This window comes from Archocentrus centrarchus, chromosome 20, assembly GCF_007364275.1.
Source record: "Archocentrus centrarchus isolate MPI-CPG fArcCen1 chromosome 20, fArcCen1, whole genome shotgun sequence".
Lineage (NCBI taxonomy): Eukaryota > Metazoa > Chordata > Actinopteri > Cichliformes > Cichlidae > Archocentrus > Archocentrus centrarchus.
Genome location: NC_044365.1, coordinates 7804079 through 7876167, shown reverse-complemented (window position 1 = coordinate 7876167; position 72089 = coordinate 7804079). Strand labels below are relative to the sequence as shown.

The window sequence follows — 72089 nt, the reverse complement described above, 5'->3', positions numbered from 1 at the left end:
GCACTAACACAGCCACATTAACAGATGCATTTGACAGATACTCCAATAAGGTATAGCTCAGATAGAGATAAGCTTAAAAAGACCTGAAAATCTCTCTGCTGGAAAAAGACATGAAGATACATTTTATGTATGTGTCTCCCTGTGAATGAAAATCTGAAACACAGCTCAGTTTAGTTCTGCTTGGTTTCTATAAAATGTTCGTGTTATTACTGAATAGCAGAAAGGGATTTAGCTCTAAACACTCAACGTGAGGGCTCAGTGAGAAGGTACAGGACAGAGCCAAAACTTTAGTACTACACTCAAAACTTTGAGCCATCCACACATCACAACATCACAACGCCAACATTCACAAATCCCACACTCAAACTAAGCTGTGATTTTAGCTTATTCGACTGCAGTTTGAATGAGAAAAAGACAGAAATCATGTTGTTCAGACCCAGTGGCACCAGCAGTACCCCCTGTGTTGACCTTTCCTCCCTGGCCCCATGTGAGAAATCCATTATCACTAATTTAGGTGTAAAAATGGACCCGACTTTAAGGCTTGATGCTCAGGTGAACGCAGTGGTGAAATCCTGCTTCTTTCAGCTGAGAAGACTGTCAAAAATCAAGCCTCTTCTTTCCAAACCTAACCTCGAAACAGTAATACATGCTTTTATAACCTCTCGTCTTGATTACTGTAATGCACTTCTGACTGGAATTAGCCAGGCCTCCATTGCTCGTCTACAGCTGGTGCAAAATGCTGCTGCACGATTTTTATCTGGTACAAGCAAGCGAGAGCACATCGCCCCAATTTTAGCTTCTCTTCACTGGCTTCTGGTTCATTTACAAATCCATTTTAAAATTCTTTTATTTCTTTTTAAGTCTGTGGTTGTGCCCCATTTTATCTATCTGAACTGCTGCACCCATATATTCCATCTCGCTCCCTTAGGTCAGCAGACCAGATGCTTTTACTTGTTCCGAAGTCGCAACGAAAACTCAGGGGTGATCGAGCCTTTGCAGTTGCGGCTCCAGAATTATGGAATGGTTTACTGCTGTATGTTAGACAGGCTCCTTCACTTGCTGTTTTTAAATCTCGTTTGAAAACACATTTTTATTCCTTGGCCTTTGACCCAGTGTGAGACTCTGATTTAAATCTTAAGACACTGTTATAGTTCTTAATTAAGTAATTAATTAATTTATTTAATCTCCTTCACATTTGTTTTATTTCTATATCTCATTGCCTTCTGACCTGTTTTTGGTCTTTTATGTGTGATGTTTTTGTACAGCACTTTGGTCAGCCCTGTTGATTTTAAAAGTGCTCTATAAATAAAGTGGTATGGTATGGTATGGTAACCTTAATAACATTCTCCTCCCACAATTTTGTGCTTAAAAGGGAAACTCCTATAAATACACATACATTAAGGTTAGCCACCAAAATACCTGTGTGCACACTGTTCATTCACAAAACTGACACTGTGCCTCTTCATTCAATCTAGAGAGTAGCTTCTTAACATTTAAAGAGGGTTGTGTTCTGGTGCAGAGTGTTTGTAACTGTGGCCCGAGGACACAGTTATTTTTGTAACTGACCTCATTATATATGCCACAGGAGACCAACAATACAAGATGCATCAGGTAATGAAGATAGTTTTATATATATAGTGAACTGATATATTTGCAGTGTTTAAGATTTTTAAACAATTTAAAAAAAAATTTTTATAACAAACACAAGTGCAGTCATTTAGCTGTGCAGCACCACAAATCACATTCATGTAGTTTGTTTTTCTTCTCTCAGATCTGAACTATATTGAACCCAGAAAGATCAGAAGTGCCATAGATTAATGTGTGAGTCTTACAGTACATAAATACATAGCATTACATGGCATACAGAAAAAAATACAATGTGCATTTATGCAAGTGAGATGGTTATTTTATAACTTCAGTATGTGAATGAGTCAGAATCTGTATGTCTTTGTTCTTCTGAACACCATACAGGTCAACTGTAAGAGATTTCAGATTTACACAATGGAACAACTTGTCATAAAGCAGTCCTCCTTTGGATGAATCTTGCACTCAGAGCATTAGTAAATCTGGCCCGTGTCAGATATATCTGTAACTCTGCCATTAACTCTGTGTAAAGTGGTAGAATATGTAAGGGAGAGATATTACTGTAGCCCTTTAAGCCCTATAATAGAACAAGTCTGCCAGACCATATCTTAACAGTTATACATGCTGTAGTATCATCTTGTGGAATATTTCAACTCACCATACATCAACAGAATCTTCAGAACCCTAATTATAATAATATGTATGAAGGAAATCCATAGTAACTACATAAGGTAGCTAAAAAGTGCACTAACCCACAAAGAAATTGAAAACTGTTTTCTGTACATATTATGCTAGATACAGAAATGCCATAGCTGTACATGCTAATGCACATGATAATTCGCATGGAGTACATTTTGTTGTTAGCGCTTTCTACAGGATTGTTGTGAACCCATTAGAGGAAGGATACAGCCCTCTGGGACACGTTGAATATGTAAGTGTAAATCCTCTGGTTTCATATGCAAAAAGAATTGCTCTATCGTATGTGGTACCGGCATTTAAAAGCAGTTAGCAGTTGTGACTGCCTCTGGCCGTTCACAAAGGGTTACAGTCAGAGAGAGAGAGTGGGCAACGATCCCACAGAAAAGAATGAAAAACAAAGAGAGAAGACATGTCCAGGGAGGAGAATGCTGTAAGCAATGTGTAAGAGCTGATGAAGATGGTCAGACAGATGACTGGATTCTTAAATTCAGTCTGACATATGCTCTCTTTTGCTCAGTTATAGCTAAATAATGTATGTAAACGTGTGGTGAAATAGTCTTAGAAAGTGTGTGACCAGCGTGTTCCGCTACTTAAATAGTACTACACCACTGGTCATTATATCAGAGATCAAGGGTTGATTTTTTTTTTTTTTTTCCATGATGAGGCATTATGTGAAACTGTGTCCACAATACTCATTTGCAGTCCTGACCCAAACTGTCACCCTACATCATGTGGATTGAATCATAATTAGTTTAATACTGTATAGACTGAACCTGGCATAAGGCAAGGTTAATGTTACATTGCCATGAAGTGTTACTAGTTTTCATTATAATATGAGCACATGGGAACAATATTAGACCTATACCCAATAATGATATAGGCAGATTCTTACAAATAACTAAACACTCTTTCTTGTCAGTTTGCACAACTAACTAAGCCTAAAATCTGTTCAAGCATTGAAACGTCATTGCACGCAATAAATGTTTTTGTTAAAAGAAAAAAAAAAAATCACATCCTGTGACACCAGGACAGCCTGTTACTCTTGAGTGGGAATGGGAAAACTTATTCAATAATAAGCAGACCTGCAGGTCAGACTTTGAATAAATAAACCATTCATCCCTGCCTGCTCTGAAGGAGAGGCAGTATTATGTAATTAGTGTGCGCGCGTGTGTGTGTGTGTGTGTATGTGTGTGTGTGTGTGTGTGTGTGTGTGAGATATAACCAGGATTAAAGCATCACATGTAGGTTTTTCTATAAGTCAATAGGAGCTTGTGAAGTATTCTGACTGGACTGGACTAAGCAATGGTTAGAGATTATGATTGGCTGTCAGTTTGGACCCCAGTGTCCTGATCCTGGGTCAATTTCCCAGTGTTTTTTTTTTTTTCCAGTTGTTTGAATGTTCTCCTAATTCCCTGGTTTGTGTGACATTTGCTTCTTTTATTCTTTGGCGTATTTGGTTTTGTGTTTGGTACCCAGTGGCTTTGGAGTTCTGTCATGGTTCTGAGCCTGTCACCCGGTTTTGTTCTTTGATGATCTCTTTATTTTATTTTTTCTGCAAGTGATGATTCTAATGAATCACCGCCATCTCAGCTAAGCGATCAATTCCTACCATCAAATTCCACTCAGAAGGTGTGGACCCTGACAGCAGAGCAAGTAGCTACAGGCTGCCGACACTGCAAGTTCTGCATAGCTCTTGCCCACGGACGAGGTGTGCCCTATGTAGCCTCTGCTCGCTCCTCCATCTCCACCCGTGTTTGCAGACACTGGGCCATTGGAAAGCTTTCCCTCAGTGAGTAGAGCTGCTTTGTTTCCAGAGACAGTTTTTTGGTGTGTGCTGGCCAGTAATGACTATAATTCCTGTTGTATTTTCAAACCATCAAATTATATCAAACTCCATGTTGTCATGATGTGCTGTGTGACAGGCAGGCAGTGATGGTATAGTTACCTTGAAAAAGTAATCCAATTACTGATTACTCCTTTAAAAAGTAACTTAGTTACTTTACTGATTACTTAATTTTAGAAGTAATTAAGTTAGATTACAAGTTACTTAATTAGTTACATTCAACAGCTGCCGGTGTTGTGCCAAAAAGTGATCGTCTGCCATAAATGGTCATGATCCAAGATGGCGGCGCGCACAGATGCAGCGGCACACGGCTCTTCCTTTCGGTGCTCTTTTTTGTACTTTTTGTATTTCATATTTGTTAGTTTTGGTGCATTTGTCTCTGCAAACAACTGCTACACACGCCAGGATCTTGTGGACATTGGCTACCGGCACAAGATATCAGTATCGAGTGATTTTCACTACACTCATAACATCCCAGACGCTATAGCGAGACCGCCGGGTGCTCCGTGGATTGTTATCAGGTCTGGAAGGCGCCACCGACGGCGGAGAGAGAGGAAGCAGAAGCGGGGCTGCAGGTCCGGCTTTTTGCTGAAGCTGAAATGCCAACCACACAGGCCTCCTCTGCCGAGCCTGTATCTCTCCAACGCCAGGTCCATGGTAAATAAAACGGACAACCTAGAGTTAGAGCTGGCTGTAAATCGCTATGTTCGTGACTGCTGTGTAATGATTATCACCGAGACCTGGCTAAACCCCCACATTCCCGATGCTAGCGTGCAGCTAGCAGGCCGCACTCTGCTACGCGGAGATCGGACCAAGGACTCCGGTAAGAGCAGGGGAGGGGGTCTCTGTATTTACGTGCATGAGGACTGGTGTAACAACGGAACAATCATAGACAAACATTGTTCCCCAGACCTCGAGTACATGTCTGTAAGATGTCGGCCTTTTTTTCTACCCAGAGAGCTAACAGTAGTGATCGTCACAGCTGTGTATATAGCTCCCGATGCTAACGTTAGCATGGCGCTCTCTCTCCTGCTGAATGCCATTAACGAACAGCAGCGGGTCCACCCCGACGGTGTTCTTATTATCGCGGGAGACTTTAACAAGGCCAACTTAAAGACTGTACTCCCGAAATTCCACCAACATGTCAAATGTTCCACAAGAGGGGAGAACACTCTTGACCATGTTTACTCCAACATTAAGCGCGCTTACAGAGCCAAACCCCTCCCCCACCTTGGCCAGTCCGACCATCTTTCCCTGCTGCTCACCCCAGCATACACCCCCCTCAGACGGAGAGCCAGGCCTACTGTAAAAACCATTACAACCTGGCCTGAAAACGCACTCTCCGACCTACAGGACTGCTTTGCATACACAGACTGGGACTTATTCGAACACGAGGACCTAGAAACATTCACAGGGACGGTACTGGACTACGTACATTAAGTTCTGTATCGGAAATGTGACTGTTAGCAAAAACATCCGGGTTTTCCCTAACCAGAAACCCTGGATGAACAGCCAGGTCCGTTCACTCCTCAAAACCCGTGATGCTGCCTTCAGGTCAGGCGACAGAGCTCTGTACAGTGCTGCTCGAGCTGACCTGAAAAGAGGAATTAAAAAAGCCAAAACGGACTACAGGAGGAAAATAGAGTCCCATCTGTCCTGCAATAACACACGGGAGGTGTGGCAGGGCATTCAGAACATCACAAACTTCAGAGGCTGTGATGTGACTGCAGGAGACCTGAGTGTGTCACTAGCAGAGGAACTTAACTGTTTCTTTGCTCGCTTTGAGATGCCTCAGGACCATCCATCTGCTCCAGTCCTGCCCCCCCCCACCACCACCACCACCAGGCTGCGCCCCACTCACTGTCCAGGAGCATGAGGTACGGCGCGTGCTCCTGGCAGTGAATCCCAGGAAGGCTGCCGGACCAGACGGAGTACCTGGCAAGGTGATCAGAGCGTGTGCCCACCAGCTCACCCTGATTCTCACCAGGATTTTCAACCTCTCCCTGGCCCAAGCAGTCATCCCCCCCTGCCTAAAAACAGCCACAATCATCCCCGTGCCCAAAAGGTCATCTGTCACCAGCCTGAATGATTACCGCCCTGTGGCCCTCACACTGGTAATCATGAAGTGCTTTGAGAGACTGGTTCTCCAGCACATCAAAGATCATCTGCCCCCCACTTTCGACACCCATCAGTTTGCATATCGTGCAAACAGATCCACAGAGGACGCCATTGCTGTAGCTCTCCACTCGGTGTTAAGCCACTTGGAGCAGCAGCAGAGCTACGCTTGCATGCTCTTTGTGGATTACAGCTCAGCGTTCAACACAATCATCCCGGACATTCTCACCACCAAACTGCACACCCTGGGCCTCCCCCCTCTCACATGTTCCTGGATCAAGGACTTCTTAACCAACCGGCCCCAGACTGTGAGACTTGGCCCCCATCTCTCCTCCACGCGCACACTGAGCACTGGCTCCCCACAGGGCTGTGTGCTGAGCCCCCTCCTGTACTGCGTCTACACCCATGAATGCAGTCCGGCCCACAATAACAACCTCATCGTCAAATTTGCTGACGACACCACAGTGGTCGGACTCATCTCGAAGGGAGATGAGGCAGCTTACAGAGAGGAGGTCTTGAAGTTGACAGCCTGGTGTTCAGAGAACAACCTGGTACTGAACACCATGAAAACCAAAGAGATCATCATCGACTTCAGGAAGCACAGGACTGACCCAGCTCCCCTCTACATCAACGGCGAGCGTGTGGAGAGGGTCCACACCTTCAGGTTTCTTGGTGTCCTCATCTCTGCTGATCTCTCTTGGTCAGATAACATCACAGCTGTTATCAAGAAGGCTCAGCAGCGACTTCACTTCCTGAGGGTCCTCAGGAAGAACAACTTGGACTTAAACCTGCTGCTGACCTTCTACCGCTCATCCATTGAGAGCCTGCTGACCTACTGTATCACAGTATGGTACGGCAGCTGCACTGAGGCAGACAGGGTCAGGCTTCAGAGGGTAGTCAAGACAGCACAAAGTTGGCTGCCCTCTCCCCTCCCTGATGGACATCTTCACCCCCAGCTGCATCAGCAGAGCCAGGAACATCATCAAGGACAGCTCACACCCTGGCTTTGACCTGTTTGACCTGCTGCCCTCTGGCAGGCGCTACAGGTACATCAAAGCCAGAACAAACAGACTCCAGAACAGTTTCTTCGCCAGAGCAATCACCACCCTGAACTCACACACTCACCCACTGTAACTGTGCAACACCCACATCTCTGTGCAATATTATATTATTCATACTGAACAATATCTAACATTCCTATATTGTGTAATATCCAGTATTCATTCACTAGTGCAATATTCATTCACCAAGTGCAATATTCATCATCTTCATTATTATATGTATACACATATTTACTTTTCTTACAATGTACAGATGCACCAATGTATGTATATATTTTTATACATTCTATTTTTTGTATATTTTACACATTGTTTATTTCTGTATGTCTCTTGATTATATTGATCATACTAGATTATAATATTTTTATAATATTTTTAGAGAGTTTGATTTTCTGTTACATGGCACTGAACAGGAGTGGCCCTCCAATCTCATCCTACATCCTGTATAATGACAATAAAGGCATTCTATTCTATTCTAAAGGGATTCTGATGTCTCTGTGTGCTTTTATGTGTACTGTATTTGTTTATATATATATATATATATATATATATATAACTCGCCTCAACATTAAAATGACAACCACTAAACGAGGGCGAGTCAGCTGTGTTTAAGGGCAGCATTTCCTCTACTACATACTGTCCCACCGACTTCTTCAGCCCCCCCCCCACTTACTGGTTTGTACCGAAGTCCAGCTTTTGTTGTTTGGGTGCTGGGGGGCCTCCTGCATTAGTTGCAGCTCTCTGCTTCACACCACCTGGTGGGACTCACTCTGTAAGTTTGACTGCGCCATGACTCCAGATGTTTCTTTCTTCTTGTTTTTGAAGCTAGATAGCACTTTGTCGCCAGCACAGAGTGCACAACTAACCTTGATGTTGTCATCTTTAGCTCACAATAGTGTCTATATTGCCAGCTAGAAAACATGCATCTCTCTCCTCCCTCCATTGTTTCCGTTCATGTTGCTCTGTGCTATCGTTCTCATGCTGAAAACAGGACGTAATTGTCACATCACTCCCCGAGATGCAAGAAGAAAGCAAAGATATATATTTTTCCTGAGGAAAATGACAAAAAAATAGCAACGCACAGTAACTTGGATAAGTAACTTTAATCTGATTACTGGACTGCAAATAGTAACGCATTAGAATACTTGTTACCGAAAAAAAGTAGCCAGATTAGATTACCATGTTACTAAGTAACGTGTTACTGACATCACTGCAGGCAGGATAGGACCACAGTGCAGGACTCACAAGACAGGACTGAACTCAAGAAACTCAGCTTTATTCAGCTGGTAGACTCAAGGGAAACATAATATATATATACACACACATACTGGGCTGGTCAGAAGCCAGAGTATACAAACTAAGGGACAAAACTCAGAAATATGGGACACAGGAACACACACAGAATGGAAACCACTGACAACAATGTAACAATGAACAGGAGAAAACTGAAGGTTTAAATACACACAAGGTAATTAGGGAGAGTAGAGACAGCAGGGAAGAACAGGTGAACCAAATAAGACTCGTAACACAAGGGAAGCAAAACTCAACACAAAGCAAATGGGACAAGGGACTGTCAAAATAGAACAGGAAGTGTCCGCCAAGACACAAACGCAGACTTGACACAACACTAGGAATAGACGCACAAGAGACAATGGATAAACAGACACAGGAACACAGAGACGCAGGGAAGACGAGAAGAACAAGGGAAGGCAGGAATGGAATACAATAACTATAACTAAAAGCACAATTCACAAAAATATAACAAACTAAGAATCTAACTGTAAGCAAACTCAGTGTGGGAGTAGCAGTGGGTGTTCTTAAGCCACCCCAGTCATCAGTGGAGACAGCTGCGTGCCCTGACACTGAGTTCACTGTACTCAAATGCATCCACAGTCACCAGATCTCAATCCAGTAGCACCTTTGGGATGTGGTGGAAGAGGAGATTGCATCACCGATATGCAGCTGACAAATCTGCTTGATGTCTAAAAAGACAACACAAAACTCACCAATGATTGACTCTTTTTAGCAGTATGAGCCTAATTTGAGAAAAAAAGTTCAAAGAACTCTTAAATTATCACCATCTCATCAAAATATGTAAAAGAATAAAATAAAATCCCAACTATACAATACAAAGTCCCCCCTGTCATGCAGGGTTTGGTGACAGGGTGGACATTTTTGGATTAATTTAGTATCTAAGAAGCACACAGTGGACCATCAGCTATCAAAGTTATTGGTTATTGAAGGAGACCACAAAATATATTTCAAAATATATTTAAACTTTCTGAAAACTTTTTCTATTAATCAGCTTTTCCTCTGACAGGGTGGACACGTTAAGGTTGACCACACCTAACTACCAACATAATTACATGAAAATTAGGAAATATAAGTGTAGCTGCTCACTGTAGCTGCCGCAGTTGTTTCAACCTCCATTGAAGAAAGACAGATTCAGGGTGTTGATGTTAATGATTTCATTAGTTGGTCTCTTAAAGGGGCAATTACTCCATGATGACAGGGTGGACAGTAGTTTTAGGGACGTGCACAAAATGTTAAATCAAATAATAAAAATGGAGACAAAAAAAACCAAAATGGTTTGTTTTACCCACGAATTTGGTAGGAGTAATAAGAACATTGAAAAAGTATTTTCATTTTGTGCCATTGACTGCCTTAATTTCCTTAACTCCTTTCAAGCAGTGTATTAATTAATACACTGCTTGAAAGGAGCAGACCAGCCTGTGGGACATAGCAAAAACAGATACATCCAACCAAAGAAAATGGTATAAAATTAGTCAAATTCATGTTAAGAAACTTGTTCTTGTACTGATGTGTGTGTCAGTGTATCCACATTTATAATAATGCCTAAAATTTTCATTGTTTTGAAACATCCATCCATCCATCCATCCATACATTCATTCACTTCCGCTTATCCTGTTCAGGGTCGCGGGGGGGAAGGAGGGGGGGGGGGGGGGGGGGCTGTAGGCTATCCCAGCTGACACAGGTCGAGAGGCAGGGTATACCCTGTACAGGTCGCCAGCCTGTCACAGGGCCAACACAGAGAGACAGACAACATCCACACTCACATTCATGCTCTCATTCACACCTATGGGCAATTTAGAATGGCCAATTAACCTAACCCTAGTAAGTGCATGTCTTTGGACTGTGGGAGGAAACCCACGCAGACACGGGGAGAACACGCAAACTCCACGCAGAGAGAGAGGGAGGGGCCTGGGCCAAGGTGGAATCAAACCCAGGCCTTCCAGATGGTATTCTAACTGTGAGGCAGCAGTGCTGCCCTATTTTGAAACATGTTAACAATAATTTATTGATTCTGATGAGGACACCAAAAGGAACTTTATACTGATATTGACCCTTATAGAAAATGACCTGCAGCTGAGGCTACTACTGTGGATTTTCTACCTTCTCAGCTGACAAAACCGGATTACAGGACTGTCATTTGTTTGTTGACCGTTGAGTTGTTGATAATTCTAATACTTTGCAAATGCTGAATATTACAATAGTATTATATTATGCTAATGTATTATATTGCTATACAGATTCAGCAAAATTCTCAAAATTATAAAAACGTGTTTTAAAACCTTGTTTTAAAACAAATGTGAATTTTTTTGTGATTTTTTTGTGAGTGAAGAAAATAGCAAATGTTATTTTTGATTAAAAATAACATTTGCTATTTTCTTCACTCACTGTTAGTCTGACTGCACAATATGTAATTAACTGCTCCATAAATTAAATTATTTAAAGTGTTTTAAACACTCAGATGAAACCATTGCTAAAATAACACTTCACTGATTTCACAAAAAACTAAACTGTTGGAAAAAAAAATCATAAAATGTCTACAGTATAAATAAAATGTCAATCATTTTGTTATAAAGCCACCCTGAAGAAACTTTTTTTGTGTTTTGCTTAGGTGTTAAGTATTAAGTATCTTGGCATATATGTAGGAAAAAGAAATAGTCAGCTTTTCTCTGATTGCTCTTTGCACATCTGTATCCATGTATATTCTTTGCACAAGCTAGTCCTCTTGTGCCCACACAAAGTCACACCATTGTATCCCACTGATGAGCAGTTGTCCTTGCACTTGCCAGTAATATGAATGGCTTTTCTTCAGCGCAGGGGAATCAGATTCCATCTGCACATATTTGCATTCAATACATTTTTTCTTGTTGACAAGACCAAAATAAGGGTATTCATTGGGGTCAAAAACAACGCAATCAGGAGACGCAGCAAACCAGGGGGCAGTGGAGTGAATTACCAGACCACAGGGTAAGTAGTTAACATTCATTAGCCTACCCTATACTGATATTGCAGGCTCCATCTCAGCACCTCTCCTCATGTGTGCCTTGTTCCCTTCATGATGCACTCTGCAAGTGACTCAGCAGAGCTCTGGCCTTTGGCATGACACACCTCATGAAACCTAGAGGCAGTCACTCTGGGCCTGCGGTGCAGATGGCTCTCAGAGCTGAAGCTTTGTTCACGTGCAGCTTCCTCTATTTTGTGAGCCATTTCCAGAGTTACAGACAAGCATTTGAGATGTGGGAGCTTCTCTTCTGATCACACAAACACACACACAAACATACGGATGGCAAGATATCAACCCCCCTTTAGAGGCAAGTGTGGTGTTGGTGGCGGGTCACGGTGTATTGTGATGTACCAGAATATCAAACTGGCTACTTGTATGACGGAGCACAGTCCTCCTGCACCAGCCCAAAGGCACTTTCCACAAGGGGCTTGTTAGGTCTCATGTTCATCGTTGTCAAAAGTGGCCGTGTCCACAGTATTAAATTTTGCATATGCCTCCATTATTCTGAACATGAAGGGATCTGGTAAAGGACCCACCATGCTGCTGTAGAATCCACTCGTGAAGAAAAAGTTAATGATAATAATGTAACAAACAAAGCTATATTATATTTAACTAGAGCTAAACTAAAAAAAATAAAAGGTGTGGAACAGTGGTATATTTGAGATGGCCTTCTCAAAGTGTGATGTTGTATGTAGATTAACACCCATTTTAAACTTATAAAATCTTGCTCCTGACATATTATACATTCATGAACAAATACCAATATGCACTTGGGGTGGCTGTAGCTCAGTAGGTAGAGCAGGTCACCTACTGATTGGAAGGTCAGTGGTTCAATTCCTGGCTACTGCAGGCTGCGTGCCAATGTATCCTTGGGCAAGATACTTAACCCCAAGTTGCTCTCCGACCGTTCCATTGGAGTATGAATGTGAGTGAATGTTAGACGATTAAAGCACTTAGCTTAATTAATTAATCATGGAAGTGCTTGTATGAATGCGTGTGCATGGGGTAAATGTGAATGTGTTGTGTAAGCGCTTTGAGTGCTCATATCTGAGTAGAAAAGCGCTATATAAGAACTAGTCCATTTACCATTACTTGTAACACAGGAAAACAAAGTTTACAAATCAAATTACTGTACTCCAATCTGTATTTGGTACCAACTTAGTGAAGACCATAAACTTGATGGGTTTTGGCTTCACACCCTAACAGAAGACATATTTATTATAGGTGGTGTTACTGTCCATCCATCATTCCATCCATTTGCTTATGCTTATCTGGGGCTGGGTCACGGGTGCAGCAGCCTAAGCAGAGAAGCCTAGACCTCCCTCTCCCCAGCCATCTCCACCAGCTCATCTGGGGGGACCCCAAGTCGTTCCCAGACCAGTCGAGAGATATAATCTCTCCAGTATGTCCTAGGTCTGCCCCAGGGCCTCCTCCCAGTAGGACATGCCTGGCACACTTCTCATGCCCTCATGCCCTCATACCCAGAAGGCATCTCAGTCAGATGTCTGAACCACCTCAACTGGCTCCTATTGATGCAGAGGAGCAGCGGCTCTACTTTGCACCCCTCCTGAATGGCTGCACTCCTCACCCTATCTCTAAGGGATAGGCCAGCCACCCTTTTCAGTCACTACCCAAAGCTGAAGACCATAGGTGAGGGTAGGGACGTAAATTGACCGGTAAATCTGCCCACCAATATTCCTGCTGACATCATGTGTGACCAGAACTAGTGACATTCAAAGACAATGTTCTTTTGCGGACTCCAGTAGTCCCTGAAAGCTTTCATAACGTCCTTCACAATCTTCCATGACATGTTATGACCTTTGTAGGCATTACCTAACTATACTTGCCCTGGGTTCCTTATAATCATTCAAGGAGGTGAGGATGCAGTACAACTCAATTTACTCAGGTATTCAAGCATCAACAGTACAACACAGGAGATAGTAATCAATAACCAAACATGAACATAGACAGCCCAACATAATCAAGCACAGAGTGCTCTCTGGAGTATACCACAATTAGTTTTTGTTGCGTATGCTTTTTATGTGATTTCTGCAAACCCATTAGCAGAAGGAAACAGCGCTCTGGGGCATGTTGAATGCATGATATATAAGTGTAACTCTTCTGGTTTACTCATTTTTCTGCCGCTTGTATTCGCGATCTTATTCTTTCGGTCACTACCCAAAGCTCGTGACCATAGGTGAGGGTAGGAACGTAAATCGACCGGTAAATCGAGAGCTTCGCTTTTACGCTAAGCTCCCTCTTCACCACGACGGACCGGTGCAGCGTCCGCATCACTGCAGAAGCAGCCCCGATCCGCCTGTTGATCTCCCGTTCCCTTCTCCCATCACTCGTGAACAAGACCCCGAGATACTTGAACTCCTCCACTTGAGGCAAGAACTCGTTCCTGAGCTGGAGATGGCACTCCACCCTTTTCCGGCTGAGGACCATGGCCTCAGACTTAGAGATGCTGATTCTCATGCCAGCCGCTTCACACTCGGCTGCGAACCGTTCCACTGTGAGCTGGAGGCCACCCCCTGATGAAGCCAACAGAACCGCATCATCTGCAAAAAGCAGAGATGAGACTCTGAGGCCACCAAGGAAGAAGCCTTCCGCCACCTGGCTACGCCTAGAAATTCTGTCCATAAAAATTATGAACAGAATCGGTGACAAAGGGCAGCCCTGACGGAGTCCAACACCCACAGGAAACGAATCCGACTTATTACCGGCTATACGGACCAAGCTCTCACTGTGGTTGTACAAGGACTGAATGGCCCGCAACAATGGGCCAGACACCCCATACTCCCGCAGAACCTCCCAAAGGACACCCCGAGGGACACGGTCGAATGCCTTCTCCAAGTCCACAAAGCACATGTAGACTGGTTGGGCAAACTCCCACGCACAGTCGAATATCCTTGAGAGGATAAAGAGCTGGTCCAGCGTTCCACGACCAGGACGAAAACCGCATTGTTCCTCCTGAATCCGAGGTTTGACTAACGGACGCACCCTCCTTTCCAGCACCCTGGCATAGACCTTACCGGGGAGGCTGAGGAGTGTGATCCCCCGAAAGTTGGAGCACACCCTCCGGTCTCCCTTCTTAAAGATGGGGACCACCACCCCGGTCTGCCAATCCAATGGCACTGCCCCAGATCTCCACGCGATGTTGCAGAGTCGTGTCAACCAAGACAGCCCTACAACATCCAGAGCCTTCAGGAACTCAGGGCGAATCTCGTGCACTCCAGGGGCTCTGCCACAAAGGAGTTGTTTAACTACCTCAGTGACCTCACCCCCACTGATGTTCAAGTCATGTCCCTCATCCCCAGACTCTGCTTCCACTACAGAAGGCGTGTCAGTGGGATTCAGGAGGTCCTCGAAGTATTCCTTCCACCGTCTGACTATAGCCTCAGTTGAAGTCAGCAGCACCCCCCCCGCACTATAAACAGTGTGAGTGAAGCACTACTTTCCCCTCCTGAGTCGCCTGACAGTTTGCCAGAATCGCTTCGATGCCGTCCAAAAGTCTTTTTCCATAGCCTCACCGAACTCCTCCCACACTCGAGTTTTTGCTTTGGCCACTACCCGAGCTGCATTCCGCTTGGCCTGTCGATACCTGTCAGCTGCCTCCGGAGTCCCACAGGCTAACCAAGCCCGATAGGACTCTTTCTTCAGCTTGATGGCTCCCTTCACCTCCGGTGACCACCATCTGGTTCGGGGGTTACCACCACGACAGGCACCAACCACCTTGCAGCCACAGCTCTGAGCAGCAGCCTCAACAATGGAGGTGCGGAACATGGTCCATTCGGACTCAATGTCCTCAGCCTCCCTCGGAATGCTGTCGAAGTTCTGCCGGAGGTGGGAGTTGAAGATCTCCCGGACTGGGGCTTCTGCCAGGCGTTCCCAGCGCACCCTCACAATATCTTTAGGTGCGCCAGGTCTGTCCAGCATCTTCCCCCGCCACCTGATCCAACTCACCACCAGGTGGTGATCAGTTGACAGCTCAGCTCCTCTCTTCACCCGAGTGTCCAAAACATACGGCCGCAGATCTGATGATACGATTACAAAATCGATCATCGACCTGCGACCTAGGGTGTCCTGGTGCCATGTGCACTTATGGACATCCTTGTGTTCGAACACGGTGTTTGTTATGGACAAACTGTGGTTTGCACAGAAGTCCAATAACAAAACACCATTCGGGTTCAGATCGGGCAAGCCGTTCCTCCCAATCACGCCCCTCTAGGTCTCACTGTCATTGCCCACGTGAGCGTTGAAGTCTCCCAGCAAGACTATGGAGTCACCAGATGGAGCACTCTCCAGCACCCCGCCCAGTAGCTCCAAAAAGGGTGGGTACCCTGAACTGTCATTCGGCGCATAAGCGCAAACAACAGTCAGGACCCGTTCCCCAGCCCGAAGGCGCAGGGAAACTACCCTCTCGTCCACCGGTGAAAACTCCGACATACAGGCAGCAAGCCGGGGGGATACAAGAATACCCACCCCAGCTCGCCGCCTCTCACCGAGGGCAACTCCAGACTGGAACAGAGTCCAGCCCTTCTCCAGGAGACTGGTTCCAGAGCCCAGGCCATGCGTTGAGGTGAGCCCAACTATATCTAGCTGGTATCTCTCAACCTCACGCACTAGCTCAGGCTCCTTCCCCACCAGAGAGGTGACATTCCATGTCCCAATAGCCAGTTTCGATAGCCAGGGATCAGTCCGCCAGGGCCTCCGCCCTCGGCCACCGCCCAACACACACTGCACCCGACCCCTACGACACCTCCTGCGGGTGGTGGGCCTGCACCTGCAGGAGGGCGGGCCCATGTAACCTCTTCGGGCTGCGCCCGGCCAAGCACCACGGGCTAATGCCTGGCCACCAGACGCTCTCCCTCGAGCTCCCTCCCCAGGCCTGGCTCCAGGGTGGGGCCCCGGTAACCCTATCCCGGGCAGGGTAAACTGTTCCCTTGTTTTTTCACTCATAAGGGTCTTCTGAACCGCTCTTTGTCTGGACCCTCACCCAGGACCAGTTTGCCATGGGAGACCCTACCAGGGGGACAAGCCCCCAGACAACATAGCTCCTGGGATCACTGGGACACACAAACCCCTCCACCACGATAAGGTGGCGATTCACGGAGAAATGAGTTTCCTTCGAAGGGTGGCTGGCCTCTCCCTTAGAGATAGGGTGAGGAGTGCGGCCATCCGGGAGGGGCTCAGAGTAGAGCCGCTGCTCCTCCACATCGAAAGGAGCCAGTTGAGGTGGCTCGGGCATCTGATTAGGATGCCTCCTGGCCGCCTCCTGGGTGAGGTGTTCAGGGCATGTCCCACCGGGAAGAGGCCCCGTGGTAGACCCAGGACACGCTGGAGAGATTATGTATCTCGGCTGGCCTGGGAACGCCTTGGGGTCCCTCCGGATGAGCTGGAGGAGGTGGCTGGGGAAAGGGAAGCCTGGGCTTCTCTGCTTAGGCTTCTGCCCCCGCGACCCGGCCCCGGATAAGCGGAAGAAAATGGATGGATGGATGGATGGATGGATGGATGGATCTTCTGGTTTATATGCAAAAAGAATTATCGCTCTTTCAATCTAATAAGGCCTGAATTAGAGTCCTGCATCATTCCTACATACTTAACCAGAGATCCTCTCTTAACCCCATGCTGTAACATATGACGTGACCTGACATACACCTCTCGAGAAATGTAACTACACGTCAGGCTGATGCAACCCACAAGGATGGTGATTACAGTGTATACTTCAGAGCTGATTTCCAGTTGTGTACATAGGCCCTGCAATGACCCGAAGCAGAAGTCTAATTCAGGCCTAACTCTTCACTATCACTTAATTAGCAAGCGGACACGATATATAGTGTTTAACATTAGCAAGCTAATTAGCATTAGCAAACTAATTAGCATAACCTTGCTAATGCTACCCCTGCTTTCATTTATATATTTTTTCCACACTAATACCTTGATAACATATTTTTGAGCTAAAGTACCACAGATTACATCCTGAACAGTAAATAACAGGATCTATGGTAAAATGAATGCATTTGGTTTAGATGAGTTAAACATCCTTGCAGCTTCGTATTTGATTTGTTGATTGAACAGGTACTTCTACTCCATTCAATATGTGGATTAGATTATAAATCCTTTATCCTTGTCATTGTTAGTTAGCGACTCCAAACAATACTCCAATGTCAAATTACACTTATACAGCAGTATTGCAGGAAGATCTATGGATATTAGCATGCCAGAGCGCAACAAGTGACTATAGAACCCAAACAGTGAAGAAATGTTGGCCAATCAAAAGCCTGCAAACAATAAAGTGGCGCATAATCAGAAATAAAAATAAATAAATAAATGTACACACTCTCAGTTTTCCTTTTCCACATGTAAACATAAAAACAGAGTTTCTGAAAAATCTTTAGCCTGGCAGGAATTTTCCAAAAGCTCAGTTTTCAGTGATCCAAAATGCCATTTTACTTGTCGACAAAAGGTCAAAACACATAGAAAAAGCTGTGTTTACCAAAATACCCATGTATGTGTTGACAAAGCCTTTATCCAAAGCAGCTCGGTGATGTTCATGCTTGGGGGGTTTCGTCTTTACCCTTTCTACAAATCATGATAATTAAACTAAAGTGGCATGCTATCTCATCACAGTGAAAGGTCTATAGGGACTGAATGGTGTTAGATGCCACCCACAGGAAATGCTTAACAATTACACAATGACATGACATGGAAAATATTATTTTCAGTTTATACACTATCAGGCTGTGTTGGTGCTCATTTTGGAAATCCCATAGAGCATTTCCAAAATGAGAGCTCCTATGAGTCGTATTTGAGTGTGTGGACAAACAACTGATATTGTCATTTGGATTTGAGAAATTGTTGAAAGGACATGAGATGGATAGTGCCTTTTTGAATATTCACATGCTTGTAATAGTGTCTAGTCCAGTGCTTTTATGCAAATCACATTTCAGCAAGGTTCAGGAAAACTCAGGATTCAGCACTACTGCAGTAAACCACACCACTCAATACAGAGGTAAGCACATGCAATTGTATCCTGCCCAGTGACACAGATTAGCTGAACTTTTATAGTAAAAGGGCTAAATAGCTGCTTTCTGAGCCTAGATGGCTACTTACTACTTTGTAAGGTCATAGCAATTTGTGAACTAAAATAAAAGAAGAGATGTCAGATTGTAGCCTCTAATGGCAAGATAAAAGTATTTAGCTCACCTAACTTCCACCCCATCCCATTATTTGAGGAAATTTTTTGAGTAATTAATGGAATGGCTTTTTGAAGTAAATGCCTCTATGAACACTATGAGAATGTGAAGTATTAAAATTTAAGAAATTTTTACATTAGGGTTTGAGGCTCTCTTATTTTCACAAAATAAAGTTAAAAAAGTATTAACTGTCTACACAATATCAAAAATCAAAAGTTTGGACACACTCAAGTGTGTCCAAACTTTTGACTGGTACTGTATATTCAAATAAAAAATATTTACAAACTTTATGGTAAAATAATTTTAACCGAAAGAAAAATAAGGTATCATGTTGCTGCCTTTGCCTCCAAACTATACATCATAGCATATATCACTACTGTCTAATCTTCACTTCTGTCACAAATCACCCCTCACACTCACCTCTACCCACTCCACTCTGCTTGCATACTCTTATTCAAAATTCTTGTGCACTGTCTGCTACACTGTATGGTTGACCCTCAGGTATTTAACCCTCTTCTCTTAACTCCTTCGTATTTATTGAGCTTCTCGTGTTCTTTCTTCTTGATGTTGCCATCACTTGGTATTGCAACATCTGTTAACCATCACAAGTTTGTCAGTCTGTATCTGGAAGTCCAACAGGATCTTAACTCTATTATTCTTGACCACCCATGGGGGTGTATCCCATTTTCACCTTGGGACTTGTACTTGGCACAGATGTTCCTGTATACTATGCCAATCATTTGGTTATGGTGTTCCATGTATGCCCTGCCTGCTAGCATCTTGCATCTTGCTGTTATGTGCTGGATTGTCTCAGGGGCATCTCTGCACAGCCTGCATGTGTTGTCTTGCCTTGTGTGGTAGACCCCAGTCTCTATCGATCTTGTGCTTAGAGCTTGTTCCTGTGCTGCCATGATCAGTGCCTCTGTGCTGTCTGTCAGTCCAGCTTTGTCCAGCCATTGGTAGGATTTTTCAATATCAACCACTTTTTCTGTCTGCCAGTGGTACATGCCATGCAGAGGCCTGTCCTTCCATGATGGTTCCTGTTTTTCCTCCTCTTCTTTCTTGGGTTTCTGCTGCCTGAGGTACTCACTAAGCACATGATCCTTTGTGGCCATTTGTTGCTTTATCCAGGATACTAGTTCTGGTCCTTGGCCTCCTTCCTTCTGCTTAGCAGAACTTACCTTAGTCTCAGGGTGCTGGATTTGGGATGAAACCCTCCATGCATGTTAAGGACCTTTCTTGTCTTGATGTCAGTGGCTTTTATCTCCTCCTTTGGCCAGCTTATTATCCCAGCAACTGACACCTGGCAGGGCATAGATGTTGATTGCCCAGATCTTCTCCAGATCTTGTTCTTCGCATTCAGCTGACTCTTCAGGACTTGTCTTACTCTCTGCAGGTACTTGGTGGTTGCAGCTTTCCTAGCCGCCTCTTCAGGGTTCCCATGGTTCCTACATGCAAATGACCAGTTATGCAAATTATGTGATGTCATATAACAATTTCTAGTGACTTTTAGGACAGCCTCCTTACTGAGGAGTTGGCAGCAGTGTACTGGGCTGCCCTTACATTCCACAGGCTGCCAACATCTCTCCTAGTCTGCATACAAAGACATTATTTTCATCCATTCTCAGAAATAACCTAGCAGCTATTCTCAAATCATACAATCCAAGCCTACCTAGAGATTTGTCACTTGCATTTCTGCATTTCTGGTCACTTTTGTGTGAACAGTGTCTCAATAAGTGCCAAATTTACCCTCTGCGTTTCTCAATTCAATACTTGCATCATTTGGTTAGTTTTTGACATCAAACTGATCATCCTGTTAGTAGGAGACAAGCTGCCTATATCTTGGTTCCACCTGTGGCAATATCAGGCATCCTGCTTCTCAATGCCCTTGTCTAAAACTTTGGCCTCAATCAATATAACTTTGTCCTCCCAGCCTCCCCCTCAACCTGCTCAAGCTGATAGAATAGAATAGAATAGAATAGAATAGAATGCCTTTATTGTCATTATACAAGATGTACAATGAGATTGGAGGGCCACTCCTGTTCAATGCCATGCAATAGAAAGTCAAACTCTCTAAAATAAACATAAAAATTTAATAAACTAATATAATCTAAAAAATATAGAAAATAAAACACAATGTATAAAATATACAGAAAATAAAATGTATTAAAAATACAGAAAATAAGAGAATGTATAAAAATATATATGTTGTAAAAAATAAATTAAGTGTATACATATAATAACGAAGATGTGAATATTGCACTTGGTGAATGAATATTTCACTAGTGAATGACTACTGGATATTACACAATATAGGAGTGATAGATATTGTTCAGTATGAATAATATAATATTGCACAGAGCTGTGGGTATTCCACAGTTGCAGTGGGTGAGTGTGTGAGTTCAGGGTGGTGATTGCTCTGGTGAAGAAACTGTTCTTGAGTCTGTTCGTTCTGGCTTTGTTGCACCTGTAGCTCCTGCCAGAGGGCAGTAGGTCACACAGTTCAGGGTGTGAGCTGTCCTTGATGATGTTCCTGGTTCTGCTGGTGCAGCGGGAGGTGTAGATGTCCATCAGGGAGGGGAGAGAGCAGCCAATCACTGAAGGTGGTAGGCATTCATGTTTAATAGCAAGTAGATTTGCAATAATTTTAATGCAAATGTTTGCACTTAGCCCCACAGGACATACAAAATCAGTTTGTCCTCATATTCCTTTCAGACCCTGTGCTCAGAAGGGAAATCAAACTGGTTCCAAAAACTCTTAAGAATTCACCCTTCCAGTACATCAATGTTCTTGCCTTGGCAAGCAAACTGACTTATCATCCCTATCATGTCTTTGTGGATCATTTAATTACTGGACTCTACTAAGGGTGTTGCATTGGTGTTGTTTCATGGATGGATGGATTTGTATATAAGAACTTAACAGCTGTTGAGCCAGATCCATTATCAGTAATGAAAATGAATGAAATAACAAAAACTGAAATTGAAAAAACATTTTTGTTAACTGAAATAAATAAAACCTTTAATTAAAAGAAAAAAAAAAGGTAATCAGCAGAAACTGTATTGTGTGATCTTATAAATAAAATGCCCTTCATTTTTATGTATGTCAGTGTATTTAAAAGTCTTGTGGACTGATATGAAATTATTTTTTTTTCCGCTCTAGCACGTTGAGCTGGGAGTGCCCTATGGCACCTAAGTGTGTGTGTCTGCTCACCGTGCCAGTCTGCAAAGTATTGGCAACAACAAAAGTTGGAAGAAAGCAGCAGAGTCCCATATGGGATTTATTTGAGTATGATAGCAAGAGAGATAGTAGCAAGTGTCTTCTTTTGGATGATGGAAAAATATGTGAAACACTCCTCAAGTGGAAAAACCCCACCGATCTCAAATCCACCTGAGAAGTGCGCTGAAGGCGGCTACAGAAACCCCTTATGGACCTATGCAGTAACCTATGGCATAACCTGACGTTCGCCTCTCAAGAAATGTAACTACACATTGGGTCCACGCTGCCCGCAAGGATTGTGATTGTGCTGTTCAGCACTGTCGATTCCTTTTGTGCATTTCTGGCTACTTTTTGCTGCAGTTTTTAATTTATCAGTGAGAGAATAACAAACAGGAATAATAATCAAAGCATCGATATAAGAACTCACAAGTGTCAGGAAATTTCTGGAGGGAGACTGCTGAAACTATCTGAATGGACGTGACGGAATGAGCAAAGTGGAGGAAACAGAGGGACAAATATGTTTGCAGCCAAACAAATAAAAATAAACTGACCAAGGACCAAGGAGGGGAAAAGTCCCAGCATTTTTTTGTTTCTGTTGGCCGGCACCGCATATTGAACACCAGCACACAACCACAAGGTAACTGAGACACATAATGCAGCTCACGTAAGTATAAATGCTGGTAGATTGCGTATCTAGGGCCCACAAAGACCCAGTGCATACATGTAAGTCTAATTAGTATCTAACCAAGCTAACGTCAATAAGCAGCTCTGACAGAGAACCAGCAGCGCAGCCATGCAGCACGCTGACAATAATGGACTGTTTTCACTGAAAAAGTAAGACTAAAGAGAAAATAAAAACTAATAAAAATGAGCAAAACCACTCTAAAAACTAATTGGAAAAAAAAAAACTGAATTAGATGAACAAAGTTACAACAAAAGAAAACTAAACTATAATGTAAAATCCAAAACTATTATAACCTTGGTCTGGTGTCCCAATTCTTGAAACAAACAAACAAAAATAAGTGTGAAAAAGGCTAGCTTATTAGTCTTTTCTCATCTCCTCCTTTCCAGCTAGTCCACAAAGGTTAACTGGCATTGCAACTCGCAAACACTAGGAAAGAAAAAGGTTGATATTTGATTTATCTGCTTCCCATTCAAATCCAGTTCCTCATTACCAGCATGATTCATATGGAGTCATTCTTGCACCACTATACTTCAGTCAATAATGCCATCATGATAAATTTAGCTGGCTGCGTCTGTCTCAAGTGTTTGCTTTTTCTGAGATATGTCCAGTTGTCATGGCATGCTACATTTGGCTCAGCAAACACGTCTCTCTGTTAGTTGACAGTGAAGCTGCTGTTGGCATCATAAATAAAGGCTGATTTTTCTTTCCTTGACATAATGCTTTTCAGAAGACGCCTCACTTGGCTCTGTCTCTCAAAATTTCACTTTCACTGCTCATCATATTCCAGGTCACAACAATGTCAGATCACAATGATGCCACAACAGTGATTTGTTGTCTCCTTGCAACTTTCAGGCCTTCAAGATCCTGTGCCCAGATGCCAACACAACCCAATCAGTACTTTCTCAGTTCATCTATTGTCCTAACAGATTCACTTCAGTCCACAAGACTGACACAAGACTATGAGAAAAGATTTCTTCTTTCAATTCTTGTGATTTTGCATAGAGAACATGTGTTCATTGAGCACTGAACATTTGTTCAGCTTCTGCTCTGTCTTCTCTTTTATCAGTCCCCTCTTCTCATTGAGCTCATTCATTGATCACAGTTAGTGTTATGTCCATGCCTTTGGTAATGCCACAGCTAAACTATCATGATTTTTTTATTTCTCTATAGAAGTGTACTCCTCTGCCACAGTAAGATTACTCTTAATCATTTTTGGGCATCCTGTCCTAAATTCATTGCTTGGAATCTGTTCTGCTATGGCGGTTCATCAGATTCTCATCGCCAAATAGCTTATTTATTGAATTCTGTATCTCAATAAACTATGCTCAGTTCTTACAAATGATCTATACTTATTGATAAGTGAGGCTTCAGAATCTGTAATAACTCATCTGGCTGCTTTCCTAGGTGTTCAGGTTACTAGTCTAATATAAAAAATCACTTCCACTATTCTACACTGTCAAACTCAATGCTGCCATTATTCTAGTCCAGTTGTTTTCTTGCCTGAATTCTGTCTCAGTGTCAAATTCAGCTCTTCCAAATGATCTGTCCTTATTGAGCTTACTCCAGAGTTCTTCTTTATGTTGGCATTCATCTTGAAGGGCATACACACTGACAACATTCAACATCACACCTTCAGCTTCAAACTCATGATTCTGTCTGACACTCTCTTCATATATCGTCGCTTCAAGAATACCCCTATTTCATTTCCCTTCCTATCTAGATCATAGTAGAACAGCGTAAGTGTAAAAATACACATTAACCACAATAAAGTGAACAAAATAATTATTTTTGGGAATGTAGCTGCATTAGAAATGATTAACTTCAAAGCCGTTATTATCAGGAGAAATCAAGCATAGCTCTTTTTAGTATTAATATGGAGAGTAATTGGTAGAGTTTTGGGGTCAGATTTCTTGAGTTTGTCTTGAATTTTTGTTGACTTTGGGATTTGAGCTGGAGGAGGTGGCTGGGGAGAGGGAAGCCTGGGCTTCTCTGCTTAGGCTCCTGCCCCCTCAACCCGGCCCCGGATAAAATAACCCCATTGTCCACATTTGAGGACATTTTTTTTTTTTCCATAAAAGTATGTAACAACCATGTAACAAAATACATCTTCCTCTTCAAAGAGGCAGCTTAGTTTATATACATACAATGTCCATTTAAACACAAATATGTAGGAGAATTTAAAAATCCATTGCAAACAGGAGCTCGGGTCTCAGGAGGATAAATGTCAGAAGAGAGACTTGGCTGGCACGCCAAAAATGAAATAAACCTAAATACATCATCAGAATATTACAATCCTAAATATAGATCCTATACTACTCTGCAATAATCAAATATGTTTTCTGCACATTGAGCACTATATGGTAAATGGACTAGTTCATATATAGCTGAGCTAAACAACATGTTTGCATTCACCCATTCACGCCCATTCATACAAACATTTCCATTTGAAGCTAAGCTAAGTGCTTACTGTGCACTATACACCAAAACATCCAGACTTATGTACAGTTTCTTTCCACAGGCCATAATTCTGATTAACACTTAGATTAGTGGCAGTAGCACAGTGGGTAGGTGCTCGCCTTGCAGCCAGAGGGTTGCCAGTTTGAGCCCCTTCATTGTGTGCCTTAGAAACATGGTGTCTAACCAGATACTTACTCTGGATGACATTACTTTGGCCTCCAGAAACACTGTGAGAAATCTTGGAGTCATTTTTGACCAGGATATGTCCTTCAATGCACATATTAAACAAATATGTAGGACCGCTTTTTTGCATTTGCGCAATATTTCTAAAATTAGAAACATCCTTTCTCAGAGTGATGCTGAAAAGCTCATTCATGCATTTATTACTTCTAGGCTGGATTATTGTAATTCATTATTATCAGGCTGTCCTAAAAGCTTCCTGAAAAGCCTTCAGCTGATCCAAAATGCTGCAGCTAGAGTACTGACAGGGACTAGAAAGAGAGAGCATATTTCTCCCATATTGGCTTCTCTTCATTGGCTCCCTGTTAAATCTAGAATAGAATTTAAAATTCTTCTCCTCACATACAAGGTCTTGAATAATCAGGCACCATCTTATCTCAAAGACCTCATAGTACCATATCACCCCAACAGAGCACTTCGCTCTCAGACTGCTGGCTTACTTGTGGTTCCTAGGATACTTAAGAGTAGAATGGGAGGCAGAGCCTTCAGCTTTCAGGCGCCTCTTCTGTGGAACCAGCTTCCAGCTTGGATTCGGGAGACAGACACCCTCTCTATTTTTAAGATTAGGCTTAAAACTTTCCTTTATGATAAAGCTTATAGTTAGGGCTGGATCAGGTGACCCTGAACCATCCCTTAGTTATGCTGCTATAGGCCTAGTCTGCTGGGGGGTTCACATAATGCACTGTTTCTCATTCACCTTATTTACTTTGTTTATACTCCACTCTGCATTTAATCATTAATTGATATTAATCTCTGGCTCTCTTCCACAGCATGTCTTTCTCTCCCCTCAGCCCAACCGGTCGCGGCAGATGACTGCCCCTCCCTGAGCCTGGTTCTGCTGGAGGTTTCTTCCTGTTAAAAGGGAGTTTTTCCTTCCCACTGTTGCCAAGTGCTTGCTCATAGGGGGTCGTTTTGACTGTTGGGTTTTCTCTGTATTATTGTAGGGTCTTTACCCACAATACAAAGCGCCTTGAGGCGACAGTTTGTTGTGATTTGGCGCTATATAAATAAAATTGAATTGAATTGAATTGTGTGCACAATGACAGTGAGTTAAATCTAACATCTAAGATCATTCACACAATGCCGGAGACAAGTGCTTGTGTAATAAACCGGACTGTACTAAACATCCACCGTACCTACAAATTGAATCAGATGTGCTGTATATACTATATGTTGTACTGTCAAGTCCTCATGTATATATAGTATATATCATAAACAGTTAAGAATATATACTAACAAGTTATCCATTTCATGTTCATTCCATATTTATTCCAGCATATTTGAACTGGAACTTTTGCATATATAAATCTGTACAAATGCTATATATGTTTTTGTTTTCTGTATTCCTATTCTGGTACATTGAGAAAAATAGGGGAAAAAATGGAGTCTGTGTTCTTCTAGCTGCAGTTCCAGCAGTGTAAAGAGACTAAGCAGCAGATTAGAATCAAGTAGAACAACATTTTATACATTTCCTAAATCACCAAATTAATACAAGTACATTTCCGTGACATTGCAATACACAGTTGACCTTCAGTCAGTGGTTTTAGTAAAGTATGGCTTAACAAGCTGCAAATATAAAGTGTATTCTCCCAGCAGATGATCTATACAGTGGTCTCTTGCTATATTGCGTTTCACTTATTATTCACTGTATCATGGTTTTAAAAAAAACAAATCTAATTCTATATTGTGGAGATTTTGCTATAATGCAGGATTTTGCAGTATACAGTATAGGTATTTATATAACTCCCCATAACTGTGTTCATGAAGCGCCTGATGAAGTGGTGCACAGCCAAGAAGAGCATTATAGCTCTTCTTGGCTGTGCAGTGCTGTACATTCATCTCATCGTCATCACCTTCATCGCCATCAGTACTGCACAGCTACATAATTCATCATCTTCATCATTCAAGTTGTAGTAAGAGTGGAAAGGTTTGTAGGAGTGTGGGAAGGGTTTATAAAGCCTTAAATATATATAAATAATAAAATAAACATAATTCCACTACTTTGCTGATTTTCACCTATCATGGGGGTCTCTGAAACGTAACCCCCATGATAGATGAGGGATGGTAAATGGACTAGTTCTTATATAGCGCTTTTCTACTCAGATATGAGCACTCAAAGCGCTTATACAACACGTTTTACATTTACCCATGCACACCCATTCATACAAGCAATTCCATGATTACTTAATTAAGCTAAGTGCTTTTAATTATCTAACATTCACTCACATTCATACTCAGACAGAACGGTCAGAGAGCAACTTGGGGTTAAGTATCTTGCCCAAGGATACATTGGCATGCAGCCCGCAGTAGCCAGGAATTGAACCACTAACCTTCCGATCAGTAGGTGACCTGCTCTACCTACTGAGCTACAGCCACCCCAATCACTGGATCACTGTATTGTGCTAAAAACATGCTGTAAATAAATAAAACTCAATTAAATTGTAGCACGTTCAGGTCATTTTAAATGGATACTCTGAACATAACCTGCTCCTGACAGTTTTGGTTTTATTCTCTCACACTGCAAAAACTACCTGTCTAAATATAAGGAAAAAACTACTTAATTTGGAAAGATTCAGACTATAATCAAGTGAAATATTCTGCCAGTGGATTGAGATAATTAAACTTGATAAGATTTCTTGAAATAAGACAAAATATCTAGTCTTTAGACAAGTGAGAAATAACTTAAAACAAGTTGTTTAACACTCATTTCAAGTGCTTTATCAAGTCAAATAAACTCAAAACTAGCCTGCCAATGCTTCTTTCAGTGTTTTTTTCTTTCTCACTTTGAGAGAAAAACTCTTAAAACAAGAGGAACTAACAGCTGTTCTTCTGAATTCAAGAATTGCTAATTCTACATATTCTGTCTTAAAATAAGAAAGCATTTACACTAAATGAATCCAAAAACACAGTACAATATACAACAGCCTTTATTTAAATTGCTTCTCCAAATAGCAACAATAGTATACAGCATTGCACACATGAATGTGCAAAACAAACCCACACAGAAATGGTAATGTTGAGGTTGTAATGCAAGTAATGCTATACATTATACATGGTGTCATTGAACTAATAGTAACTTTCAATTACAACTAAAAACTGGTAAAGTTAATTAACTCTAATCAACATTTAAAGCTACTGAAACTCACATTATAAAGCAGAACATTTGAAGAACAGAAGATGTGTTTGTATTAGATAAACAAAAATGAAGAATTTAAATGTCTTTTTACAGCTCTTATGTTAGGTTAAAACTTTCCAACACAGACATGAAAGTCGTGTACCTGTACAACTCTACTCCTGAATAAAAGCCTTCCACTCTGCCATGGCTTTTTTGTATGAGCTTGTGGTGTCTCGCTCATGGATACTGTCCTTTAACACTTCAGTCTGAATGACAGACAGAAGGGTTGCCACACACTTTGGATATGTGAGATGCAAGGTGTAGTAGTATGCCATCAGATACAGCAAACCTTGACGGAGGTCTTCTTCAGCAAATGTGGTGATGGGTGTGGTTCCAATTGCCATAATACAGTGGGACCCATCAAAGAGCAAAACAGGGCTGAAGAGAGATCTCCTCTGAAGGTAGATGGCTGGATCTTCTGTTGGCTAAAGAAAAAAGGACAAAACAGAGAAGAGAGACATTAAAAAACTAGCTGAGCAGTCAAACTACTGAGACACTATTATGTATATATGTATATATATATATATGAATGATCACAATCATAGAATACAGGTGGTACAGCTCATCTTTATATCATTTTGTTTCTTTAGTTTGAAAAATGCCCTACAGAAAATGTCAAATATGCCTGCCAATGAAATAATTATGACAAGATTAACTTGTGTCTTAGTCACTGTTAGTAGTCATTCTCCACATACTTTGGGAAATGACAGAGATACTGCACCTGTAATGTTTTAAATCTGTTATTACTTCCAGTTTGTTTTGTGAATTTTTATGATTTTAATGAATTTTAGTTTAATTAGTTATTTTTAATCAATTTATTAGTGTTTCCTGTAGACATTGGTCTGTATTTGTATTTTGGCAGGCCACGCTGTCCTCTGACCAACATAGTGCTGCAGAAATTTCAGTATCAATTTTCAAATGTAAATTCTATTATTTTTAGGAGCAGAGATGCTTAAAAAGGACCAAATAAATTGCCAAAATGTACAGTGAAAGCCCTTGCAGACATACATTGCCTACTTTCCTTCGGGATCAATAAAGTATCTATATATTAACTGATAACAATATGAACAAACTCTGACCTGAAGGACATGAAGCAATGCCTCACTGGCATGTCCCAGCTTCTTGGGTGGCGCAGTTGGTGAGGGGAAGAGTGTGGGGAGTGCCCTAAACAGGGCGATGTTGCATTCCACTGGAACAAAATAAATCAATGTTTAGTTCAATCCTAAATTATCTAAATTTGATTGGCAACTTAATCTTGATACCACAGAAAATTAGGTGTCACCATGAACAGTACTGTTGTTCCAGTTTTATTTAATCAGCACTATCATACACAATCCTATACATATTTATGTCTCTGAAAACAGCTACATGATGTATTAAAGATAGCACAATGACTAACCTCTATTTTGGTTCATCGGTGGCTTTAACACCTTCTTCCAAAGACCATAAAACTGAACCATGGAGCAGAAGTCCTCCCATCTTGCCTTTACTTCAGTTATGAATTTGTTGTTGTTCTTATCCAGGATCCGCCGTAGCTCATCCATCACCTATAGTGCAAGTAAATGTTAAAACCTGCACCAGTGCTTGCTTTATAAGAAAGCCACGATGAAAAGTAAGTCACTTACATTGTGAAGCTCCTTGAAACATGGATATGCCTCTAGAATCTTTGTTGGCCTATCTTCTTCTTTCAGAACATCGCTGTCAATGAAGGCTCTTCTTGATTGAAACTCAAGGTCAAGAATTTGGCAAACAGCATCTCGGTTGGGTTTTGGCTTCTTATACAGGTCCTGCAGAGTCTTGTAATGCCTGGCCTGTGTTGCTAGACTATCCATGTTGACTAAAGGGGAAAATACAGAATCAGTAACTGGATCCAACATATCAATCTAAATGATACTATGTGTTTTAGCCAGCAAGCCTAACATTGTGTGTTATATATTTATGATGGTTATTCTACAGAAAGTCAAATACATGAATATTGAAAAATCACATCCTGTCACAACAGATCAAAACCTAATCAAGTTTAAATTTAAAGTGTAATATATCAAGACATCCCAATCTATCAAAGTCATCCAGCCTTCACGTCCATCATTATTGCCATAATTAGAATTTGTCAATTACCTGAACTGTCGCCATCAGAACTGCTCACTGGTGGCAAAAGAATCGTTGATCCGCCACTTGAATCTGCATCATCATCTTCTCCCTGGTCACTTGGTGAGAACTCAATGTGGCGCCTTTTTTTTGAACGGCCCCTCTCTGGTGTGGGACCCTGCCTCTTTCGAGGGGACTTAATATTCAGGATCCTCTTCTGAAGATAACTGTACATGCTCGTCTATGGTGAATAAGATGTTGAAAGAAAAAAAGAAACGTAATATCACGTATATAATTTCAGAAGTCTGAAATAAATGTGAAAAAAATTTAATCACATACATATTTGGCAGGTAAGTCGTTATCCTGTAGCATGGAATAATACTCCACTAGTTTCTTAGCCATGGCAGTAACATCGTACTTGGACGGGTATCGTAACTCCTCTCCTTGTCGACTTGCTCTCAAGATTGAAATCATGCTGGTGACAGTGTTTCTCACCAGCCTGCATCTCAGCTCTTTGGACATGGCAGCTTCTCCCTCTCTACCAGTGCAGGCCATCTCAAAATAGTGTTTCCGAGCTAGTTCCAGCTCACCATCTGTATAGATCACATATTCAGGAGGACTGGGAAGCTGTAGAGTCTTCTCTGGGGTTTTCTTTACCAAAGGAGTGGATGTCTGGGGAGATGGAGGTGTTCCTTTAGGTGAAGACCTAGTTCCTGCTTCACCAGGGCCAGCTTTGTCTGGTAAGGTGGAATAGTCCTCCTAAGAAAATAATTCAAAACATAAATGTTGTAGGTGTTACAAACAAAACTGCACTACACGTTTTTAGATCAAAGGCAGCAAAAACTTGCCTCTTTGTGAAGATGAGCCCACAACTGTTTCCTCCTGAGAAAGTTTTCTGGACCAGGAAAAAGATCTCTTAAATCATCACGACTGAGGGTGTGGATTAAAACCTCATCTATGTTGGCAGCTGTAAAGAGAGGTCAAATAGTAATAAACCTTTTAGAGTTGAAAAACTTGGACCTTATAAATTTAATGGTATTCAACTTGACAGGGCAAATAAAATCCAAATTGTCCTCTTACTGTTTTATCTCCCAGCTACAAATAAATATAAATAGAATAAAATTTTGACATTTGGGTGTTTTGAGATTACATAAATAGTTAAAATTCAAATTTGAAACCAATGTCAGCATGGACAACTTTATTTTATTAAAGACACTTAAACTTGACATACCATTTAGAACTGATACTGTAACATCATCTAGTCCATCCATGATTTCCGTGTGTCTTCCTTTTAATTGCGCCTTTATCTGAGGGCATGAAAAAAAACACGACATTAAGCCAAGGCTCAAAAAATCATGCTCAGAAGTATGTCAGACCATTCAAACAGTACAACACCTTATGGACTTTTCAAATACAACACATGTATTTTCCTTCTGTATACAGTGGACCCAGAGTGATTGACAGGAGCCTCAACTAGTGCAGAAACTAAACTCTCAGCATTTTCCTCCACAGCCTGCATAGGTCCCTCAGCTAAGACATGCACACCTGCCTCTGATCTGCATCTGCTGTTCCTACGTTCATTAGTACCAAGTCTGTCTGCATGTCCTGCTAATTACATCAAACATGTACATATTTTATGTGGAAAATTATATTCAAACTTTTAACACCATTGGTTAGTCATGGTAAACAAAAAAAAAATTCGCATTGTAACGTAAATTGCAGGACCAAACCTGTTAGCTAATATTAGCTAAGCAAGCTTAGCTAGCTGGCTTTTAGGCTACAGTGGCAAAAAACTTGTGGACGTATTATGAGAACTGATAGTCCATCCATGGGTAAACTGATTGCTGGACCAGGCTGCTGTTTTCCCAGTAGTACAAAATTTTTAAATCAAATGCTGTAAAAGTTCTCCTTACCTCAGCAGAATCCAGTCCAAGCCTGCTTCTTCGCTCCCCTTCAAACGGTTACAGGACAGACGTGACCACATGAGGGCAGTCAGGGGGGAGTAGGTGCAGACCATAATAATGTTTCTAAAACTTGTAAAGTAATAACAGTCATAATAGGGGGATATTATAACTATAAATTACATTTTAATTATTACTCCTGTTGTGGTCCCTTACTGAATCACAATAACTAGAGTTTAAACTAGATTTAATGAGAGTTTTGATGTAACCGACCCCCCTCCATATTTGGTAATGACCTGCAGCGCCTGTATGAGCCCGCCAACAACAGCTCAAAAGTGATGTGAAGCAGTAAGGTATTTGTTTCTGCTCTTGCTTCTTAGACTGAACGTTTTGTCTACTTTCTTCTGCTACATTTAAATTTCTAATAGAGGTTTACGAACGTGTGTTGTAGTGCTAGCATGACTTGATTTTGCCGTGAGTGAAGATTTTCATTAGGCTAAGAATAGACTGTCTGCATTCAGCTAGCTGCCCTGTTTTTTCTTTTTGGCGGTTTAACATGGCCTGTTGGAGGTGTATGATTTGCTTTGTTTTTGTTGCCTTAACATTGAAGTCTCTCTTGAGCCATATTAACAAAACACATAGCCGCAGTCCAAACTTCCGAGTCATATGCGGAATAGATGGTTGTACAGAGGAATACAGAGTCTTTAACTCTTTTTACTACCATATCAGACGCACTCATGCTCTGTATCTTGCGACTGGGAACCCTCCTACCCAGTGGATGACAGCAGCATCATCTGACTTATCACATGCTGCAGGTGAACATTTTGACATACCAGTTTTTTCTGACTGTGCCACTAAAACACAAGGAATGCAAAGGACCGACAGTGAGGTCAACATACCTGTCATTCCAAATGAAATGTCAAGTCCGGAGCTTGAGGATTTCCAGACTCCAAATACTGATAATCAGGTAAGATGCAATGTTTGCTAATGAAAATGTTTAACAGTTAACATTCAGGTGTTTATATTATTTTTTTAATGTATATTAACACAACATATCTACAGGAAGGAGCTGCTACAGCAAGTGAAAATCTCGTCAGATGTGCAGCTGCATTTACCATCAGTGTCCGGGAAAGATGTCACCTATCCCAGGTATTGCACAAACCTAAGTGTTAGGGAAATAAAATATATATTGAATATATGTATGTGTGTCTGCATTTAAGTATGCGTTTTACCACAGTCATAATTTGCTTATAAAGACTTGAAAATTGGTCCTTGATAGAGTTTGAAAAGTGCTTGAATAAGACTGGGAAAAGGTCTTGAAAGCATGTAAACTTACAATTCTAATTCTATGGACCATTTTATAATTCCACTGTCAGAGCTACAACAGTGTCATATTTTGTGACAAGGATACACACAAACTTTTTGGCTCTGGGGCCACATTGACTTTTTGAAATTTGACAGACGGGCCGGGCCAGCACCAGATGGATACATATTTAACATAAACATATAAAAAAGCATTACAGTGTTAATACTTAGATTTGCATTTAGTGGGAACAGTGTTGTTTTTAAGTAATGAGAACACGCACGTGTGAAAAGAGGTCAAAAGGGTGCAGGAACAAGAGCAAAAAGAAAGTCTGCACACCAGAGAAGTGTAATTCTGACTTTTGAATTCTGAGCAAGAACTGGACAGAGATCATTTTGGTATGAAATCCTATTCAGAATGTTCTTAAGAAGTGTAATGCTAGTCTCATATTGAACAAACTGTATATAGCTCATATTTCTTTGTTGTTTTTGTTTCAGAGGGGTGTCAACAGTATTGTCTCTGGAGTCCAGCAGTATCAAACTGCTCTTCTCAGTACCATGAAGGACACCATGAAGTCGCTCTTTCAAAGACATTCAGACAATATGGAGCAGCTACAAGAGGCAGTATTGGCAGAACTGGAAAATTTTCAAGATCCTTTCTCCATGATGGCTTCCACATACATTCAGGACAGCACAATCCAGAGGCTTTTTAACCCAGTCATACCAGAGGAGGTAGTTATGTCTCAAAAGGTTTGCAGAGTTAACAAAGGACAGTCAAGAGTAATTGCCATCAAAAACAGAAGTTTTTACTATATACCCCTTATTAGGAGCCTTGAACAGTTGTTGTCCAATTCCAGGATTTTTGCCATGATCAACACCGCACCTCAGAGTTGCCACAAAGATGGGTTTTTGTATGACATTATTGATGGGAGCATTTATAAATCCCATCCACTGTTTTCAAAAGAACCTTCTGCTTTACAGATAATTTTGTATGCTGATGAAATAGAGATATGCAATCCTCTTGGGTCACATGCTTCAGTAAATAAATTATTCATGTTTTATTATACTTTAGGAAACATAGACCCCAAGTTTAGGTCAAAGCTTGCTGCAATCAGACTCCTTGCTATAGCAAAAGCTGATGATATTGACAAATGTGGTGTTGATTTTGTATTACAAAGGATTAATGAAGACTTAAAGTTGCTCTATAATGGTGTCAAAATCCAAACACAGCGTGGTAGCATGGATTTATTTGGTGCTGTAGTTTCGGTCTGTGGTGACACACTTGCCCAACATGAGCTTGCTGGTTTCAAGGAAGGAGTTGGTTTTGCATATAGTAAGTGTAGGCATTGTGAATGTACCTTTGATGAAATGCAAATTAATTTTAATGAACTAAGTTTTACTAAAAGGACAATGAAAAAACATATTAAGCAGTGCTGTGAAATAGAAAAGGCTTGCACAGACTTCTTGAAATCATCTCTCAAAACCACCTATGGTATAAACAGAAGAAGCAAGCTGATTGATTTCCCAGCCTTTGACCTCATTCAACAAACACCACAGGATATAATGCACATCATTCTTGAGGGTGTTGCACCCATGGAAATTAAGTGTGTGCTAAAACACCTTGTTCTCTCTGGACAGATGGAGTTGGATGTGTTCAATTCTGCCATGCAGAGTTTTCCTTTGTCACCAGTAGACATACGTGACAAACCCTGCCCTATCAGTGTCACTACCTTGGCATCTAATGACAATAAACTGAAACAGTCCTCGGGGCAAATGCTGATACTGTTGAAGATCATGCCTTTTCTGCTCAACAGTATAGAGAAAAATGAATATGTTCAGTTTGTTTTGGACTTAATTAAGATTGTTCAGATACTCTTTGCCCCTATTTTATCTGTACAAAGTGTGTTCAGACTGAAGAATATGATTGAACAGCATTTGAAACAGTTTAAGAAACTTTTTCCTGAGAATAATATAATACCTAAGCAACATTACCTGTTGCATCTCCCTGCTCAGATTCTTCATCTGGGGCCTGTGATAAGGCACATGTGTATGAGATTCGAATCAAAGCACTGTTTTTTTAAACAATGGGCATCTAAATTGAACTTCAGAAATGTCTGTAAGTCACTTGTGAACCATAATCAGCTTTCTGAATGCTGTCAAAATGAATTGGGCACTGAGCATCCAATATTTGTACACGAGAAGGAATTGGGTCCTGTCTCTGAAGTGAAAAATCCTGAGTATATTGCAGCAAAGATAAGAGATTTTTTGGGGATAGGTGGCATACAACATGGAGTCAAAGTAAAATGGCTTATTCTCAATGGGAACAAGTACATAAGTGAAAAGTCTCTAATAATCACCAGTGTGAGTGACACAGTTCCTGTTTTTGGACTTATTAAAAACATTTTTGTGGTAGACAGTTCATTATACTGTTTTGAATACCAGCTTTATGAGACTGTGGGCTTTAATACAGATTTTTTAGCATATAAAATTGTAGTTCCTAATCTCGCCCAAGCAACAGAGTTTATAGATGCTGAAAAGCTAGTTGATCCTACATCATATTATCCAGTCAGTTTCAAATGCAGTATGTATGTTCTGACAAAATATAACCTTGATGATGTCATTGCACTTAAAAGTTGAAATGAAACAGGGGAAGATGTGCTGTGATTTATTGCCTATGTTGTGGCTGTGGATTCGTACTACATAAAATGTTACACTGCAGCTTTGTAAATATTGTAAATAAATGTGTTAATGATGGGCCAACAAAAGCCTAAGCGACTTATTACTGAGAGGCCTTAAAATAAGCTTTCGCATCTAAAAATGGTTGTGAAATATACAATGTGACCTCAAACAGTGTCTCAGTGATATAATTTAGCCTAAAATGCATGTAAAGTAACTAGTTTAAGGATTTAGTAACTAAGTAAGAAATAAAAGTAATATATTCTAAAAACAAGTTTTATAATCTTACACATTCAGCTCCTGCTTAGTATATCACTCTCAAAACAAGATCAAAAATACTTTTTGGCTCAATGTAAGATTATTAGACTTAGATAGACTGTCAGTTTTTGCAGTGCAGCTGCAGACTCCGTGCTGTTTAAGGGTTTCCTTAGATTCAGTATAAAAACAGAATTCAAAAAAAGGCTTAGTCTGCTCGAGCAAATACAGTGTAGGTGTCCTCTTTTAGGATCATATATGAATGCTTACAGAATAATAAGACTGTTGTAAAATTGCTTGCTGCCAACAGAAAAAATAATAAATTAAGGACCAAAGTTACAAGAATCCATGATTCTTACTGATGCTCATCAGGGAAACACCAAGACTTTAGATGCTACTGAAGAAGTATAGACCCTCCTACTTTCCCTTAAGAGTTCCAAGAGATCTTCCAGAAATGGTGATACTATTATCTGGAGAATTGATTGGTTAGCAGGCAGTGATTTCATACCTACTGATCTCTAATCTGGACCTAACCTGCTCCAGAGAAGGTTAGCAGCAGGTTACAGCATAAGTTACCACAGTGATTTACCCCCATAAGAAGTGAGCCACTTTTGTAGTACTGAAAACCCAGGGTTAACCCTGAAAGTTACCTGGATAAGCCAAAACCCCACTTCGTAGTATAAGCCCCTGGACACAAATGGGACCATTATTTACAAACAAATTGAATCCTTAACCTTAACCTTTTATAGATCAGGGACGTAAAGGACTGAGTTTCTCTTGTTTTCAGTATCAGAATCTGGCCATTTTTTTTTTTATTCAGTCAGTAGTAGATACTAAAGAGCACATACCTGTGAAGTGCACCGGACTTGATTCCTGGAGATGCTCTGATGCATCATTTTTGTCAGTCACTCATTACTCTAAATTTGCCCAATTTTCCAGTTTCCAAAACATCAACTGCAAGGACTTAATTTGCTGCCATATATTGCTGTCCACCTGCTGATGTAATTTTAATGAGAAAAATCTACGTGTTCACTTCAGCTATCAGTGGTTTTAATGTTGATGCTGAACTGTCTTTCTGAATACAGCTGTTAAACATACTTTATCTAAATGTTTCTATAATGTAGACTGCCAAAACTGTAAATAAGCTAAAACTAAAGATTACAGCTACTGTAGTCCATCCACACTTCTACCTTTTGTGGTAATGGATTGTGTGTTTTAGAAATTTTTAATTACATTCATAATCATAAATCTAAAGATTTATTAATTAATGTCTGTACTTAGTTCTCTATACTGCAGGTGTGCTGCTGTGGCAGCATGAAGTAGTTTGTAAATCACTGCTCCCATATGAGTACTGCTCAGTCAGTGTAACCTTTTTGTTAATCTTACGCCAGCTCCACAGTTCATGACAGTGTAATTAGTTGTTCTCTATTGGAACTGAACAAAAGTGTCTTACACCTGGGCTCAACATATTCACACACTCATTAGGTGTCAACACAGGGAGCTGATTAGACAGCAGTTTGTTAAAATATGCATATTAAATATATATACACAGCTGTGTGCACATAGGAGTTTACTTTGGTGACCATTTCACAACAGCAAAGGAAAATGCAGTCTTCTTTAGATCCCAAATCTGGTTGTATGATTATTTCTAAGTTCAGCAAACCCTAAAAATTATCAGCATGATTAAAGTGCAACAATGAATTGGTGAACATAAATGAGAAAACACAGAAATGATCAGCATCCCTGCTAGAGGCAAAGAACTGGAACGTTCTCCAAGTCAAATTTGGGGTCTCTGGGAGAGCTTTGTTCCCTGTTCTTGTATGCATCCTTTATCAGTCTCAGCTACCACCGTTAAAATAGAAAGCAACAGCCGACAGCCTCTGCTTAAACCACACAACCTCCAACACTGTTAGCATGTGAAATTATTTTCTTCTTGCGATCAGCTGTGGCAAACACAGTCTAACATCAATACCATTTCTCAACTCTTCATTGTGCTGCAGAACATTCACTGTGTCAGGCCCTGCATTTGTTCAGTGCAATTTAAATCTGGAACTTTTTTCTTCCTCAAAAGAATCAGCACGATTGATCCCTTTTATGAAACAAGCTCTGTTTCTTCCAGAATTTAATCAATTCCGAAATAAACACTTTGGTTCTAGGGGGATCTTTATGAGTTTTTCAGCTCATAACACAGATCAATAGGTGCAGTCATATCAGATGAAGTCTCCAAGGTACAAACATTACTCCTCTTCAGAGAATTTCCAATTAAAACATGGAGGACTCAAACAGCCCTCTACACCTGTTAAAACTTAGATCATCTGGACACATACACTAAAATTATGGGCAAGTTCACACACACACACACACACACACACACACACACACACACACACACACACACACACACACACACACACACACACACACACACACACATATAAAGGGGTGCCAAAAACAAAAGCTGCTCTGTCGAATGACTGCAGCTTCAAAACCTCTGTCCCCCTAAATTGTTATCAAATTATATAAATTATTACTAAAAACTGATGATTCAGTCTGCCTCCCAATTGCAAAATGGGAGCGTGATCTTTCTATCAGCCCGGATCAAAACTTCTGGACAGAAATATGCTTAAATATCTTAAATGACTAGATGTCCCCAATTACAACTTATTCAATAGAAAATTCTCCATAGAACACATTATACTGGACAAAGGATGTTCCAAATGGGCCTTACACACTCAAACATATGCACCCACTGTACAAGCAATTCAGAAGAGAACTATATGCATGCTCTGTGGTTTTGTATACCTGTTCAGAAGTTCTGGCAGACGATATGTGAAGACCTATCCACATGGTTTAGCTGTTGTGTCCCAACTTCCCCCAGACTATGTATTTTAGGTGATGTCAGAGAACCACTTATGGAGTCAAATATATCACACATAGTTCTTACCGCCACTGTCCACATGAACTGGAAATCAAAAAATAAGCTGTGTATTACTCAATACAGAAATCTATAAGTAGATCATGTTAGCTTAGAGAGAATGTCTGCTTCTTCTAAAAACCAATTGGATGAATTTGACTCTCTCTGGTTCCCACTGATCAGCTCCATTACTTAGTCGGGGTGGTTGGCTGTGGGCTCTGCTCCCGGTGCATTTTGTGGGCGGCCTGGGGTGGACTCCGGGGGCCTGTGTGTGTCCGGTAGCTTCCTGAGACTGGAATCCTGGGGCTGCCTTCTTGTGGTGTCCGTGTGCTTGTCCTGGTTGTTGTTGGTGCGGGGCTTGGGTGGGTGCTGCCTTGCGGTCTTGGGGTGTACCCAGGTTGCTTGGGGTGACGGTTGCTGGCTCTTAGCCTTATTGGCCGGTCTTCTCTGTGGGGCTCGGGGTGTGGGGCCCTCGGCCCTGGGATCACTACTTCATTGGCGGCCGTCGTAGGGTGGCTGGGGTGGACTGGGCACCGTATTTCCAACTCAGGCCAATTTGTCTTGTCTCTTATTTGTGTCTATCGCTGAGTGAATGGGTATCTGGTGTGGAGCAGGCTACCCTCTGTGGTGGGGGCGGAGGCGCCGGTCTCAGGTGCCGCGTGCTCCGTGGTGCTGTCGCTGCGGCTCCGGGTCCACCTCTCCCTGCCCTGTGCTGGGGTGTGGGGGATTGGGGTGCCTACTGAGCCAGTGGACACCTGGCTCTCTTATTCCAGGTTGCCCTTCCTGGTCATATGCCCCCCCCCCCCTCGTTATATGTCACTTGGACAGACTGTGCGGAGCCGCAATTGCCTCTCCATTTTAATTGCATTACAGCTATTACAAGTGACAACACATTCTAATACACACAGGACCTTGGGGGCAGGCATGTTACCCAGAGGTTGATGAGATGGGGCTGCTGAGGTGGCCCCACTCAGGTCCTCTCTACTGTCAGCCCCCCAATTTTAATGGCACTTTAGACATTAAGGGTTTTGAGGGGGCGGGGTGGTCGAGCGTTAACGACTAGCAGTTGGATACTCGAGGCACAACTGTCCCCTCAATTTTAACTGCATCTTATACACTTTATACATTCGCAAACATGAACACATACACTTCAAAACACTTACAATTTGGTGGTGGGGGTGGGGGCGCCTTGGGGTTCCCGAACGGGCCTGGATGTTCTGGCGTAGGTGTTAACCTGCTCTCCTGGGGGTTGTGGGCCAGGGCAGCTTTGGCTTCTTCAGTGTGGTGGTGGGGGGCTCTGCGGTGTGTCGGGTGGTTCTTGGGCACCTGGGGCCCTGCCACCAGCCTGCACGGGGGGCTAGCCTCTTGGGGGGCTGGCTTCCTGTTGCCTCAGGTTCCCTGGGGCCCTTGGTCCTTGACTGGGGGGCTCCGTTTGGGACCTCCCTCTCCCCTCAGCTGGGGCGGGCATGCAGTTGTTGCTGGAATGTGCCGCCACGGGTTTTCATGGCTCTTGATGGGCTGCGGATGGCTCGGGTTTTCTGGGTCCCTTTCTGCCTGCCTCTGGTTTCTGGTGGGCGGAGTGGCGGCTTTCCGCCTTTGTTGGTAAACGCATTTCATGAAATAGACACAGACACTAACGCAATCACAGCATAACGAAATTGTTGTTTTTATACAGCCATGCTTTGTTTTGTTGTGTTTCTTCCACATATTTTTGGTATGTTGTCTTTTTTTGTAGTTGCAGCAGTTGAATTGTTTTGGTTAGTTTGCTCGTGCTCTGTCCCCTTTTTCTGTCTTCTCCCCTTTCTCTCTTTTTTTTCCTTCTCAGCCTGTCAACCCTGGAATTACTACAACATGTATATGTACACAAATAAATGAATAAAATAAAAAGAGAAACATTAACAAGAGGAGCCAATCCATAGAGCTCATCTTGGTAGAACAAATATGTCAGGCACAACAGTGCATTCAGATTACGATTCTGCTTGCAAAGTCTGCCACACAGGCTTTAAAGAAAAAAAGAAAAAAAAAAAGAAAGTGCAGCTTGTGTTTGATGTCTGCATGTTGTTGGAGTTTATTTCACCTGCCTAACTACTGTCTGTTGGTACAAGGTATGATCAAAAATTTGTCGTGACAGAAAATATACTCAGTTTCAACCTTCCCTTCATCTTCTTGCTTATGTCTTGATCAATGTCAGTCTGGCGGCCATTTTAGCTTGGTTCCCCAAAGACCACATTTACAAGGGGTGGCTGTGGCTCAGGAGATAAAGTGGGTGATTGTCAGTGGTTTGATCCCCAGCTCCTCCAGTCTGATTGTCGAGGTATTCTTGGGCAAGATACTGAACCTTGATGCATTGCCTGTGGTGAGTACCATCCCACACCACGTCACAGATCCTGCATGCTAGGTTTGCCTCCCTGGCTATCTTTGTTTACATCACAAAAACACCAGAGACTTATGATTTTGACACACTAAAGGAGATTTGAAGGGGACAAAAGAATTGCCAACGGATATCTGTGGACTTAAAGTGGTTTGAAGGTGCATGAGAATCAGCTTTTTTGACTAATGACAGGTGTTGCCACTCACATCAAACTACTACTGAAAACTACTATAACTACTCAGTGCTGGTTTAGGAATATAGAAGAAGCTGAAATTGGAGGTAAAGAAATTGCTGAGCTAACGCAGACTTGTAAAGGTCTTGTAGGTTGTCAAAGAAAAAAGGCACTTTACTAAATTGGCAAAGCACAGTGCACAGTGGTGGCAAAACAGGACTAGAAAACAAGGTAGGCAGGCGATTGTGTCTCTGCCTTTGTGGCTGGTGCCAGGGAACACACCTATGGCGGGTTAACCAATTGAGACTTGGAGTATTTAGGAGTGGCTGATATAACGGCTCACCATTATAACTCACTGCCAGATTGTACAACCTCCATGGTGGTAAGACAGCTAGCTCGTCTTTTATGCATAACTCTTATCTGCATGTTAGTAACCATAATTTCTCGTGCTCGTCAGTTTGTTCCTTTCCACTGTGCAGCATTACAGGAATCACAGACCTTCTGTGCCTCGCCACAGAGCCAGTGTACTCAGGCACCGCCTCTCCAGCCTCCACCTGCCAGCCGTATGAATCACGCCAGTCTGCCCTCACTTCAGCACCAGACCCTGGAAACATCCCGCCAGCCCAAACCCTGACAAGTTCCCCTATGAGGCCTCGCTCCATGAGACCCACCAGTAAGCTCATTCACTCCTTTTTACGCACCTCCACTATACTGCCCTTGGCCCAGGTTAACGCTGTTCTCTCTTTCTCTCCACAGATTCTCCGTGCATTGCCATACACACACTCCACACGCTCGCCTCATTTTCTCTCCTGGTTTAGTTTTTGTGTTTGTTCAAATAAATCTTGGTAACGTGAACTGCCATCTTTGCTTTTTGGGTCCAACATGCCAGGCCACCATGACAGGCTCCAGCCATTTGAACACAGAGGCTTCTTGCTGTGGGACGACAGTGCTAACCACCACACTACTGTGCTTCCCCATTTAATATCTGTTCTATGTGCATATTTATGCAAATGGCTAGTGAGAGGGTAAGTGCTTTGAAAATTGCTAAAATGTGCATTTAGGAGAGCAAAGTCTGCAATATGGAGAAATTGTCTTCTTTCCCAGAAAAGTTTGCAATGATCACACACAGAGGAAAAAAAGGAAAATTTTCAGCCATTTTTGATGTTCTTTCTCTGTTGACCAAACACAGTCTGAATATGCTCTCCAGCACATTTAACTACATGCTTTCTTTTGCATGCTCTCTTACTTGAATATACACTTGCTGCCACTGTTTTTACAATGAACTGTTTGTATTTGCATATTTTAAACACTGAGTTTTCCTTCTGAATTAATTTGTGGGAAAATGTACAGCGTATGAGTTCAGGCTCAGAGATTAAGTTCAAGCCTATAGTATTTAAATGAATTAACTAAAAGCAGATACAATATGTTTACTTTTAGAAATTAGTCAAATCCATCTGTTGCTTCTCAAACAGGTCCAGCAATGACCATTGATTATGTGTATAATCCCAAAAAGCAAAGGATTTGGACAGAGTGTCTAGCTGACATTGGGATAACTTCCTTTTTTATTCAATTGGATTTTAGTGTTTGACTCAGTAAAGACTGCCCTCTTTTCTTTCTTTACTTTTGTAATGATGAAGCTATGGACTCCAGACAAAAGAATTAAGAACATTTTAGGTTTTCAATCCATCCATTTTCTGGCTTTTATTAAGAACAGGATTATAATTGCAGCAGTCTAGGTAGAGACACCCAGACACTCCCCAGCCACCTCCTCCAGCTCATCTGAGAGGACACAAGGCATTCTCAAGCCAGCTGAGAGATTTAATTTATCCAGCATACAGTATTCTAGGTCTTTTCTGGGAGGCCATGCCCAAAACACTTCAACTAGGAGGCACCCAGGGGACATCCTAGTCAGATGTCTGAACCACCTCAACTGGCTCCTTTCAATCAATCAATCAGAATCAAAAGAATTTATTGTCATTATACGTCAGACATACAATGAGATTACATTCCAGAACACCCACCCATCAAAGGGGCCGCCATTTTAAAAAGAAGATGGAAACAGCGAATAGAATGGGTAAGTAAGGAGAAAAAAGCATCTCATACTTTGCCCCATACCAGGGCAATATATTGGGTTCAAAAAACCTCACAGACACTGCATGGGAGCACTAGGTGGGGAGGGGAGGGGTGTGCCGGTGGAGGCAAGTGAGTAGGGTACTGTGGAGGCAAGCCAGCTCCCCCCTCAGCTAACAGTTCATGATAATGTTCATTATAAGGTGGAATACTCAGCCTTGGTCACCAGGATACCAGTTCACACAGGTCACAAAGAGACGGGATGGTGCGCTGGGGGATATAGCATCTATTTACACGCGTCCTGGACACGATGAGATACCAGCTGAACCAAGGTCCGACAGGGAGCCAAAATTCCAGATAATACAAGTTGTTTTGGTACAGGCTGTCTCCAATCATCCGAATTCTCATGGCTCCTTCCTTTGTCACGCAAAACGTACACTTCACCTAAATTTAATCCATTCACCTTAGAGCATGGCCGAAGCTGGCCTGCAAGCCTCAAGGTTCGCGTCCACCTTGAGGTTCAGCTCTTCCAGGTACTGTACAGCTCTGCACAACCCTTTGTACTGAGCAGGCAGCTTACCTAAGCCACGGACAACTGCCCAGATTTTCCAAATGTGGCAAATGTTTCAGATCATTAAACAAATTTTAATAACAACAATTTTAAAAACAATGTGAAAGCCATTGTTTTTAACCACACAAGACAATAAGACACAATGGTGAAGCCAACAGGACCACATCATCTGCAAAAAGCAGAGATGAGATTCTGAGGCCACTGAGTAGAAAGATTCTGTCCATAAAAATTCTGAACAGAATCAGTGACTTCACAGCACCCCCCCACACACACACAGGACACCCCGGGGGATGCAGTCGAATGCCTTCTCCAAGTCCACAAAACATATGCAGACTGAATGGGCAAACTCCCCCACATACTCCAGCATTCTGGGACCAGGTTGAAAACCACATTTTTCCTCTTGAATCTGGGGTTCGACAAACAGATGGACCCTCCTTTCCAGCACCCTGGCTGAGGAGTGTGATCCCTCAATAGCTGGTGCACATCCTCCATTCTCCCTTCTTAAAGTTGGGGACCACCACCCCGGTCTGCCAATCCAGTGTCTCTTCCCCCAGATCTCCATGCGATGTTGAAGAGGCGTGTGCTAACCAAGACAGCCCTACAACATCTAGAGCCTTCAGGAACTCAGGGCTAATCTTGTCCATGCCAGGGGCCCTGCCACCAGGGAGTTGTTTAACCACCTCAGTGACCTCAACCACAGAGAATCATTCCCCTCATCCCCAGACTCTTTCCACTACAGAAAGTGTGTCAGTGGAGGTCCTCAAAGTATTCCTTCCACCGCCTGACTATAGCCTCAGTTGAAGTCAGCAGCGCCCCACCTGCACGGTAAACCGTGTGAGTAGAGCACTACTTTCCCCTCCTGAGTTGCCAGAATCGCTCCAAGGCCATCCAAAAGTCTTTTTCCATGGCCTCACAAAACTCCTCCTGAGTTTTTGCTTTGGCCACAGTCCGAGCTGCGTTCCGCTTGGCCTGCTGGTACCCATCAGCTGCCTCCGGAGTCCCACAGGCTAACCCAGCCTGATAGGACTCCTTCTTCAGCTTGATGACTCCCTTCACCTCTGGTGGCCACCATCTGATTTGGGGATTACCACCACAACAGGCATCAACCACCTTGCAGTCAAGGCTCTGAGTAGCAGCCTCAACATTGAGGTGTGGAGTATGGTCCATTCAGATTCAATGTCCTGCCGGAGGTGGGGCCTCTGCCAGGTGTTCCCAGCGCACCCTCAAAATTGTTTAGGTATGCTGGTTCTGTACAGCATCCTCCCCACCACCTCAGCTCAGCCCCTCTCTTCATTTGAGTTTCCAGAACATATGGTCGCAGATCTGATGATACGATCACAAAATCGATCATCAATCTGTGACCTAGGGTTTCCTGGTGCCACATGCACTTCTGTACATCCTTATGTTCAAACATGGTGTTATGGTCCAATAACAAAACACCATTCAAATTCTCCAGGTCTCCTCCAGGTCTCACTATCATTGCCCATGTGAGCACTGAAGTCTCGTAGCAGGACATAGGAGACACTGGATGGAGCATCCTCGACCACCCTGCTGAACAACTCCAAGAAGGGTGGTTACTCTGAACTGTCATTTGGCGCATCAGTGAAAACAACAGCCGAGGACCCGTTCCCTGGCCTGAAGGCACAGGGAAGCAACCCTTTCATCCAACGGTAAAAACTCCGAAATATAGGCAGCAAGCCAAGGGGATACAAGAATACCCACCCAAGTTTGCCACCTCTCACTGAGGGCAACTCTAGACTGGAACAGAGTCCAGCCCCTCTCCAGGAAACTGGTTCCAGAGCCCAGGCCATGCATTGAGGTAAGCTCAACTATATCTAGCTGGTATCGCTCAATCTCACGCAATAGCTTGGGTTCCTTCCCCACCAGAGAGGTGACATTCCATGTCCCAATAGGCAGACTTGACCAGGGGATCGGTCCGCCAGGGCCTCCACCCTTGGCCACCGCCCAACATACATTGCACCTGACCCCCACAATGCCTCCTGTGGGTGGTGGGCCTACAGGAGGGCCTGTCAGGACAGGCTGGTGTAATAACAAATTGTTCTTCTACTGGAGGCACAGAGTCCAAAATTATGGCACAGGACCTAATATTACACAGAGTCAGTACAGTGTACTCTACAGTGTAGTAACTGCAGTACTTGGAACAACCCCAACTGTGTATCTGTGCCACGCAAAGCCTAGAACAGCACTGTAGAAGAATGGAACTGAGAAAACAAAATTTAAGAATTATTTTGCATGACTGTGATGGACTGGGACCTGTCCAGTTCAGTTACAGCTAAGATTTACTCCAACACTACTGCAAACCTGACTTGGGTAAGCAGCAGTGTTGAAAATGTTCTCATGAGTTCCTGGAGCATCCCTTTAACAGCAGTATTGAGAACATGGTCACTTAAAACAATTAAATACAATTGTAGTTTTCACATCCATGCATACGCAAGGTTACGCCTTGCATAAATTTGTGACATAAATTTCATCACTGAATGCATGGCTTTGTGTATACTTCTGCATGCCTCACATTATTTTTATTATGCATAATGCAGTGTATTTGCATTTATGTAGGATTTTTCAAGTCTTAATGCTCACTCAAAGTTCTTTAGACTACAAGGCCACATTTAACTATTTATTTATACAGTGCTTTTTTATGGTAAATGAACTAGTTCTTATATAGTGCTTTTCTACTCTAGCTGAGCACTCAAAGCGCTTTATACAACACATTTGAATTTACCCATTCATACAAGCACTTCTTTCTACAGCTAAGTGCTTACTATCTAATATTCACACACATTCATACTCCGATCATTGCATCGGAGAGCAACTTGGGGTTCAGTATCTTGCTGAGGGATACTTTAGCATGCAGACTGGAGCAGCCAGGAATCAAACCACCAATCTTCCAATTAGTAGATGACCTGTGGTACTTCCTGAGCCACAGCCACCCCATTTATGCATTTTATCAATTTAAACACTTTATCTGCTTCACATCATGGCCAATTTAACCTAACATGTATGTCTTTGGACTGTGGTAGAGTACCCAGAGGAAACCTGCACAGGCAACAAGGAGAAGATGCAAACTACAAACAGACCAGGTCATTCAAACCAGGAACCTTCTTGCTGTGAGGATACAGTGCTAATCACTGCATCAATGTGACCTTACAATGCACTTGTGCAAAATTTTATAACTTAAAAAAATGCTCATGTACAGTCCCGGCCCTAAGACCAGACCTAGGGGTAATAAACTGTGAAGCCTGTCCCACAAGGGACTTTTTTCAGGCAATCTCAGCCTGTAGGACAGGGTGCAAGATTAAAACTAACCAACCTCCATTCACACTGTCAAAAACAGACTGGGGCAGAGACCTTCAGGAATCTTAAGACAAACAAGAGCATGCTTTATTTCCTTCATGTTGCTAATCACTGCTCAGAACCAACAGTAAGGTAAAAGCTCAATATAACTCCTCATACTGTATAACGTGCACTCTGTATGCTTCTTTAAATTTCTTTAAGCATTCTTTATTGGTGTTCCATCAACACATAGCCATTACTTAATTGATGATGAAAATAAGAAGGTTCAAAGCTGTCCTCCAGTGCTACAAGTCCTCTGTAAAGTAAATGGCCACAGTTCTGTTACTAAACTTTGGCCATCTCTGCACCTGCTGAATCAGATGTCATGGATGACTCTCATGGATCCTGGGCCATTTACTCTGTTAAAGTTCATAATACAATTATGACTGAGTGTCAGAACTCAGGGCTCCATTATGCTTCTGTGCAGTTGTTGTCTAAGAGGCTAGAGAGATACAGAAGTGCACATACAGCTTAATTTATTGGAAACTTGGATATACAGTGACATGAAAAAGTATTTAAGTCCCTGATTTCTCAGGTTTTTGCATATTTGTCACACTTAAATGTTTCAGATCAGACAAATTTTAATATTAGACAAAGATAATCCAAGTAAATACAAAATGTAGTTTTAATTATTAAACCTACCTGTCCCTGTGTGAAAAAATAATTGCCCCCTAAACCTAACAACTTGGTGCGCCACCCTTGGGAGCAAGAACTGCAGTCAAGAGTTTGCAATAACTGGCAATGAGTTTTTCACATCACTGTATGTTGTCCCATTCTTCTTTGCAGAATTGTGTTAATACAGCCACACTGGAGGGATTTTGAGCATGAACAGCCTGTTTAAGGTGAGGCCAAATCACCTCAATCGGATTTAAGTCCAGATTTCAACTAGGTAAGTCCTCAACCTTCATTTTGGTTGTTTTGAGCCATTCAGAGGTGAACATACTGGTGTGTTTCAGATCACTGGCCTACTGCAGGTAGGTTTGAACTGCATTTTGGATTTACTTGGGTTATTTTTGACTAATATTAAAATTTGTTTAATGAGCTGAAACATTTATATGCAAAAAACTAAGAAATCAGGAAGGGGACAAATACTTTTTCTGCACTGTATAAATTGAGACTGTCAGTGCCCGATCCATATTAGAACCCAAATTTGTTCTATTTGCATGTGAGAGAACGGCTTTTCTCGGTCTTGACCTTCCAAAAGAATTTTACAATTACACAGCACGTACTCTTGGAGAAGCTGAGGGAAAACTGATAGGTATTTCAATAAAGCAGAGGTATGTCAAAGCAGTATGGCACATAACATGGATTTAAATAAAATATATTCTTTGGTTTTATTATTAATTATGAATTTGAGGATTCCTTTTGTCCCTGGTCTACCCAGAGCAGTTCCTTCTGGGCTTCCTCTCAGGTGGCACGATCCCACAGCAAACTCTTCCACAAATAAAGAACAAGATCTTTGTGGCCTGAGAGACAACCCCGCAGTGAGCATAAGGTTATAATCAAATGGACATATGGCATTTTTAGCAAGTCATCTCTTCTCCCACCTGGATCTCGGCAGCAGTTAAAAATCAGAGGACAATGTTCTGAGATTCTATGAGAAAAGCCAACAGTGAAGGGAAAAATAATACTGTTATATTGTTTTGTTTCTGTTGTTTGCCGCTGTCTTTATTCATCATTTCTTAATAACAAGACTAATTAAGGCAGCACAAACACATCAACAGTCATGTTAGTCATCACTTGTAGTACAGTGTCTGCATCAGAAAATAATTCAACATTAGGGCACTGATTCTGTACTCCAGTTTCACATCAGTCATCTTCATCAGTGAGGCAAGTAAAGACATCTGCATATTCAAATCTCATTTTAACTGTGCCAGAATCTTAACTAAAATGTACTGTAATGCACTTGCAATGATTATTGTGTTCTCAAAATCCGATTCCATTATTAGAGGATTAAAAAAATAAAAAAAGATTCTGCAAAAGATTTAAATTATTCCAATTCTATTTTAAAGACTATGGTGTTTTCTAAAACTATTTATAGCCAATTGGTACTGAGGAGAAGCTGACACCACCATGGTCGTGGCCTATAATGTGCTCCATAATGTTGTCTAGGTAGCATTCGTTTGAATGCAGTCATGTGAAATAAGTCAACACTGTGATAGAAGATTCCCTATGAAACATTACCATGAAGAAGATTATTTTAATTAAATTCAAGAACCTTAGCTATATAAATAAACATATTGATGAGCAAGAAGATTTTGAAAACACTCCTCCATTTCTTGTTCTATTAATGTCACAGAATTCATAATAATTTCATATTGCCATGTTATTATTATTATACTTTTGAGTCACATTAAGTAATTTGATGGAAAAGGATTGAGACACTTGGGTTTACCACAGTCTATCATCACCTTTTCTAATAACACTATTGGGAACTGCAATGAACAGCTGCTGTTGCTTTGAATGCTAAAACATTTCTAATTCTTGGTGGATACAACATCTCTGCTACCTTAGGGCCTTCTTTCTTGTACTTTCTGTAGCATCATACTGATACATGAGGAATGTAATTTGGCTTTGTTTTGCTAAAACAAGCAATGAAATACCTGGACAGGCTATTTGGAGTATATGGTGATCTAAAACCTGTATAATATAGTGTTTGGCATTAATGGTGCTTTCACAGATGTTTGCAAAGTAATTTTAATCATGACATCACTGATAGCCAATAAAAGCGCTCAAAACATGTAAGCAATCTCTCCCTTGTTGCTATGATCATCCCGTGAACAATACACTGATTCCTGTGTATTTGGCATAAGAATTATCCCGTGTGACTTTTGACTCATTTTGCCAGAACTGATCACATATTATTATTGCGTAGCATTAGGGTTAGGGTTAAGGCTGGGTCATCAGCGGTGATGACTTAGACCTCACAGGGTTAAATATATTGTAGGGCTTTAATGATTAGCAAAAAAAAAAAAAAAAAAAATCTGTAGTTTTTAATTGCCTTTTATCCTTTTTAATTCAGGAAACAAGTTATATAAGCAGCACAATATGATCATGCTCACTAACTAAACAGTACAGGTGGTTCCTGTAAATTTGTATACATTTACCTCCTGATCTAATAAGGCAGCATGTCATTACACAATCAGCTGTTGGAATGCACCTGGTATTCATACTTTCTGTAAGTAAGGGAGAGCTCAGACTGCAGGTGTAGGTAGAAACATTAATCATAATCAAGCTCTTTTGTTAATGTAGTGCAGTGTCTACCTCAGGTTAGTACTGTTGCATTGAACTGCCCTATTTTATCACAGCTATACTTTGTAGTTTGAATTTACCTCTAAATTCAGGTGAAAGTGCATAAATGTCAAAAATTATTTAGGACCCCAAATTGAGTCATTTCTCCCACTAGGCTGGCATAATACGTGGATTCGAGCTGATGGTAAAGAAACTGTTACTTATCTAGACTATTAAAACTATTAAGGTTGGCACAAAGTGGGAATTTGCAACATGGAAAGTGCAGAAACCTGAAATGGTGAGGGAATCTTTGAAATTCTGTACTATTTTCATGAAAATGAACAAATGTAGGTTGTTGTGTCAGAGTAAAATGTCCAATACATTCTCACAGTGCTTTGTGGAGTACTCAAGAAATAGACTCTATTGTGTGCCTAAGAATAGTTTCTAAAGCATAAGTGGTGCACACACAAAACATTCTTTCAATTGAAATACATTAGCTTCAAAGTCCTGCTGACACTAACAAAAAAAAAAGAAAAAAAAAAAACAGCACAGGTACACGAACAACAGATTTCATTTTTGTGACCATTTCCAATTTGCCATGAGGCCTGGCTCATCCAGTTGACTGAAGCAACACACAGTATGCAAAGGCTTAACCTGTAAGGAAAAAAGGCAGCTGGTGTTAGCACTACTATTGTTAGTCACACTCAGTAAAGCAATATGACATAATGTATGTTTGCAATTCACAAACTGCCTACATTTCAGAAGTAATATTGAAGAATGAGGAACAGTTTTAAATGGGTTTTTAATGTGATCAATTAAATTGCATTAAAATGTAATTTTAAACTTCATTTCTTTACACTCCAAGAATCACTGAGCTCTCCCTCTCATTTGCAATGATGTTGACTATTTATAATGACATAAAAAGATACAACCAAAACCATAAAAGTGCTATGGTCCCCCACACCCCCCCACCTCCTATCTTTACATCTATCTCTATGTTTGTGTGTGTGTGTGTGGGTTCAGGCATGGCCTTGTCCTGGTTCTTGGATGTTTCTTGTGGCATACCGCTACTTTGCATATTCTTGAGCTTTTTTTCAATAAATTTTTTAACTTTCTCTTACTGCATTTGAGTCCACTGTTGCAGTGAATCTTAATAAAAAAGAAACACTGAACAATGAAAGATACATTATAAAAAGGAAATCATTAAGACAGACAATAGCCATCCATTTTGTTCTGCTTATCCAATTCAGGATGGGCTGGAGCCTATCCCAGCTGCCAGAGGGCAAGAGGCAGGGTACAACCTGGGCAGGTTGTTTCCTGTCTGTTGAAGGTTGTTAGCCCTGTGACAGACAATATACAAATACAATTAGCATTAAAAAAAAAAATCAGATACAAAAGGCATATCAATTAAACAGGCAAAACTGAGGAGAGAAGAGACGGGGGTTAATATGAAGGTCCAGAGTTTCAACAGATATTTCATGGTGGAGAGTGAGCTTACTTGAGTTCCAAGGGAAAGGTTTTCCAGAGGGGGAGAGTGCACTGGTTTGTTTCTTGGAAGATGGTTACCACTGGAGGGTAAGCAGGCAAGCAATGAACAGGTGTTGAATAATCCAGAGGTGGTCTCAAGAGAGGCAGATAGCTTGGAGAACAGCTTGTCAGTGGAGGTGAGGATTGCTCTCCAGTTAGCAGGGAAACACTGAGAACAGGGAAAAAGACTTTAACACAGGAAACCAAGGACTTTACAGTGAGTCAAGATTTAGCCTGATCACCACACTTAAGAGACAAACTATTTGGCAGAGACTGGATACAAAAGCTGGTCCTTTTGTACTGTCATTGATGAGGTTGACTACATACAGGTTATCAGGGCTCGTGAGCTGGTAACTAAGACCCAAAATGCAGAAACCACAAACACGGCTCTATAGTTAAGTGTCTTTATTATGTCAGTGTGTAAGGTGAGTAGACTGGTGCTGGGATGTATGTCTGGGGGCCACACAGGAAAAAGGCCAGGGAGGCAGAGTTCATTGGAAATGAGAGGAAAGGGGTTAACATGGTTTCTACAGTGTCTGTAAGGCAATGTAGTACCTGACAGCTAGCCGGGTTAGTGCTTACTGTTGGGTCCGGGGCAAAGATTGCAGAACGGGGGAATGCCAAAGAGTGGTGGACTTCCTGGGGTCCTCAAGAGTTGGAGGGCGAGCAGGCAGGCAGGTAGATGGTGGGCTCCAAATGGAAAACAATCTGTATTGACTAGGTCACTCAAAGTAGAAAATGCGGAGCCCTTCAGTCAGCACGCTAAACAGTCCTGCAATGAGGAAATACAACAGATGAGAATAGAAAACAAAAGTCACTGAGAGTGGGTGCAAGATAGCCAGATTACAACAAAAGTGCAATGACAGTCTGGCAGAGAGTGGATGAAATTGCTGCTCCTTAAATACTGGAACGTGATGAAGAACAGGTGTGTGTAGTTGAAGAGTGAGACAAAAACTACGCCTGCTGGAAGAAGCCTGCCCAGCCAGAAGGGACACAGCAAACATGCCCTCCCCCAAAAAAAAAATCAGGCCTGTCTGCTCCTCTGAAGATGATGCTGGACCGAAGGGACTGCCAGGTCCTGCTATAGGATGGGAAACAATGGGGGCTGGTAACCCAGCGAGGCTTCAAAGGGCAACAACCCAGTGGCAGATGAGGTCAGAATATAAGATAAGATAAGATAAGATAAAACTTTAATGATCCCACGACGGGGAAATTTGCGCATTACAGCAGCTCAGTACAGAAAACTAAAAATAGAATAGAATAAAATAAAATAGAAAAACACTATACACATATACATAAGCACTATATACAGAAAATATATAGTCAATACACACATGTACATATACACACATATACACACACATCAAAAACACTATATACAGATATCAAAATATTATATACATTTGTAGCCGGTAAGGTACACAGCATACACGGTATGCATTATATGGGTGAGTGTAATAAATAAAATGTATCTGGACTGTATGGATAAAGTGATGGCAGAGGAGGTAAAGTGTCCAAGTGACTCAAGACATTATGAAGTGTTGTACAATCTAATTGCTGTTGGGATGAATGACCTGCGAAAGCGCTCCTTCCTGCAGCGAGGATGTTTCAGTCTCTGACTGAAGGAGCTGCTCAGCTCACCCACAGTCTCATGCAGAGGGTGATGGGGGTTGTTCATGATGGATGTCAGCTTTGCTAACATCCTCCTCTCACCCATCACCATCACAGACTCCAGAGGACATCCCAACACAGAGCTAGACCTCCGCACCAGTTTGTCGATCCTGCTCCTGTCCCTTTCGGTGCATCCACCCCCCCCAGCAGGCCACTGCATAGAAAAGGGCAGATGCTACCACTGTGTCATAAAAGGTCTTTAACAGAGTCCTGCAGACACCAAAGGACCTCAGTCTCCTCAGCAGGTGGAGTCGACTCTGGCCCTTCTTATACAGGACATCTGTGTTTGTAGTCCAGTCCAGCTTGTTATTGAGATGAACACCCAGGTTGTTCAGAGAACAACCTGCACTGAACACCATGAAAACCAAAGAAATCATCATCGACTTGAGGAAGCACAGGACTGATCCAGCCCCCCTCTACATCAACAGCGAGTGTGTGGAGAGGGTCCACACCTTCAGGTTTCTTGGTGTTCTCGTCTCTGCTGATCTCTCTTGGTCAGATAACATCACAGCTGTTATCAAGAAGGCTCAGCAGCAACTTCACTTCCTGAGGGTCCTCAGGAAGAACAACTTGGACTCAAACCTGCTGCTGACCTTCTACCATTCAGCCATTGAGAGCCTGCTGACGTACTGTATCACAGTATGGTACGGCAGCTGCACTGAGGCAGACAGGGTTAGGCTTCAGAGGGTAGTCAAGACAGCACAAAGAATCATTGGCTGCCCTCTCCCCTCCCTGATGGACATCTACACCTCCCGCTGCATCAGCAGAACCAGGAACATCATCAAGGACAGCTCACACCCCGAACTGTTTGACCTGCTGCCCTCTGGCAGGAACTATAGGACCATCAAGGCCAGAACAAACAGACTCAAGAACAGTTTCTTCACCAGAGCAATCACCACCCTGAACTCACACACTCAACTGTGCAACACCCACATCTCTGTGCAATATTATATTATTCATACTGAGCAATATCTATCACTCCTATATTGTGTAATATCCAATATTCATTCACCAAGTGCAATACTCACATCATTATTATATGTATACACTTATTTTATTTTTTTTACAATGCATATATTTTTATTCTCATTTTCTGTATTTTTAATACATTTTATTTTCTGTATATTTTATACATACTGTTTTATTTTCAGTATATTTTTAGATTATATTAGATTGTTATATTTTTATTTTAGAGAGTTTGACTTTCTATTGCATGGCACTGAACAGGAGTGGCCCTCCAATCTCATTGTACATCCTATATAATGACAATAAAGGCATTCTATTCTATTCTATTCTATTCTATTCTATTCTATTCTATTCTAACATACAGTAAGAATAGAATAGCAAGATGGTGCCGGGAGGTCAGAAGCCGTCGTACCTGCTCATACGCTTTGTCTGTATATATTAGCTTTAGCTTTAATTTTTGACTTTATAATTCCGCCTGCTCTGTGTCATATCACGTATGACAGACAGACTCTTTTTAGTATCAGAATACAGTACTCTGGCTGTATTCAAACAAAGGCTCATACAGCACTCTGGCTGTATTCTGACACCTTTTTCTCCCGACTCGGCTTGGCCCCGGGAGATCCTGCGCCAGTGGGCCAGCTCAAACAAAGGAGGGCGCGGAGCACCCAGGTCACGGACAAGGCCCCGAGGGAAAAGAGCCGGCGTAAGAGAGAGGCTGAGGCGTAGAGCGCACCAAACGCCACTGCCAAGCATCCTGTTGGCTAATGTCCAGTCACTGGATAACAAGCTGGACGAACTCAGGGCCAGGATACAGTTTCAGAGGGACATAAGGGACTGCAACATCATCTGTCTCACAGAGACATGGCTGACCCCCCTCATACCGGACCACGCCGTACAGCCGGCGGAGTTCTTCATTGTTCATCACACGGACAGAACGAGTGAGTCTGGAAAATCAAGAGGAGGAGGTGTGTGCCTAATGATTAATAACAACTGGTGTGACAGTAGGAATGTTGTCCCTCTGAAACAATCATGTTCACCTAACCTAGAGCTCCTAACCCTGAAATGCCGCCCCCACTACCTGCCCCGCAAGTTCACTTCGGTCATCTTCAGTGCCGTCTATATTCCACCTCAGGCGGACACAAACACTGCACTATCCGAGCTACATGAGGCTATTTTCACCTATCAGGCTAACCAGCGTGATGTGGCTCTCATCATAGCCGGGGACTTTAACAGTGCAAACTTGAAAAAGCTGATACCGGAGTTTACTCAACACATCGACTGCCCCACCAAAGGAGAGAGGACCCTAGACCACTGCTACTCTCCATTCAAAGAGGGCTACAAAGCAAAGCCTCTTCCGCCCCTTTGGGAAGTCAGATCACACCTCTGTCCTTCTCATGCCGAAATACAAACAAAGGCTCAGGCAGTAACCCCCTGCTGTGAGAGAAGTGACACGGTTGTCTGATCAAACAGAGGCCGCTCTGAGTGCGTTGGATTCAACCGACTGGGACATGTTTCGCAGCAGCGCGGGCGGAGACATCGAGGAGTTTACGGAAACGGTTGTGGAATTTATTGGGAAAGTGGTTGATGACACTTCACTTAGGAGGACCATCAGGACTTTTCCCAACCAGAAGCCGTGGGTGGATAAATCTGTCCGCGACGCTCTGAGGTCCCGCACCATTGCCTACAACTCCGGCCTCGCCTCTGGGAATATGGAGGACTACAAGGTTGCATCATACAACGTCCGCAGAGCAGTGAAAGAGGCCAAACATTGCTACGGCCGCAGACTGGAACAGCAACTACAACAGTCTGACTCCAGGGGACTGTGGCAGGGACTACGCACCATCACAGACTACAAAGTACCACACACACCCCCGGTGGGTGCTGATGTTTCTCTGGCTGATGAACTCAACAACTTCTTTGCGCGCTTCGAGTTGGGAAGCCGACAGCCCGCTGCGCTCCCGGCCGGAGGGGCGGAGACACTCACTGTGACGGAGCGCGACGTGATGGTAAATCGTAAATGGACTAGTTCTTATATAGCGCTTTTCTACTCAGATATGAGCACTCAAAGCGCTTACACAACACGTTCACATTTACCCCATGCACACCCATTCATACAAGCACTTCCATGATTAATTAATTAAGCTAAGTGCTTTAATCGTCTAACATTCACTCACATTCATACTCCGACGGAACGCTCGGAGAGCAACTTGGGGTTAAGTATCTTGCCCAAGGATACATTGGCACGCAGCCTGCAGTAGCCAGGAATTGAACCACTGACCTTCCAATCAGTAGGTGACCTGCTCTACCTACTGAGCTACAGCCACCCCGACGTGAGGAGGGCGTTTAGAAGTGTAAACACCAAGAAAGCGGCTGGACCAGATGGTATTAGTGGACGTGTCCTTAAGACCTGCGCTGACCAGCTGGCACCTGTGTTTACACTGATATTCAACCTCTCACTGAAACTGTGTGTGATTCCCACCTGCTTTAAAAAGTCCATCATAGTCCCTGTCCCAAAGAAACCACACCCCAGCAGCTCCAATGACTTCAGGCCCATAGCGCTCACCTCTGTGGTGATGAAGTGTTTTGAGAGACTCATCAAGATATTCATCACCTCCTCACTGCCCACCACCCTCGACCCACTACAGTTTGCATACCGGCCAGACAGATCCACAGATGACGCCATATCCTTCCTCCTCCACAAGACCCTTTCACACATAGACACCAGTAAGGGGAACTATGTGAGAGTGCTGTTTGTAGATTACGGCTCAGCATTCAACACCATAGTTCCCTCCAGGGTGGTCTCTAAGCTGCTGGACCTGGGCCTGGGCCCATCCCTGTGCAGGTGGGTTCACAGCTTCCTGACCAGCAGACCACAGGTGGTACGAATGGGTCACCTCACCTCATCCTCCCTCACCCTCAACACTGGATCCCCCCAAGGCTGTGTGCTCAGCCCTCTGCTGTACTCACTGTACACCCATGACTGCGAGGCCACGTCAGAGTCCAACGTCATCATCAAGTTTGCTGACGACACTGCTGTTGTGGGACTAATCTCCCACAATGAGGAGACAGCCTACAGGAGAGAGGTCTCCCACCTGGAGAACTGGTGCCAGGAGAACCACCTCCTGCTCAACGTCAGCAAAACAAAGGAACTGACCGTGGACTTCAGCAGGAAGCAGCCGAGGGACGACCATCCACTTGTCATCAGTGGTGCTGAGGTGGAAAGAGTGGACACTTTCAAATACCTGGGAGTGACCATCTCACAGGACCTGTCCTGGACTCATCCCATAAACATCACTGTGAAGAAGGCCAGACAGCGTCTCTACCTCCTCAGGCGGCTGAGAGACTTCAAGCTCCCACTCAAGGTGCTCAGGAACTTTTACACCTGCACCATTGAGAGCATCATGCGTGGGAGCATCACCACCTGGATGGGAAACTGCACTAAGCAGGACTTCATGGCTCTAAAAAGGGTGGTTCGTTCGGCTGAACGGACCATCAGAACCACCCTCCCCAACCTGCAGGACATTTACACCAAGCAGTGCAGGCTGAGGGCCATGAAGATCCTAAAACAGTCCAGCCACCCCGGACACTCTCTCTTCTCCCTGCTCCTATCAGGCCGGCGTTACCGCTGCCCGAGGACTAAGACTGAAAGGTTGAAGAAGAGTTTTTACCCACAAGCCATCCGTCTGCTCAACTCTGAGCCCTAACTGGACTATTATTGCACAATGTAAATATTATAATCTATAATTCCATGTAAAAGTGTGTATAGTGTATAGTATATAGAGTATAGTGTATAGTGTGAATTACCTATTTTTATTTTTATTCTTCTTATTTATATGTGTGTGTATATATGGTTGCAGGTACAAAATACATTTCACTGTGCATTGTACTGTGTATAACATGTGCATGTGACAAATAAACACTATCTTAATCTTAAAATCTCTTAAAATCAAAGTGCTATCTCACTCAACAATAAAATCATGTCTGTTTTCTCTATTGAAATGCATTTAAAACTTAAAGTTTTGAGGACATAAAATACTTAAGGCTTGTTGTTGAATGAATCCAGTGGGAGGTAGACAACCTTGATGGGAAATGAAAGAGAAGTAAAATGAGAGAGAGGCAGAAAGAGAGAGGGCAGCAGCAAGTTTTTACATTCAGCAGGTGGAGGTGGAGATCATATCGCTCTATCTGATGTTTTAGTGAGATATTGAGAATAAATGCATTAAATAACTGCTTTCCAAAAGACAGAACAGTGTACAATGATTATCATGTTAGAATTAAGGTTTATTTAAAGTGGGCAAGAAACACTACTTAACACAATATGTAATAAGTAGGAAAGAATGGGCAAGCATAATTTTTGAGCGAATGTGTCACTTTCTATGTCTAAGTGCTTTCAATCTAACATTTATTCACACTTTGATGGACATATTGGGAGAAACTCGGGGTTTAGTATCTTGCCCAAGAAATGCATGCAGACTGGAGCAGCCAGGGATCAAACCACCAACTTTATGATTAGTAGATGACCTGCTCTAACTCCTAAGCCAAGTTCTTGAAAATATTGTGTATGTGTATCTAAATAAATGTGATGCTACTGTTAAGAAAAATTAAATGGTATATACCTAGTATCTGGGCTTCCAGTGGGATCCCCTTTTTCTCAGGGAGGGTAAATAAATTTATATAGCACCTTCCTACTCAAGCTAAGCACTCAAAGCACATTCACGACCCCTAGGCCATCTGAGCACTAGGGAACTCTTTTGTTGTGTTCTTCTATGCTTTGTACTTTTTATTCTTCAGGAGTTGATTGGGAAGTAATTAGCTGAATGAGCTACACCTTACTCTCCACATAATCTATCATCGATGCATACATTACATAATTAACCTGCTGACAATCACACATTATTTTAATTTAATTATGCTTTTGTAATTAAACTGTCTTATTCTAAGTTTCTGGCTCATTACGTCTTCCGTTCCTTGTCGCAGTTCATGAGCAGGTCTGTGACAACAACTAGCTGTTTGAATTTTATCTCAAAGTCCAGGAGATTAAGTTGCAATAAATTTATAGATCATTCTTCCCACTGAAGGACTGTTTAATAAGTTTCACTGGTATATTAATCAAAGAGTGAGTTTTCACAGTAAATAGTTCCAAAAATTCCAAAATTTCATGAACTTACATCACCAATCTATAGTTTAAGCATTAGAATTATCATCAAGACAAGCTTTGTGTACATCTTGAAGGTCATTACATCATGTTCTGATCACAATACAACCTTTTTCTCAGTACCTAACTGAAATTTTGTTCCCTTTGTGAAGGTTCACTACTCTAAATGACAAAAATGCACAATTGCACATCAATTAATCCGTTTAACCTCTTTACATCTGCCCATTTGCTGCTAACCTGCTTCTGGTTATGGGTAAGGTTTGGGTCATATCTACCCTATGTACAATAAAAGTACTATAAAGCCAAAATATACAGTACCAGTCAAAAGTTTGGACACTCCAAACTTTTGACTGGTACTGTATATACTGGTCAAAACAACAACAACAACAACAACAACAAAAACTAAAGGAACACTTTTTAATCAGTTTAGCATTAAGTCACTTAAACTAATGGGATACTGATCTGGTATGTTAAGTATCAAAGAAGCGGGGGCTGTTAATTAGTTTCAGCTACTTTGGTGTAAATGAAATTAACAATAAGTGAACTACAGGGACAAAAATGAGAAAAACCCGAAACAGGAGTAGTTTTACAGGTGGAGGCTACTGACAACTTTCCCCCTCTTCATCATTTCTCTTTTTTCACTAGTTTTGCATTTGACTAGGGTCAGTGTTACTACTGATAGCATGTGGCAATACCTGGACCCTACAGAGGTTGCACAGGTAGTATAACTCCTCTAGGATGGCACATCAATACGTGTCCTTGCCCGAAGGCTTCTTTTGCCTCCCACCACAGTCTCAAGAGAATGGAAGAGATTCCAGGAGACAAGCAATTACTCTAGGAGAGCTGGACAGAGTCACAGAAGGTCCTTAGCCCATCAGCAAGACAGGTATCTGCTTCTTTGTACAAGGAGGAACAAGATGAGCACTACCATAGCTCTACAAAATGACCTCCAGCAGGCCACTGTTGTGAATGTCTCTATCTAAATAATCAGAAACAGACTTCATGAGAGTGGTCTGAGAGCCCGACGTTGTCTAGTGGGCTTACTGCCTGGGACCATGGAGCCTGATTGGCATTTCCAAGAGAATATCAGAATTGGCATGTCCACCAGTGGTGCTTAGTGCTTTTCACAGATGAGAGCAGGTTCATCCTGAGCACATGTGACAGACACAAAAGGTTAGCTACAGGCTAGGTAATGGCATCCTGACTACCATTAGGTATCATGACCCACTGTCAGACTGTATGCTGGTTCACTTTGTCCTGTGTTCCTCCTGGTGCACAGCAATGCCTGGCCTCATGTGGCAAAAGTATGCAGGCAGGTCCTGGAGGATGAAGGAATTGATACCACTGACTGGCCTCCACATTTGGCTGACCTACATCCATTGGAGCACTTCTGGGACATTATTTGGTCCATCTGACACTGCCAGGATGCAGTAGTTGTCCAGGAGTCTGAGGTGTGACACTGTCAAGCATGTGGGGGCCATACAAACTACTGAGTACCATTTTGAATTGCTTCAATGAGATTTTGGCAAAATGGTCTATGGTGCTGCATTATTTTTTCACTTTTTAACTTTTCAGGATGCTTGAATTCTGTAGGTTGATAGTTTGCATTTCCATCAAATGACATGGCATCCTTTCTTTCCGAACACATTACAGAAAGTCATCCAGGTCTTGAAACAGGAAAGCCGCCCCAGACCATCACACTACCACCACCATGTTTGGGTGTTGGTATGATGTTCTTTTTTAGTAAATGCTGTGTATGTTATATGCCAGATGTAACAGAACTTAAACCTTCTAAGAAGTTCAACTTTTGTCTGGTCAGTCCACAGAATATTTTCCCAAAAGTCTTGGGGATCATCAAGATGTTGTTTTGCAAATGTGAGACCAGCCTTTATGTTCTTTTTGGTCAGCAGTAGTTTTTGCCTTGGAGCTCTCCCATGGATTTTATTTTTTCCAAATCTCTTTCTTATTTTTAAATCATAAACACTGAGGCAAGTGAGGCCTTCAGTAGTTCAGCAGGTTAAAATTATACATACAGGCTCAAATACATACAAACACTCATACATACACATATACTTAAATCTTTTAATAAGTGGTTCAAAAGGTTCTACATTTTTAACTTCTCAAGGCTCAAGGCTTATTATTAGTCATCGTGATTGACAACAACTGGTAATTTCTCTTTGTCAGCATAAATTGGATTTGTTTGACAACACTCACTGGATTGACTAATACTCAGAAGACTTAGAAAGTTCAAGGAGCTCAATGAAGATCTAAGAATGAGAACTTTAGATTTAAACAGGTTGGGAAGTTCTCATTTCTAAATAACTACTGAATCCAAGCTCAGTAGTTTAAACAACTGTACATAAGTACAACGTATTTGGATGTGTCACCACTTTTCCAAGGTTTGAAAGAAGACCCAAACTGTCCCACCATTCTTTTTTTTTTTCTTTTCTTTTTTGTTCTTTGTTTTACTATTTTCTAGCCCTAAGTTACAGTGGTTGCGGTGTGCAAAAGTATTCAGCCCCCTTTTCTCTAAGTGCAACCAGTTGCATTCAGAAGTTGCCTGATGACTGTTAATGACTAAAACGAGTCCACCTGTGAGTAATCTAATCTCAGTACAAATACAGCTGCTCCATGAAGGCCTCAGAGGTTGGTTAAGAGAATATTGGGGAGTAAATAGCATCATGAAGTCCAAAGAACACAGCAGACAGGTCAGGAATAAGGTTGTGGAGAGGTTTAAAGCAGGCTTAGGCTATAAAAAGATTTCCCAAGCTTTGAACATCTCATGGAGCACTGTTCAATCCATTATCCAGAAATGGAAAGAGTATGGCACAACTGTAAACCTACCAAGACAAGGCCGTCCACCTAAACTTGCAGGCCGAACAAGGAGAGCACTGATCAGAGATGCAGACAAGAGGCCCACGGTGACTCTGGACCAAATGTAGAGATCCACAGTTCAGGTAGGGGAATCTGTCCACAGGACAACTATTAGTCATGCACTGCACAAATGTGGTCTTTATGGAAGAGTGGCAAGAAGAAAGCCATTGTTAAAAGAAAACCATAAAAAGTCCCGTTTGCAGTTTGTCAAAAGCCATGTTGGGGACACAGTAAACATGTGGAACAAGGTGATTTGGTCAGATGAGACCAAAATTGAACTTTTTGGCCAAATGCAAAACGCTATGTGTGGCGGAGAATTAACACTGCACATCACTCTGAACACACCATCCCCACTGTCAAATATGGTGGTGCCAGCATCAAGCTCTGGGGCTGCTTCTCTTCAGCAGGGACAGGGAAGTTGGTCAGAGTTGATGGGAAGATGGATGGAGCCAAATACAGGGCGATCTTGGAAGAAAACCTGTTGGAGTCTGCAAAAGACTTGAGACTGGGGCGGAGGTTCACCTTCCAGCAGGACAACGACCCTAAACATAAAGCCAGGGCTACAATGGAATGGTTTAAAACAAATCATATTCATGTGTTAGAATGGCCGAGTCAAAGTCCAGACCTAAACCCAATCGAGAATTTGTGGCAAGATCTGAAAACTGCTGTTCACAAAAGCTCTCCATCTAATCTGACTGAGCTTGAGCTGTTTTGCAAAGAAGAATGGGCAAAGATTTCAGTCACTAGATGTGCAAAGCTGGTGGAGACATACCCTAAAAGACTTGCAGCTGTAATTGCAGCAAAAGGTGGTTCCACAAAGTATTGACTCAGGGGGGCTCAATACTTTTGCACACCGTGCTTTTCAGTTTTTTATTTGTAAAAAATGTTTTGGATCATGTATAATTTTCTTTCCACTTCACAATTGTATACCACTTTGTGTTGGTCTTTCACATTAAAGTCCAGTGAAATATATTTATATTTGTGGTTGTAATGTGACAAAATATGGAAAAGTGCAAGGGGTATGAATACTTTTGCAACCCACTGTATATTGTTACATTGAGGGTTGTGGGACAAATATTCTTGATTTGAAATAGAATGGCATTCTTTTAGTTATGGATTGTTTTCCTGTATTTGTATATATATCAAAATGTGCAAACATACAAAAGCTTATAGTTAGGCCTGGGTGAGGAGACCCTGAACCATTTATTAGTTATGCTGCTTTAAGCTCAGACCCCTTGTGGGACTTTAGACACTGAACACTTCTTCACCACTCATTTCTTTTCACTTCCTACATGTATATAGCCCACTGCAGCATGTCATTACATTTTGTTCTTCTCTCTTTCTTAGTCTGTGTCCTGTTTCCTTTTGCTCCCCCCCAACCAGTTGGAACAGATGCTGCTCATCCCTGTGCCTGGTTCGACCAGTGGTTTCTTCCTGTTAAAAGGGAGGTTTTACTTCCCACTACTACAGTACAGTGTTGGGGTTTTCTTCGATATGGTAGGGTCTTTACCTTAAAGTACAAAGTGCCTTGAGGCAACTGTTGTTGTGAACTGGCACGATATAAATAAACCTGAATTAAAATGGAATGAAATTGAAAATAGTGTCAATAGGAGTACAGAGGAGAAACATACCAATACAAAATATGAATGATCTGAATACATATTACCATATCAATGGTGGCTATAAAGTTACTGAAAAGAGACTGTATCTGATTAGCAACATAACATAATGGGAGAGACTGTGAACATTTTCTTATCAGTAATTCAAAATAAAGACAGTATTTTATAAAAAGGATTTGATTAACAGTGCCACATAAAGCATGTTAGTCTGCAGTCATTTAGAAATTACATTTTTAGTTGATATATCACTTGAACTCTTTTGATTAGCAGCCTTCCACAAGTGAAGGAAATTCTTCAATCAGGCACATCTGCAGAATACAAACTGACACACTGCAATGCCTCCAGACAGCAAGTTCATCATTTGAATTGAGCAGACTTCTCCTAGCTGCACTTGAATGAGTGTTTATTCTTCCAATCCATTCCCAAATTAGCCATCTATTATCTGAAAATTAAATTAAGGTGATATATTTTCCTAATGCACTGTATAACAGAAAAGGATTAAAAATAGAGTTCTTTCAAGGAAAAGTAAAATAAAATCAAGTCCGTGTCACATGCAGTAGCTGAGAGTGATCACTGAGTACATAAAAAAATGGCAGGGCCTTTTAATTTAACACTATATAATTTTCCACCATCTCTAAAATCCCCAGTGATACAGAGATTTAGCTCCTTCCAGTTGGATCCAAAACATCCACATCATCCCTGTCAGGGTCCATTTCTCCAGGTCTCTCCATGACTGAGTTTGCACCTGATTTATTATTCTTAGTCCTAGTCAGCTGCTCTGGAGGGACCATTTGATGATCGATGGGAGCCCAGAGGTCACACAAGGCTCAGGTGAAAAGGAGATGTTTGGTATACAACAGACCTCCTAAAGCCACCTTGATACTTCTGAAATTTGTGAAGGACCTGCAATGGCCTCTGATCATTAGGCAAAGTGGGATATAGAAAGATAAGCTCTGTCCACCTTTTGTGATACACTTTTAAACAGAAATCACATACATATACAGCTCAGTGCTATAACATCAAAATAAGACAGCTATTAACAATACTAGTGATTCAGAGACTACATCACCACTGGGACAATTCGCTGATCCAAACCACTAGGATCTACAGCAATGAGACTGGAATCTCATTCAGACTGGGTAATTGTAGTCGAACGTTAACAGCTAGTTAACTGAGGGGATTGCACTACAAGAAGGCAACATTGCAGACACTGAGGACAGCTACAAGTACCTTGGAATCCTACAGGTTAATGGGAACTATGAAGAGGCTGCTAGGAAAGCTGCAACCTCCAAGTACCTGTAAAGAGTAAGGCAAGTACTGAATTGTCAGCTGAATGGGAAGAACAAGATCCGGGAAATCAACACCTACGCCCTGCCAGTTGTCAGATACCCTGCTGGGATTATAAGCTGGCCAAATGAGGAAATGGAAGCCACTGATGTCAACACAAAAACACTCCTTACCTTGCATGGTTTCACCCCAAATCCAACACACTGATGCTAAGTGGAAGGAAGGTGGCCGAGGACTAGTTAGCAGTGGTGGACAAAGCACTCAACTCTAGTACTTAAGTAAAAGTATTGATACTCGTGGTCAAATCTTACTCAACTACAAGTAAAAGTTGCTCAGTCAAAAGTTTACTCAAGTTAAAGTACTGAAGTACTTACTTTTGAAAATACTCAAGTATTCAGAAGTACAAATTGTATTTTCTAATATCAGTACATTGCTGTATTGTTTTGAGTGCTTTTACAGAACCTTGTAACTTGCTGAAACCACCTGATGATGTACTGACATGTAGAACCATTTTGCAACAAAAAGTCTACACACTTGTAAAACTTCAGCATAAAAATGCAATAAAAAAACAGGACAACTCTTTTTATCATTTTTTTTATTTACCTGCAACCTGAATCAAGAACTTTTTCAGCAAGACAAACTCAATAAAATAAATCCAATTAAAAGCACAACAATATTTTATTTCTCACTAAAACAACATCCACTCAGTTTTTAGAAGATGAATGTAGTTCATTTCTGTAGATATCAGCCTGGTCAAACTATTCAAATTTGAAGAAGTCCTTATTCAACTTCAGTAGAAGCTGGTTTTCAAAGTTGTGCGAGTCTATTCTTCCCCTTCTTGGGCTGAAGCTCAATCCAGCTAAACTGAAAAGCCTTTCACAGGCAGCAGAGGCTGGCAGGGTAGTGTTTAAGTTGAGTGACAGGCTGGATACAGCTGGGTAAGATGTTAAAATGGTCATACCTTCAGCTGTACATGCCAGGTATGCATCAAGTTGTTTGGTTGTTTCCTGGGTGTGTACGTGCTTCAAGCTGGAGAAAAAGTCCTCTTCATCAGAAGTGCTTGAAGAGTCAGTTTGCCACAGAGGAGGCTTGCCGTGTTCAGGAAGATGCTCATTGATGTAACTGAGACCTAAATCAAACAGTCTATCATCAGGCTATACATGAATAGCATTTTTCAAAAATCATTGCATTGTCTGCCTGTTAGTTTATAAAACTCTTAATAACCTTATTTGTCAAGGAAAGAACCAGCTAGATTCCTCAAGTCTTCTGTGTCTAAATAAGATTTTTAATTGATTTAACTAAAAATAAAAAATTAATTAATGAAAAAGTCAAAATAGGAACATGACTGAAAAATATGTAGTGCTAGATGTTTTCTTACCTGATTTGAGGACCTCTTCATCAGCAGTCCAGGATTTCTTGAATTTTGGATGTAGAATGTCTGCAGCGACCAGCTCTGGGTCAGACATCATTTCCCCAAATCGTTTCTTCAAACCTTCTTGCAGGGCATCGATCAGTGGCTTACAGAATTTCAGCGACACTCTGGTTTGGTCAAGCTTGGAGATGAGGGCATTGATTGAAGGGAGCAGCCATCCTATCTGAATATTGGATTCTCCCTCAAGTACGTTTATTGCCTTTGCAACTGGACCCATGGGGTTGGCATATTCACCCAAAAAGACGATGTCAGCTAGACTGTACCTAACGCACACAAAAACAAAATGTTTAAGCGAATATAATACATATTGTAAATTGCTTTGGATAAAAGGTGCTATAGAAGAAAATTTACCATTAAAAAAAAAAAAAAAAAAAATTTGCTTTTCTGCAAGGCTTCTGACAAATTCCAAGATTTACTTGGAATAAGTTCTATAGGTTCAGCATAGGGTAATCATCAAATATTAAGTATTAGTGTGGGCAGTGAAACACCTAAACAAATATTCACTACTTACATTGGAACACTGCAGCACAGAAACCTCTCACAGCTCCCTCTCCTTGTGCTTTGAGGATTCTCAGGATCTGCTCTACAGCCAAGTAAAAGGAGTTCCACCTGGTTGCATTAGATTGTATCAGATGAAGTTTGCAATGTTCTTCAACCACCTCTGCAGCAGTAGTAGATCTTGCAGTCTTGTTCCAGAGAGCCTGACATTTGAAGAAGGCCGACCTCGACAATTTCTTGTAGGCCTCTACCTTGTTTGCATTATTTACATCCACCGTAGAAACCAGATTAAAGAAATGGCAACCACACCGATGATGCTTTGGAAGTTGGTATTGGAGACCATCATCTTCAGTCATAATGGTGCCAGTGTCAATGAATTCCACCTCCTCATCCTGATCATCTTGTGTTGGATCTTCATCAGTTACCTCCTCAGCAGTAACATTGTTGTTTTCATCTTCTGCAAACAGTCTGAATGCTTTAATGAAGTTTGAACCATTATCAGTTGTGGTTCTGATGATCTTCTCATGGATTTCATATTCTGAGTGTATGTCATTCATCGCACTTGCCAAGACATCAAATGCGTGAGTGCCCTTTAACTGCCTGCATGCAAGACCAACACAATGCCTCTCAAAGCTGCTTGGATCCAGCCAATGGGCAGTAACGCCACTGAAACTCCTCCTCTTCGCAGTCCAGCAATCAGTTGTTGTAGCTACAGTATGTATGGCACCTTCCTCATTGCTTCCTTCACCTGCTCCTTCATCGCTAATGTGGCTTTGGCTGGAGACCATGAACTATAAAGTTGAGTACTGCCTTGTCAATGCTCTTCTGAGAGACTTGCTTTGTTTCTTCTAGCTTCACCTGTTTCAGATTCATGGAAGACGTCCCACCCTCAGTTTTTCTCTTGCAGGCTGCTGTAATCAGTTCACTATATTTCTCAAGCTGTCTTGTATGCTTCCTCTATAAAAGGAAATATAGAACTTCAGTTAAAAATAGTTAACTCAAATTGGCATCAAAAGGATAACACACATTAGTGTGATAGTGAAAACTCAGTCAATATACTCACTGTGCAGATGCGTGGATGGATGAAGATCTTCAGTTCACGAAACACTGTAGTCTCAGCAGAGAACGACCTTGCAGCCACAGTTAGTTTTCTGCTGAGACTTCAGGAGTGTTTTGTGACTTAAAGATATTCACCTATCCACACATCAGCAAAGGGTGAGTAGATTTTCACAATACAGTATGGTGAACTATACTTCTAGGAGTTTTATTTCTATATGTACGCATTTCTTTCAGGAATTTTCATTCCACTTTATTGTTCCTAATCACCAAATATAGAACATTAGTAGTGGGGTATAAGATTAGCATCAATCGCATATTTCTTTAATCGCCAAAGAAACATCTAATGTTTGTCGCTTACAGATATTGTATGCCAACTGTTTTTCTTAATAAAGTTTTCTTTAAAGAAAAGAGTATGAGTAGTGGGGGACCAGCCTAGGCATGCTAGTCACCAGCCTCTCCACAGCTAACACTAGTGAGTAGTCTCCTTCTCATTTGCCAGTGCTGGTGTTCTGATGATCTGTGCTACCTTATCTGATTTTCCTACCATAGCATATCTAGTCTATCTGTTGATGCTACCTTTTGAAAACTGTTTCCGACATGTTTACATACAGAACACCGGCCGCTCAGTTACCAGTGCCAGCCTCATAATCAGATCAGTAGCTGGCTTCAGAATGGATACAGCCTCCTGCGGCAAGAAAGTAGCCACCACTGGGTGTGCAATATTTGTAATTTTGGTGCTGAAACCACGCCATAGTTTCCTTCTCACTTGTCACCAAGCTTACCACACTAATGGTCGGCTTTATTTCAATCATTGGTCATGGCATTAAACTGCAACCACTTAAACCTCAGACAACTGCGTTTCAAGTTTTTATCTAAGTTGAAAAAAAAAGTTTGCTTACATACCTCAATGTGCTTTCTCAGGTTGGATGGCGAATTCTTAAATGCAGAAATATAGTGATATGAACAATTTTTTAGTCCTGAAATCCCAAACATCGAGCTTAGATATGGCCATAGGTGTGGTGGTTTCTCTGCTTGACTTTCTCCAACCATTTCTGTTTGAATGAAATCGATGATGGCGTAATTCCAAATCCCAGGTCTGAGCGGAGACTGTGATTGGTTTTCCTTCTTGTGAAGAGCATAGAATGTGGCCAATTGCATTTCAGGAAAGAAAAATAGCAACAGTGGACTACAAAGCTCTGCTGAGCCAAAGTACAATAAGTCGAAAGTACAATATTTGTCTTTGAAATGCAGTGGAGTGAAAGTCACCAAAAAATAAATACTCAAGTAAAGTAAAAATACTCAAAAAATACTCAAGTAAATGTACTCCATTACTGTCCACCACTGCTAGTTAGTGTCAGAACCACTATCCTAGACGAAACAACAAAGATCCATGAATACATCAGGAAGATGGCCACAAAGGATCATGAGCCTAGTGAGTACCTCAGGCAGCAAAACCCAAGAAAGAAGAGGAGAAAGAACAGGAACCACCATGGAAGGACAGGCGTCTGCATGACATTTATCACCAGCAGATAGAAGAAGTGGCTGATCTAGAAAAAATCCTATCAGTGGCTGGACAAAGCTGGACTGACAGCACAGAGGCACTAACCATGGCAGCATAGGAACAAGCTCTGAGCACAAGATTGATAGAGGCTGGGGTCTACCACACCAGGTAAGACCCCAGGTGCAGGCTGTGCAGAGATGAGCCTGAGACAATCCAGCACATAACAGCAGGGTGCAAGATGCTAGCAGGCAGGGCATACAGGGACCCTCATATCCAAATGGTTGGCATAGTATACAGGAACATCTGTGCCGAGTATAAGTCCCAAGGTTAAAATGGGATACACCCCCATGGGTGGTCAAGAATAATAGAGTTAAGATCCTGTTGGACTTCCAGATACAGACTGACAAACTTGTGATGGTTAACAGATGTTGCAATACCAAGTGATCAAGAAGAAAGAACACGAGAAGCTCGATAAATACGAAGGAGTTAAGAGAAGAGGGTTAAATACCTGAGGGTCAACCATACAGTGTAGCAGACAGTGCACAAGAATTTTGAATAAGAGTATGCAAGCAGAGTGGAGTGGGTAGAGGTGAGTGTGAGGGGTGATTTGTGACAGAAGACACACTTGAGTGTGTCCAAACTTTTGATATTTGATATTGTGTAGACAGTTAATACATTTTTAACTTTATTTTGTGAAAATAAGACAGCCTCAAACCCTAATGTAAAAATTTCTTAAATTTTAATACTTCACATTCTCATAGTGTTCATAGAGGCATTTACTTCAGAAAGCCATTCCATTAATTACTCAAATAATATCCTCAAATAATGGGATGGGGTGGAAGTCCCAGGGTCAAAATGGGATACACCCCCAAGGGTGGTGGAGAAAAATAGAGCTAAGATCCTGTGGGACTTCCAGATACAGACAAACTTGTGATGGTTAACCAACTGGACATAGTAGTGGTGGACAAACAGAGGAAGAAGTTCGTAGTGATAGACGTTGCAATTT

The 72089-nt window shown here is 41.9% G+C and overlaps 2 protein-coding genes across 5 annotated transcripts; one reads left to right on the top strand and one right to left on the bottom strand.

Moving 5' to 3' along the window:
* Window positions 1-28325: 28325 nt before the first annotated feature.
* LOC115799851 (uncharacterized) lies at window positions 28326-32736 on the bottom strand. Of its 2 annotated transcripts, XM_030757151.1 has the most exons (10): window positions 32591-32635; window positions 32073-32285; window positions 31909-31984; window positions 31526-31644; window positions 31017-31436; window positions 30708-30918; window positions 30215-30426; window positions 29989-30136; window positions 29669-29778; window positions 28326-29014 (listed from the first exon to the last, which is right to left on the bottom strand). In XM_030757151.1, the coding sequence occupies exons 3-10, from the start codon at window positions 31946-31948 to the stop codon at window positions 28703-28705; spliced, it is 1572 nt and encodes a 523-aa protein (XP_030613011.1). In that variant the 5' UTR covers window positions 31949-31984; window positions 32073-32285; window positions 32591-32635; the 3' UTR covers window positions 28326-28702. The 2 variants fall into 2 exon arrangements, with proteins under 2 accessions (XP_030613011.1, XP_030613010.1); XM_030757150.1 differs by lacking the exon at window positions 32073-32285 and having other exon boundaries at window positions 32591-32736.
* Window positions 32399-36872, top strand: LOC115799850 (uncharacterized). Of its 3 annotated transcripts, none has more exons than XM_030757149.1 (4): window positions 32399-32683; window positions 32881-32931; window positions 33641-33727; window positions 34379-36872. In XM_030757149.1, exon 4 carries the CDS (start codon window positions 34439-34441, stop codon window positions 36515-36517), a length of 2079 nt encoding a protein of 692 aa, XP_030613009.1. In that variant the 5' UTR covers window positions 32399-32683; window positions 32881-32931; window positions 33641-33727; window positions 34379-34438; the 3' UTR covers window positions 36518-36872. The 3 variants fall into 3 exon arrangements, with proteins under 3 accessions (XP_030613009.1, XP_030613008.1, XP_030613007.1); XM_030757148.1 differs by lacking the exon at window positions 32399-32683 and adding an exon at window positions 33445-33545 and having other exon boundaries at window positions 32793-32931; XM_030757147.1 differs by lacking the exons at window positions 32399-32683; window positions 32881-32931 and adding an exon at window positions 33105-33545.
* Window positions 36873-72089: the final 35217 nt, after the last annotated feature.

Excerpts from the sequence above, each read along its gene's own strand:
- LOC115799851 (XM_030757150.1), bottom strand. The coding sequence starts at position 31,948 with ATGGATGGACTAGATGATGTTACAGTATCAGTTCTAAATG. Across the intron at positions 31,437-31,525 it reads GGGCTCATCTTCACAAAGAG|GAGGACTATTCCACCTTACC; the intron begins GCAAGTTTTTGC and ends TTATTTTCTTAG. Across the intron at positions 29,015-29,668 it reads CATTGCTTCATGTCCTTCAG|CCAACAGAAGATCCAGCCAT; the intron begins GTCAGAGTTTGT and ends TTTTTTCTTTAG.
- LOC115799850 (XM_030757147.1), top strand. The coding sequence starts at position 33,135 with ATGGCCTGTTGGAGGTGTATGATTTGCTTTGTTTTTGTTGCCTTAACA. Across the intron at positions 33,546-33,640 it reads CTCCAAATACTGATAATCAG|GAAGGAGCTGCTACAGCAAG; the intron begins GTAAGATGCAAT and ends ACATATCTACAG. Across the intron at positions 33,728-34,378 it reads AAAGATGTCACCTATCCCAG|AGGGGTGTCAACAGTATTGT; the intron begins GTATTGCACAAA and ends TTTTTGTTTCAG.